Below are 72089 nucleotides of genomic sequence, written 5' to 3'. Positions count from 1 at the left end.
TATAAAAAAAATAATTTAATTTGTCAACTATAATGGCTCTGTGGCTAAAGAAACGTTATGTCATCTTAAAGCATTTTAAATGTAAAGATATATGTAAATGAACATGAGAAATTGTTCAGCTTTTGTATTGTCTTTCTTCAAATTATGGTATTCTGACTTGTAATACCATAGATTATTTTTCTTCTTTTTGACTTTTGTATAAATAGAACCATGCATTAGTCATCTTTTATGTTTGTCTACTTTTGTGCAACATTTCTTCATATGTGAGATTCATTCTTACTGATACAGCAGTGGCTCATTTATAACTTTCTCCATTCGGTTGATGATGTACATTTTGATTTCAATTTGGAACTGTAACAAATAAGGACACATGAAAAGTGTGTATATGTCCCTTCGTGTACATATGTACAGATTTCTGTTTGGTTCATACCTAGAAGTGAAATCCTGGTTCATGGGGCAACTACACTTTAACATTTAGTAAATACTGCAAAATAGTTTTCCAAGGTAGTTGCAACAGTTTATACCACCTTAAGGCAGTTAAGAAAATTCTAGTATTTCATACCCTCACTACAACTTGGAATTGTTTAGTCTTCAGAATTTTATCCTCTTTGATGGATATAAAGTCATATTGTATGGGGTACTATTTTACACGGTTCTTATACTAATGAGTGTGATTTCACATGTTTATTGGTCATTGTACATCTTCAGTTTTGAAGTTACTGCTTAAATATTTTGCTCATTTAAAAAAATTTCTTTTCCTTGATACTTTTATATAATTTACTGAGAAATGTGCGTACAAATCTTCCATTATCATAGTGTTTCACTATTATATTCATTTTTCTTTTATTTTGTCACTTTTGTTCTTTACATATTTTGGGCTATTAGGAGCTTAGAAATTAAAGACTGCTGTATCTTCCTGCTGGCACTCCCATTATATCATCAGGACATGCCCCTCCTTTCTACAGTATCCCATTTTTAATCTTAAATCTACCTTATCTGTTACCAATATATTGCATCATCTTTCTGTTTGTTAGTGTTTTGTAGTATAAGTTTTTTCATCCCTTTATGTCTGTTTTTTGTTGTTGTTTTGTTTTGTTCTTTGTTTTGTTTTTAACTCAGTCTGTTAGTCCTTGACTTAGATGTAGTTCATCACTTTTTTGAAATTAAGATAGCTTATATTGTTTTTATTGATAGCTTTATCAAATGTGTTAATAAGCATAATTATCATTGATCATCATTAAAATATAGTTTGAAAACATTGTAATGTGATATATTTCCTTTAATATTCTATATTTTATTTTATGTTTTTAAAAACATTGTTGTCAGAAGTCCAACATTTCATGACTGCTTCAAAAAAAAAAAAAAGTCCTCCAAACAGCCCCAAATGATCAGCTAATCTCACTGAATTTCCTTCCCCTGAATGTAGGTCCATGATTATACATTACGTTGTTAGTACTCTGCTGCCTTCAGTCATATACCTCCTCCCACGGCCCCCAAGCCTTAATGGTTATTCTTGGTGGAGGGATAGATCTGTCTTATTTTGCCCAATATTACCAGGTGTAAACTATTCCATTTTATTTTCGTATTTGTCACCGATCATACATGGGCAAGTCATTGATTTTTTTTTTGAAACTCACCAATCTTCCTGAATTCTCTTATTATTTTCAAAAATTTTCAATTGATTCTTTTGGCCTTTCCAGGGACAAGATTACATAATATCTAAACAATAATATTTCCTTACATTCCTATATTTCATACTTTTTCATATATGTAATTGTTTTGCCTAGTATTTTTTGAATAACACTTAAAACACTGGTGAAAATGCTGATCAGTGTATTGTTCCAGACAATAAAATAAATGTTTCTTAGATCATCAATTACTAGGATTATGACTTTCGTTTTTAACATTAACAAAATATCAATCTACTCTTATTTCTTTTCTTTTCTCTCTCTCTCTCTCTCTTTCTCTTTTTTTTTTTTTTTTTTTTTGAGAACGAGCGAGAGAGAGCTGGTGGCAGGGTGGAAAGGGAGAGAGAGAGAGAGAATACCAAGCAGGCTCCATACCCAACACAGAGCCTGAGGGGGAGCTCAATGTCTTGAGCCTGAGATCATGACCTGAGCTGAAATCAAAAGTCAGATGCTTAACTGACTGAGCCACCCTATTTCATTACATATAATCAGAAGTGGATACTAAAATGTATCATGAATTTTTAACATCTCTGAAGATAACTTTTTATTCACTTATTCATTTGGTTAGTATATAACTAGTTTACCTAATATTTCACTACCTTTGCATCACTTCATTGAACCATTTTGGTCATGTTTTATCATTCTTGGAATATGGTGATGAATTCTTTGTTGTATATTTTTCATTTTTCTGTATTTACTTATAAGTGAGGTCATTTGGTAGACTTTTTCTGGTTTTTATCTTAGTTTGATAATAATCTAAATGGTTATATTTTAATAAATGAAATCATAAAACATATTTGTAATCCTTCATGCTTTCTTGTTGTTTCCATTTTTTTAATGTTTCAAGTTTTTATTTAAATTCTGATTAGTTAACATATAGTGTGATATGAGTTTCAGGAGTAGTAGAATCTAGTGGTTCATCACTTACATACAACACCCAGTGCTCATCACAACAAGTGCCCTCCTTAATCCCCATAACCCATTTAGTCCATCCCCCATTTACCTCCCTCCATCCACCCTCAGTTTGTTCTCTATAGTTAATAGTCTCTTATGGTTTACTTCCCTCTCTCTCTTTTTGTTCCCCTTCCGCTATGTTCATTGGTTTTATTTCTTAAATTCCACATATGAGTGAAATCATATGGTATTTGTCTTTCTCTATTTTGCTTAGCATAGTATACTCTAGCTCCATCCATGTCATTGCAAATGTCAAGATTTCATTCTTTTTGATGGCTGACTAATATTGTGTTGTGTATATATACCACCTCTTTTCATCCATTTATTAGTCAGTAGACATTTGGGCTCTTTCCATAATTTGGCGATTGTTGATAATGCTGCTATAAACATTCGGGTGCATGTGCCCCTTTGAATCAGTATTTTTATATCCTTTGGGTAAAACCTAGTAGTGCAATTGCTACATTATAGGGTAGTTCTATTATTAAATTTTTGAGGAACCTCCATACTGTTTTCCAGAGTGACTGCACCAGTTTGCATTCCCACCAACAGAGTAAGAAGTTTCCCCATTCTCCGCATTCTTGCCAACATCTGTTGTTTCCTGTGTTGTTAATTTTAGCCATTCCAACAATGAGGTAATATCTCATTGTAGTTTTGGTTTGTATCTCCCTGATGATGAATGATGTTGAGCATGTTTTCATGTGTCTGTCAGCCAGTTAGCCATCTCTATGTTTTCTTTGGAAAAGTGTCTATTCATTTCTTCTGTCCATATTTCAATGGATTATTTGTTTTTTGGGGAGTTGAGTTTGACAATTCTTAATAGATTTTGGATACTAAACCTTTATCAGGTATGTCATTTACAAATATCTTCTCCCATTCCGAAGGTTGCCTTTAGTTTGTTGATTGTCTCCTTCACTGTACAGAAGCTTTTTTATTTTGATGAAGTCCCAATAGTTCATTTTGCTTTTGTTTCCCTTGCCTTGGGAGACCTGTCTACTAAGAAGTTGCTATGGCTGATGTCAAAGAGGTTGCTGCCTGTGTTCTCCTCTAGGCTTTGGATGGTTTCCTGTCTCACACTTAGGTCTTTCATCCATTTTGAATTTATTTTTTTGTGTAAGGTGTAAGAAAATGGTCCAGTTTCATTCTTCTGCCTAATGCTGTCCAGTTTCCCCAACACCATTTTTTGAAGAGACTGCTTTTTTTTTTCTTTGAATATTCTTTCCTTCTTTGTCAAAGATTAGTTGACCATATAGTTGTGGGTCCATTTCTGGGTTTTCTATTCTGTTCCGTTGATCTATGTGTCTGTTTTTGTGCCAGTACCATAGTGTCTTAATGACTAGAGTTTATAATATAGCTTGGAGTCCAGAATTGTGATGCCTCCAGCTTTGTTTTTCTTTTTCAGGATTGCTTTGGCTATTCAGGGTCTTTTGTGGTTTCATACAATTTTAGGATTGTTTTTTCTAGCTCTGTGAAAAATGCTGGTGGTATTTTGATAGGGATTGCCGTAAATGTGTAGATTGGTTTGAGTAGTTAGACATTTGAACAGTATTTGTTCTTCCAATCAATGAGCATGGGATGTTTTTCCATTTCTTTGTGTCATCTTCAATTTCTTTCATAAGTGTTTTATGGTTTTCAAAGTATAGATTTTAGCCACTTTGATTAGGTTTACTCCTAGGTATCTTATGTTTTTTGGTGCAACTGTAAATGGGATCGATTTCTTGATTTCTCTTTCTGCAGTTTCATTATTGGTGTATAGAAATGCAACAGATTTCTGTACATTGATTTTGTGTCCTGCAACTTTACTGAATTCGTGACTCAGTTCTAGCAATTTTTTGGTGGACTATTCTGGGTTTTCTACATAGATTATCATATCATCTGTGAATGGTGAAAGTTTGACTTCTTCCTTGCCCATTTGGATGACTTTTATTTCTTTTTGTTGTCTGATTACTTTCTGTATTTTGTTGAGTAAAAATGGTGAGAGTGGACATCCCTGTCTTGTTCCTGACCATAGAGGGAAAGCTCTCAGTTTTCTCCATTGAGGATTATATTAGCTTTGGATCTTTCGTATTTGGCCTTTATCATGTTGAGCTATCTTCTCTCTAAACCTACTTTGTTGAGGGTGTTTATCAAGAATGGAGGCTATGCTTTGTCAAAGGCTTTTTCTGCATCTATTGAGTGTATCACATGGTTCTTACTCTGTCTTTTATTAATGTGGTTTATCACATTGATTGATTTGCGAATATTGAATCATTCTTACAGACCAGGAATAAATGCCACTTGATTATTGTGAATGATTTTTAATGTACTGTTGGATTCGATTTGCTAGTATTTTATTGAGAATTTTTCACCCATGTTCATCAGGGTTATTGGCCTGTAATTCTCCTTTTCAGTGGGATCTTTGGTTTTCAAATCAAGGTAATGCTGGCCTCATAGAATGAGTTTGGAAGTTTTCCTTCCATTTCTATTTTTTGGAACAGTTTGAGAAAAATAGGTACCAACTCTTCTTTAAATGTTTGGTAGAATTCCCCCTGGGAAGCCATCTGGCCCTGGACTCTTGTTTTTGGGGAGGGTTTTGATTACTGATTCAATTTCTTTGCTGTTTATTCGTCCGTTTAATTTTTTATATTTCTTCCTGTTTCAGTTTTGGTAGTTTACATGTTCCTAGGAATTTTATCCATTTCTCCAGATTGCCCAGTTTCTTGGCATATAACTTTTCATAATATTCTCTTATAATTGTTAGTATTTCTTTGGTGTTGCTTGTGGTCTCTCCTCTCTCATTGGTGGTTTTATTTATTTGTGTCCTTTCTCTCTTCTTTTTGAAAAGACTGGCTGGAGTTTTAGCAATTTAATTAATTCTTTCAGAGAACCAGCCCCTAGTTCATTGATCTGTTGTATATTTTATTTGTTTCCATATCATTTATTTTTGCTCTAACTTTATTATTTCCCTTCTGCTGGATTTAGACTTCATTTGCTATTCTTTTTCTAGCTCCTTTAGGTATAAGGTTAAGTTGTGTATGTGGGGTTTTTCTTGATTCTTGAGGTGGGTCTGTATAGCTATATATTTCCCCCTATGTCCACTTTTGCTGCATCCAAAGTTTTGGACCATTGTATTTTCATTTTCATTTGTTTCCATGTATTTTTGTTTGTTTGTTTCTTCTTTTATTTTCTGGTTAACCCATTCATTCTTCAGTAGGATGTTCTTTAACCTCTATGTATTTGTGGTCTTTCCAATTTTTTTTCTTGTGGTCGACTTCAAGTTTCATAGCATTGTGGTCAGAAAATATGCATGGTATGATCTCAATCTTTTTTATTTGTTGAGGCCTGATTTGTGACCCAAGATGTGACCTGTTCTGGAGAATATCCCATGTGCACTCAAAAAGAATGTGTTTTCTGTTGCTTTAAGATGAAATGTTCTGAATATATCTGTTAAGTCCATCTGGTACAGTGTGTCATTCAAAGACATTGTTTCTTTGTTGATTTTTCTGCATTGATGATGTATCCATTGATGTAAGTCGGGGGTTAAAATCCCCTACTGTCATTATATTACCATCAATGAGTTTATTCATGTTTGTTATTAATTATTATATATATTTAGGTTTTCCCAAGTTGGGTGCATAAATACTTACAACTGTTAGTTCTTTTTGTTGGACAGACGCCTTTATTATGATATAGTGCCCTTCATCATCTCTTGTTACAGTCTTTGGTTTAAAATCTAGTGTGTCTGATACAAGTATGGTTACTTTGGCTTTCTTTGACATCCATTAGCATGATAAATGCCTCTCTATCCCCTCACTTTCAATCTGCTGGTGTCTGTAGGTCTAAAATGAGTCTTTTGTAGGCAGCATATTGATGGGTCATGTTTTTTTTTTTTTTTTTTTTTTTATCCATTCTGATACCCTATGTCTTTGGGGCATTTAGTCCATTTACATTCAGAGTGATTATTGATAGATATAAATTTAGTGCCATTGTATTACTTGTAAAGCTGTTTCTGGAGATTTTCTCTGTTCGTTTTTAGTCCTTGCTGTTTTTGGTCTTTCTTTCTCACTCAAAGAGTCCCCTATAATGTTTCTTGCATGTTTGGTTTAGTGGTCACAAACTCCTTTAGTTTTTCTTTGTCCAGGAACTCTTTATCTCTCCTTCTATTTGAATGACAGCTTCGTTGGATAAAGTATTATTGGCTGAATATCTTTCCCATTTAGTATATTGAATATATCATGCTATTCTCTTCTGGCCTGCCAAGTTTCTGGGGATAGGTCTGTTGCTAACCTTATTTGTCTTCCCTTGTAAATTAAGGATATCTTTTCCCTTGCTGCTTTTAGTGTTTTTTTCCTTATCTCTGTATTTTGCAATTTTGACTACAATATGTTGGTGTTCATTTTGATGGGAGTTCTCTGTGCCTTCTGGATTTGGATGTCTGTTTCCTTCCCCAACTTAGGGAAGTTTTCAGCTATAATTTGTTCAAATGAACTTTCTGCCCCTTTTTCCCTCTCTTCTTCTAGTAGGATTCCTATGACACCATTGTTATTATGCTTTGTGGAGTTGCTGAGTTCCCTGAGTCAGCATTCATGACCCAGCATTTTCCTTTCCCTCTTCTTTTCAGCTTCATTATTTTCCATAGGTTTATCTTCTATATGATTATTCATTCCTCTGCTTCTTTCATCTTTGTTGTCATTACATCCAGTTGGTTTTGCATCTCAGTTATAGCACCTTTTATTTTGGCTGTTTTTAGGTCTTTTATCTGTACTATAAGGGACTCCCTGGTGTCTTCTATGCTTTTTTCAAGCCCAGCTAGTATCCTTATGATTGTTGTTGTAAATTCTGGACCAGGCATATTACTTATATCTTTTTTGATTAGATCCCTGTCTGTGACTTTTTCTTATTCTTTCTTTTGGAATGAATTTCTCTGTCTTGGCATTTTGTCTAGGTCTCTCTTTTCTTCTCTGTGTTATGAAAGCCTGTTATGTTTTCTGTTCCTGAGAGAAATGGCTTTATGAAGAAGTCATATGCTGTCCAGGGTTTGGCACTTCAGGAAGTGTGTCTGGTGTATGCTGTGTGTATTCTGTTGCGTTTTGGCTGCTCTTTCCCTGAGGTCAGTCCTCTGAAGATTTCTCCTTGCCTGCAGTGGGGTATTTGGACCTTTTCCAGTGTGTGTGGCAAGTTTTAAGTAGTTGTGCTCTGATCTGCTTCTTAAAAGAGGCCTGATCCTATTCACTAGAGCTGAAACTTTGCAGCTTTATGGTCAGTAGACTTGGTGCATGCAGGGGGTTGGTGCTTGTCTTTTGGGGGATGGGCCTGCTACTCTGGTTCTCAGGCACATTTGCCCTAGTAAAGAAGCATCTGCAGAGTGCAGGGCTTCAGGGCTTGGTGTAAGCAGCTTAGGTCTCCACTGTGGGCATTGTGCTACTCACTGAAATCAGTCCATGCTGATGAGTGGGGGAGAAAAATGAAGAGGGGAGTTCACACCCTCTGTTGTCTGGAAAACCCTCACAGAAGAGTAAATAATCTCCCTTCATGTGTCCCAGGCATCCCTCATATCCCTGCCTTCACCCTATTGGTGTCCAGGCCATTTGCCTGCCCAGTAGCTCAGTGCACCTGTGTTTTATCCCAGGCAGGCTAGCTGAGTTTCAAAACTCCAAACTTTAGGGACCCAGCATGGCATGGATGCACATTGGTCCACTGGAGGAGGGTCTCACTGTGCTGGGCCTAGTGTTGGTTTGTCCCAGAAGGGCAGTTGCACAAATGCACAGAACTTGGGAGTTCAAAGTGAAGTGCAGCAAAAAACCTGCATCCAGGTTAACTGCCTTCAGCAGGTGTCTCTATCCCTATGCTAAGAAACAGGACAGTGTGGTTGTGCCAGTCAACTCTTCTGTCCCCTGAGAGGCAGCCACCTGTATCACATGCATTCCCAAAAAGGGGAAATGGTCCTCCCAGTGAGTCCCTGGGGGATCCTCTGATAGTGCTGTCCACTCCTGGATCCTTGCCTTCCTTCTCTACAGGAGCATCACTGCACCTGCCAGGCTCCACACTGGCCATGGTGCAGACGTTTAAAACTTCAGTCTTTGAACTCCTTTGGTTGTAAAAACTCAGGATACCAACCCCTTTGATTTTCCCAGTCAATAGTTTTGGAGAAGGGGTTTTCTTGTGTAATCCCTTCTGTGCTGCCCTCTCTTGCACTTTCTCCCTCTCTCCTCTCTCCATGATCAGAGCTCCCTCCCCTCCACTGCACCAGTGATTCTTTTCTCCCCCAAATCACGTCTCCACACCTCCTACCTTCCACGATGCGAACTCTTCTCTCCCTCTAGTTATGCAGTTTGTTCTCTCAATCCTCAGATCGATTTCTTGGGTGTTCAGAATGATTTGATATTTATTTAGCTGTTTTAGAGGGATAAGGCAAACACAGGGACCTCCTACTATCCACCATCATAACACTTCCCTTTCATACTCTTTAATGTAGAAGGTATTATTCAAATATTTGCTTAAATAACAATAAATTCGCCCTGAAAGAGAAAATATTAAAAATAAATATTATATTTTCAGAATACTTCTACATAAATAAACTAAAATAAATCAAAATTGTAAACAATATCAGACTACTGAAATTTAGATATTAATCCTCTAGTTGTGAGATCACCTATGCAAATGAACTAAAGATTGAGATATTTTACTTTTATGTATTTGTATCCATAAAAGGGTTATAAATACGTTCAGAGAAAATAATAATGAAATAGTATTTTTAAACCAGAGGATAACAGAATCCAGGCATCATCATATATATATGTATAAGGTTTTTATTGTTTTCTTTTAAATTTTCTTCTACTTGTTGGGGTGGAATTATATTGACCCATAATGTGGTTTAAGTGAACTATACACTATGATTAGGAATACTAAACATGAATTTTAGGATTGTAAATTATCTGCAAACAACTTAGCAATCAACACATTAAGTAGAATACAAAGTTTTCTCAAAAGTATTTCTTAATTTTCTTTATTAATTCAATATTTTCCATAGTTTCACAGCCTTTCTTTTATGAAAAAGAGGCATTTTAGATTTTATCTCTTAAGTCCACCATTAGCCTAGGTTAGAAAAGCAAAATAAGAATACTTAGAAAAAAAAAAACAAAAAGAACAGAACAATTTAAGATAAAATCTACTACATGTAAACCGAAGTTCCATTATGTGCTTAAATAATCTTAAAAAAAAGAAAAAAGAACTAGAGATAAAGCTATCTAATTCTCCTTTTATTGACTCTTCCCTCGTACATTTGGCTACATAGTTCCTGTTTTAACCTATCACCATAGAGTCCTCACTTAATAGTCTGGTTTTCTGTAAGTGTGCCTAATGGCCTGATTGGGCCATATTTAAAATTCCAATTTTCTATTTTATAAAACAATGAATATTTTCAGTTATCTTAAATTATTTTGCTTATCTAACTTGGTTAACTCTTACACATTTTTTCATGTCAATGTATTTCAGTGTGTTTCCTTGCCACTGTCTTCTCTAAGTTTTATAGAGTGTACCTAGAATTGCCACCACCCTCAATATTTAACAGGGAATTTCATTACATGTGCTATTTAGCCACTCAAAATTGTCACAATTAAGCTTAATTAGCTGATATTTTCAGTTTTAAATTCTTGCTCTGGGTAAAATTTTACCTTTGGTGTTTAGACTAATTCTTCTACAGTTTCTCTGAGAAAATACATAATCCCATGCATGCTAGTAAGTATAATTTATGTTGGTAACAAATATATGTCATTAAATTTCCCTGTTTATTTCATCATGTTTTTCAGTTGAAGAATAGATCACAAATTAACACAGTCAAGGCAAGCATAGTTAACATAGCACAGTTCAAATTGAAAAAAAAATTTTTTCATCACAATACAGTAGCATGTTTTGTATTTACTGAAAATAAATTCAACTTACATTCTTTTTTGTTTGTTTGTTTGTTTCAAGAGTGTTATAGTTTTTTGGTTTCTTTTGGGGCACTTTTTTTTTGTTTTATTATGTTATGTTAATCACCATACATTACATCATTAGTTTTTGATGTAGTGTTCCATGATTCATTGTTTGCGTATAACACCCAGTGCTCCATGCAGAACGTGCGTTCTTTAATAGCCATCACCAGGCTAACCCATCCCCCTACCCCCTCCCCTTCTAGAACCCTCAGTTTGTTTCTCAGAGTCCATAGTCTCTCATGGTTCGTCTTCCCCTTCAATTTCCTCCCTTCATTTTACTCTTCTTACTATCTTCTTTTTTTAACATATAATGTATTATTTGTTTCAGAGGTACAGGTCTTTGATTCAACAGTCTTACACAATTCAACTTACATTCTAAGTTTATCTATTCATTATTTAAATTTCTTACCAGTCCTAAGAAATAATAACAACAACATGATTGAATAGAGGTTAGTGACAAAAATCGGACTGTGTGATATTATCTTCTCAAAATATTTACTAAATTATTATATATTAAAGGATAACATATATTATGTAGCTCTTAGTTAAATGTCATACATAGCTCAACAATTACTATTTTAATAAATGAATGATTGGGCCGCCTGGGTGGCTCAGTCATTAAGCATCTGCTTTCGGCTGGAGTCTTGATCCCAGAGTCCTGGGATCAAGCCCCGCATTGGCTCCTTGCTCCACAGGAAGCCTGCTTCTCCCTCTCCCACTCCCTCCTCTCTGTGTTCCCTCTCTTGCTGTGTCTCTCTGTCAAATAAATAAATAAAATCTTTAAAAAATAAATGAATTATTAAGTAAATATACGAAGATGAAAATATAGTTTGCTTTATCATTCAAACTTTCTGTTATTTATCTTAGTATAGTCTCATGAGCTCTGACAATCTTTAAATCTGCTATAGAAACAATAGGAAAAATGGATCCCAAACTATATTCATAACCACCAGATCTCATAATATATCACATTTAAGACATTAATCTGTTTATGTGACTTAATTTTTGTATAAATACCTATTTATTACCAAAATAACAGAGTAAAACCCCTCCAATAAAATGCAATATTCTCTATAAGTTGGTCCAGCAAGTTATGTCATTCTTTGCTTCTACTTTTCTTTACTTTGCCACCCATAAATACAAAGTACAAAACACATACACACTTCTTTTTCTAAAATCCAGGTACTTATTTCCTGAGTGTGCTCTCTAGATTTTGATGCTATTGCATTTGATCATACTATTCCCTGATATATGTCTCCTTTCCTTCTATTTATCTTAGAGAAAAATTCCATCAGCTCTTATAAAAACAATCTCAAATAAAAGTATCTTCAAATACTTAATCACAATTGATTTTGTTATTTTCTGTGTTTCTATAAATTCAAGTAGATTTAAGATGTCACTTGTATTTAATAGCATTTTTTTGTTTTCAGCCTTGATTTACAAACCCATGCACACACACATGTACAGGCATGTGCACACACACAATCTCTCAAAATAGATTAGTGAAGGACTGTAGTTCTCATATATATTAGAATCACCTTGGAAGCGTTTAAAGAACACTAATGCTGATGTCTAAATCCCAGAGAGTCTTATTTAATTTCAAAGGTGGGATCAAGATACAATTAGCTTTAAAAACCAATCTGGGCATTTCCAATGTTCAGCCAGGGTATGATCCACTGAAATAGACATGTTTTTGTAAGAATTAAAGAACTGGAATGACTAGGAAAAGACTTGCATAGGGCATGTACTCTATTGAGGTGTGTATTAATGCAAGTGTTAGAGATATCTAAAAATGAGTGCTTGAAGAAGCTGTGGACACTTCTTTGTTTCCTCTGACTGTCAAAGATTCCAGCTCAACACAGCAACTACACCAACACTTGTTTCAGGTAACAGAAATAGACAAGAAATTAAAAAAAGAAAGAAAAAAGAAAGAAAGAAAGAAAGAAAGAAAGAAGAAGAAGAAGAAGAAGAAGAAGAAGAAGAAGAAGAAGAAGAAGAAGAAGAAGAAGAAAGAAGAAAGAAAGAAAGAGGAAGAGGAAGAAAGAAAGAAAAAAGAAAGAAAAAAAGAAAAGAAAGAAAAAAAGAAAGAAAAAGAAAGAAAGAAAGAAAGAAAGAAAGAGAAAGAAGAAAGAAAGAAAGAAAGAAAGAAAGAAAGAAAGAAAGAAAGAAAGAAAGAAAGAAAGAAAGAAAGAAAGAAAGAAAGAAAGAAAGAAAGAAAGAAAGAAAAAGAAAGAAGAAAAAGAAACAACCACAACCATGGAGACTTCAGCATCTAGCCAAGATGTAATAACAAAATTTTATTCTTTTCCCTAAAACAAAATATGGGAGCTAGCAATTGCCAGAACATTTTGCCTGGAGAAATTTCCATGCTTACAGACACAGGAGAGGAAATAAGTTAGGGTCCAGAAGTCTCTCTGACTTGAGAAGATGCAGCTTGTAGTCCACAAAGTGTTAAGTGGTATAGTCCACAGAACAGAGCACCTAGAGAAGAAAGAGCTACACAGAGAAAGAGCACTGGGCATTTGCCAAGAGTCCTCAAGTCTCTAGTTGAGAGCTAATCACTGCATGCATATTAGGAAAGTATCTGAATCTAGGGGAAAAAAATCACCCAGAAGAATAAAAGAGAACAATCACAGAAGTTCACATGTAGCCAAGAATAGTTTCTCTTCCCATCAGCCAGAGTAGAAAAACTCTTAGAGAAATCTAAGTAGAGTGGGAATCAAGTAGAGTGTTCAGAAGGATTTTCCCTCAGTAGTGGTGCAAAACTAACCCTAGACTAAATGTTTTCCCCATGCCTTAACATAGCTTAAAATAAGACCCAACTCTCAAGCACTAAAGGTAGAAATGTAAAATGGCATAGCAAGTTTGGAGAAAAAAGGTTGTCAGTTTCTTAAAAAATGAACCAATCATTCTACATCTTGGTTTTTACCCAAGAGAAATTAAATTTTACAACCATACAAAGTCTTAAACAAGAATATTCATAACAGTTTTATCTCTATTAGCTAAAAATTGTAGACAACCCAATGTCTATCAGAAGGTTAATGAATATACAAATTATGGCATATCAATTTAGTAAAACACTACTCATCAGTAAAATGGAATGAAATATCGATACACATGAAACAATATGAAAGAATCTTAAAACAATTATGCTGCACGAAGGAACCAGAAAAAATGATTATACAGTTTATGATTCTATTTACATAAAATTCTAGAAAATTACACTAATCTACAATAGCATAAAGCAGATTATTAGTATTGTCTGTACTTGGGGAAGGAGGACAGGGAGGATGAGAGAGAAGAGTTACAAACTGGCACAAGGAAACTTTTGTGAATGAAAACCCCCAGAAGAAATCAAAATCATCCTATAAACGTCTTATGTAGAAAAAAAAGGCTTTTCTGGATTAAAATGTGGTCTGCTGCTTCAATGAAAATTAGTCTTGTGCACCTTTAGAATAACCTTTCACAAGTCATGTTGAAATCATACTGATTTGAGTTCTAAACTAGAAATCTGTGTCACATATTAAGAAAAGTGTTTCATTTTTGTTTTTATTTTTTTCTAAAGCACTTCTAAACAATCTATCTTAGTTGTTACTCTTTGTTCTCTCTTCCAACAGGGTAAAATAAGAATGCTTCTTAGGAAAAGCCATTGTTCTGGAAAAATTCAATGGCAATCTTTTAAATCCCTAGATTTCTCTTTTGCACCATTGTTTCTTCCTTTATGTGAAACTAGTTTTTATTTTTTTATCATTACTAGATCAAGTTATCTTCAATACCCAGTAGAGCAATTTTTATTCCATACAAAATCTTACCTTCTAATGATTTGCCATTGGTTTTATTACCTAAAATTGCTGCTACCTCTCAAAATAAAACTAAGATGTTTAATAAATCTCTAATGACTGTATAAAATACAATCAGACTGCATATAATTTTTCTCTGACCCTCTGTTGAATCCTTTCACTTGAGGATTAATTTGTATTTATATTATATTGACATTTATATTTATTTGAGATGGAAATTTCTCCAAGAAAAAAAAATCAGTAGAAAAATAAACATCTTCTCAGTCAGTACTCATACCAACTCTCTTATTTGTGAAGTGAAATAACAGAAGATATGCTGATTTCCAATTATGAGAGATCATTTTGAAAGTAAAAACAAAACAAACATAACTTATAATTAAGAAAAAGTAAATACTATGAAATGTAAGAAGAGACTCAACTGAGAGTTTCTGTAATTCCTTATATTTCAAAGCATGATTTCTAATATAATACAAAATAAAGAAACTTTTTAACTTAAATGATTTTAAAGAACTTATATGTAATTAAAAATCAAAAGGCCAAAGACATTCTGGGCCATCAGATATAGATGGAGCATGACAATAATTTGGAATATGCTGGGAGAAATGCAAACTGAAATTAATGAGCTTAAAGCCAGAAACCTGGCTCTAGGAAAGAACATGCAGGTCTCTACCAATTTAGGTGTTCTTTTACCCGGTCACATATTTTTATTTCTAGCAATAAAATAAAATAAATTATATAGTTAATAATTATATAATACTTCCCAGATGATCACTGTTTTGTCTAGATGTTATACTTTTAAAAAAAAAATGCAGTACCTGGTTATTATCATTCCCTTGCTGCTAATGAAAGGAAGTTGAGAAACATGAAATAAAAAGCCCAACACCAGAAAACTGCTAAGATTAACATCAGATTCAAGTCTAGGCCTTCTACCTCCAAACCAAAGAGGCATGGGCAGGGAAGGCTTGGGTCATTGTGGAGTATAGGAGGAAAGCAGAATGTTATTCCCTGATATATTAGGCACAGTATTGGCACACTGATTTTCATTAGTGTTAATCTAAACTTAAATACATTCCATCCAGTACTTGTCAAGGGATTCATTTAATAATTAAAGGAGAGGGAGGGAGGAGGGCAGGGAGGTAAAGAAAGGAGGGGAGTGGGGAAGAAGAGAGGGAAGAAGGGAGAGAGAGAATCTCTAACTCTGAACATTCCCTGACATGTTCTGCCAACAGCCACATATTCTTAGATGTTAGGTAAGTATCATAAGTGAAAAAAAATCAGAAGAACATGATTTTTAGAGAGAAGTAATACTTATTGAAATATACTCTTGTACATATTTAGAAGTATTGAAGTGTTTCTTTGTATTTGCCTTACCACAGTTGGGAGGCAGATAATCACTTTTATAATCGTATGGTTTTTACTTAGATAGAAAGCCACAATGTACATGTAAAGTTACTTAAAAAATTACATTTACAGTATCACTTTTTCTCTTTTGTTTCCTAATGATATTATGGAACCAAAGATGTAATTATTATTTCTTACATGGCTTTCCAAATCCAGTTTGTTAAGCCCAATATGACATAGGTCACAAGGCTAGAATGGATTTTTGACATATATTGCCTTTGTATTATGAAAAGACACAGAAGCTATTTGAAGACAAATTAATAGGAACTTTTAATACAATGTGAACTGGGTAGAGCAACCAACAAGGGATTTTGAGGCACATAAGCTCTACCAATTGCGTAAAATCATCATTACCCCTGTAGCCCTGAAGGAACAGAGGAAAGTGGGGGGGGGAGTGGGGTGGTCACTAGAGTCCAGTGAGAGCGGGCATATGGTAAGGACAACTACTTAATGGAAGAAATAGCTGAAAAGCATCTTGGACCTTATAAAACCCAGACTAAAAATAAGCAAGAAAATAAACAACCTGGCTCTATTTTTCCTCCTCTCCTCTAAGCTCTTGCCATTTCTTCTCTTTGGTCAAATCCATCTCAAAGCCAAAAGGCAGGGGCACCCAATTAAGTCAGTCTCCCAAGACACAGAGGAGGGCAGGAAGTTTAACTAGACATTTTCCAGTCTACTCCCATTATGTAGTGTGATGTAAAATCATCCAGATAAGGCCAATAGGGAAAAGAAATGAGTTGTCTAGTATTGATGTGCTTGTAGATTCTCATTAAGTCATTTATTTTTAGATTTCATAAAAGAGAAGAAATTATGTGAGGAAACAAATGATAAGAAACAGTTCTTACTCTTTCAAAAACATTTTTGAAGGAAGGTTTTAGAAGAGTGAATGTGTTTCCCGTGTTAATGTGTTAACCTGCAACCATGGTTCATCAAATGCTGGAATTGTTCTTTTTCCTGACTGCTGAGGGGGAACAAAATCCAGTGCTTTAGAGTAGCCTGCTGTTCAGTTGTATTTTAAGCCTTCAAGCATTTTCTGAATTATTGTTCCTGTAAGCTATTGATGGCTGTGTTTGGAAGACAGCTTTAGCTCTTCCCATCAACCCAATAATTTACTATTTGCTGCCCATTCATTGTTATGAGATTATTGGGTAACCACTTATTTCTTCCCTGCAGAAGCACCCTGCATTGTCCCTATTTACTCCTTCTAGATTTATTATAAAACAATAAATTATTTCTACTATTACTCAGAATTAAAAAGTAATTACTACATTAGATATGAGCTTATTACTTAAATATAAATTATTTTATTTTATTTCATCTCATCTTATTGCCTGGTTGGTTGATTGGATTGTTGAGCTTTATAGCTCGCTCTACAAGTCTTCCAGAATTTAAGAAAAGTGCAGTTAGCCATGATAGATTTGCATTTACCCAGAATATAACATGTTAAGCAAGAAATATTTGCCATGCATTCTGCAGCTTCAGTCTTTCCAATTAAAGAATTGTTCCCAAATCCTTTCTTTCTTCCTTACTACCAAGGTACCCTCCTCTTAGTTTCCTTCTCTTCAAAAATTCCTCCCATTTAACTTTCCTATGTTTCCCTATTGTTTTTTTAAAGATTTATTTATTTATTTATTTATTTATTTATTTATTTATTTGAGAGAGAGAGAAAGTGCATGCCTGAGTGGGGGGAAGGGCAGAGGGAGATAATTTGCAGCAGACTCCCCACTGAGCACGGAACCTGACCATGGAGCCTGATGCAAGGCTGATCTCAGGACCCGTGAGATCATGACTTGAGCTGAAATCAAGAATTAGAGGTTTAACGGATGAAGCCACCCATGTACCCCCATGTCTCTCTATTCTTATTTGTTTCCTTTTTGCATAATCCTTTCACTCCTTCCTCCCTTCCTTCTTTTTCTTTTTGTACCTTCCTTTTTTCTTTCCTGTCATCTTAGGATCCTGTTTTCTTTCTTTTTCTTGTTTTTCTCTTTATTTCTCCAGATTTACAAAACAATATTTTATGTAATATTCAAAAATAACAATATGAAAAGGCACATCAAATAAATGAAAGCATAAAGAAAATAAGAGAAAGGGCATTATGAAGTCCAAAATACATTCAACTGGTGCTCTATACTTGCCGGATATGTAACAAATATTTGATTTTGAGCTTCCTAATAATCAAAGAGGAAAAAAGTTATTTATATGACACATAGTGTCTATGATGTGAAATAAAAAGCCAGCTGAGATTCCAAAGGGTGACCCATTGACACATTCTTTCTACATTGTATACTGAGCACTCGTATGTGCCAGGAATTGGTCTGAGTTCCGGGATGAACAATTGAACATAGTAAGCAAAATCCATGCCTTCATGAAGGTTACATTTTAAAAGGGTAGAAAAACAATAAATGCAATAAATATAAATAAAGTATGCTGGGTTGTGATAAGAGATATAGGAAAATATAAAATGGGAAAACAATCATTTGTCTTTTTTTATTTGTCTTAGTTAAGAATAAATGTGGTTTCTCCAAGGAATTTGTGGACAGCATGTCCTTTAAGCATTTTTACAAAATGTTATTTTTCAAACAGTTTATTGATAAGAATTTAACATCAGCCCCTCAAATGCCAATATTATTTTTTGCTAATTAAGAACAGTTAAAAAAAAAAAAAAAAAGAACAGTTTGTCCAAACAGAAAATCTGGAGTTCTGGGGTTTGGTTTTTGTTAGGGAAAACTAAGAAATTTAAATAAAATCCAGGCCTGTAAGAAAGGCTACCCAGGTTTTTTAAGAAGGTAGTTGTCTTTATGTTCTGGAAATCTGATTCCTATCCACTACAAAAATTAATAGATTTAATAACTGTTAATTCTTTTCCTAGCAAATTTTTAATGTTCCTTATTTACATGTACCATTTTCAAAAGATGAAAAAGCAATAACATCAACAAATACACTTAAAGTGTAATGTGTTGAAATTCCTTCCAATCATTCAATGAAACATAAATTTTTTCATAGGTTTCAAGTAGAGTGATTTTTTTCACACAGTGAATCTAATACTTATTTCAATTTTCTATTCTAAAATACACATTGATCCATATTATTAAAAGCCCTGGTATATGAAAAAATACTTTTTAAGAGGATGCCATTTCTGGCTTTTAAAAGATATAGAACAAATGTACATGAGACTCTGTACCAGTCTCTTCTGACTGCTGAAAAGGAAACCAGAACCAGGAAATATACATCCTTTTGTCTTACACTTTTTAATTTCTGCAGTAAGAGTGGGTATATTTTTCTTTATTCTTCAGTTTGGAGTTAGGCTTTAGGAGTATGTTATGACTTTATCAAACTTTTAAAACTAGATACATAATTATGAATAATGCATTGTATATTAGTATAATTCAACAAAGAATACAAGTAAGCTCATCTGACAAGGGGTAAAAACCTCTCTGACTTCTCCCCTGGCTCTCTTTCAGTTTAAAGCCTGTATACAACCCTATTAAGCTATCACTTCCACCAACACACCTTCATGGTTCCAGGGAACGTCCATCAAAAATACAGGCATTAATGTACATAAAAGTTACATAGTATTCCCATTAGTATCATTATTTTTTAAAGTACCTAATTTCATATATGGAATGATGTAGACACATTGCCTCTGTTGGAAATCATCAGTAAAAGAAGTCACTTGACACAGAGTTTGAGGAGAAAGGCAACAGAAATTACAGGATGTGAGACAAAGGCGGAGCAGAGCTTTAGCCATTTCCTTGTTCTAATGGTGGAAATTATCCACCCTGGGCACTGAGTTTAATTGCTACAAACAGCTCCAGAAGGCTGCACTTTCATCCCCATTGTAGGTCAATGAGCATATTTGCATGGTAGAAATTATTAGCAACTAGGCCTGTCCCCAGGAGAGTATCCATGATACTATTCACAGACCATTAACAACAGAGTTCACCCATGACCAACAGAGGCTGTGAAGAAATGCTCTTTCCTTGGGAACAACCATTAGTGGACAGATGCCATTCTCTTCAGACATATTTATTATTTACTTGTGCAACTCATACAGATTTTTGTGAAAGTTGTATTGAACCTAAAACATGCACGAGCAGGCATCTTGCTGGAGTATATCCTAGTGTTCATTTGTTCATTTGTTTGTTGGTTTGTTTTTTAATAAAGCTGTTTTATAATCTTTATGATATAGAAATGTGTTTGGATCTCTGTAGTTCATTCTTTTTTGCTTAAACTTTTTTTTAAGTGAAATTACTGGGTGGAAACATTTAAAGAGTTTGAATAAACCTAGTGATGGTTTGTTCTTTAATAAGGAAATTTCTCCTAAAAATGTAAACCTGAAATCAACAGTATGACTCCTTACATAGATTGAAGAATAAGCAAATTTAGTCTCCTGAGAAAAAATATTGATCAATACATATTATCCAGAATGTATCATACTGGCTTATGAAATATATTTCTCAAATTTATTCTTTACAAAGGAATCTGATGCCTCTTGCAACCCAGATATTAAATATCTATGCAGAGAACATAATCTGTGTTCTACAATATCACATTAATATTTGGGATGGAAATTTCCTGAGAAGGAATATTGCCACTTTATTTTTTATTTTATTTTTTATGCACATAATTTTATTCATTTATGGACATGGACATGCTAATGGCTCTTCATGGATTCCAAAATTCTCTGATAAAGAGGTTAGAATAAAATATTTCAACTTCATTTGACTGATGCTTAGCTAAAAGAAATCATTATTTTCATAAAACAATCATGACATTGAGAAGGATATAGAGTTATTATTTGGTCCCAAGCTCTAAGAAAAGATTAAAATCTTCACCCTGTTTATGTTATAATACAAATTTTTTTAATTTAAATTCAATTAGCCAACATATAGTACATTATTAGTTTTGATGTAGTGCAGAGAACACCCAGTGCTCATCACATCATGTGCCCTTCTTAATGCACATACCCAGTTACCCCATCCCCCAACCCTTTCAACAACCCTCAGTTTATTTCCTGGAGTCAAGAATCTCTCATGGTTTGTCTCCCTCTCTGATTTCTTCCCATTCAGTTTTCCCTCCCTTGCCCTATGGTCCTCTGTGCTATTCTTTATATTCCACATATAAGTGAAACCATATGATAGTTGTCTTTCTCTGATTGACTTATTTCACTTAGCATAATACCCTCCAGTTCCATCCTTGTCGATGTAAATGGTAGGTGTTCATCCTTTCTTTTCGTCCTTTCTGATGGCTGAGTAATATTCCATTGTATATATGAACCACATCTTCTTTATCCATTCATCAGTTGAAGGACATCTCGGCTCCTTCCACAGTTTGGCTATTGTGGACATTGCTGCTATGAACATAGGGGTGCAGGGGCCCCTTCTTTCACTACATCTGTATCTTTTTTTTAAAAGATTTTATTTATTTATTTGACAGAGAGAAAGACAGGGAGAGAGGGAACACAAGCAAAGGGCGTGGGAGAGGGGGGGAAAGCAGGCTTCCCTCCGATCAGGGTGCCCGATGCGGGGCTTGATCTCAGGACCCTGGGACCATGACCTGAGCCAAAGGCAGACACTTAATGATTGAGCCACCCAGGTGCCCCAACATCTGTATCTTTGGGGTAAATACCTACTACTGCAATTGCTGGGTTATAGAGTAGTTATATTTTTAACGTCTTAAGGAACCTCCATACTATTTTCCAGGGTGGCTGTACCAGCTTGCATTCCCACCAACAGTGTAAGAGTGTTCCCCTTTTCTCCACATCCTTGCCAACATTTGTTTTTCCCTGTCTTGTTAATTTTAGCCATTCTAACTGGTATAAGGGGGTATCTCATTGTGATTTTGATTTTTATTCCCCTGATGGCAAGTGATGTGGAGCATTTTTTCATGTGTCTGTGGGCCATTTGTATGTCTTCTGTTGGAGAAGTGTCTGTTCATGTCTTCTGCCCATTTCTTGACTGGATTATTTACTTGAGTTTGATAAGTTCTTTATAGATCTTGGATACCAGTCCTTTATCTGTTATGTCATTTGCAAATATCTTCTCCCATGCTGTAAGTTGCCTTTTAGGTTTGTTGACTGTTTCTTCTGCCGTGCAGAACCTTTTAATCTTGATGAAGTCCCAGTAGTTATTTTTGCTTTTATTTCCTTTGTCTTTAGAGACATGTCTAGCAAGAAGTTGCTGTGGCCGAGTTTGAAGAGGTTACTGCCTATGTTTTCCTCTAGGATTTTGATGAATTCCTGTCCACATTTAGGTCTTTCATCCATTTTATCTTTGTGTATGGTGTAAGATAATCATCCAGTTTCATTCCTCTGCATGTGGCTGTCCAATTTTCCCAGCACCATTTATTGAAGAGACTGTCTTTTTCCATTGCATATTCTTTCCAGCTTTGTCAAAGATTAGTTGACCATAAAGCTGAGGGTCCATTTCTGGGTTCTGTATTCTGTTCCACTGATCTATGTGTCTGTTTTTGTGCCAGTACCATACTGTCTTGATGATCACAGCTTTGTAATATAGCTTGGAGTCAGGCATTGTGATGCCCCCAGCTTTGGTTTTCTTTTTCAACATTCTCCGGGCTATTCAGGGTCTTTTCTGCTTCCATACAAATTTTAGGATTGTTTGTTCCAGCCCTGTGAAAAATGTTGATGGTATTTTGATAAGGATTGGATTGAATGTGTAGATTGCTCTGGGTAGCATAGACATTGTAACAATGTTTATTCTTCCAATCCATGAGCATGGAATATTTTTCCATCTCTTTGTGTCTTCCTCAATTTCTTTCATAAGTGTTCTGTAGTTTTTAGGGTACAGATCCTTTACCTCTTTGGTTAGGTTTATTCCTAGGTATCTTATGGCTTTTGGTGCAATTGTAAATGGATCGATTCCTTAATTTCTCTTTCTTCTGTCTCATTTTTGGTGTATCGAAATGCAACTGATTTCTGTGCATTGATTTTGTATCCTGCTGAATTCTTGTATGAGTTCTAGCAATTTTGGTATGGAATCTTTTGGGTTTTCCACATAAAGTATAATGTCATCTGCAAAGAGAGAGAGTATGACTTCTTCTTTGCCAATTTGAATGCCTTTTATTATTTTTGTTGTCTGATTGCTGAGGCTAAGACTTCTAGTACTATGTTGAAAAATAGTGGTGAGTGGGCAGACCTGTCATGTTCCTGACCTTAAGGGAACAATTCTCAGTTTTTCCCCATTGAGAATGATATTTGCTGTGGATTTGTCATAGATGGCTTTTATGATATTGAGGTATGTTCTCTCCATCCCTATACTTTGAAGAATCTTAATCAGGAAAGGATGCTGTACTTTGTCAAATGCTTTTCCTGCATCAAATGAGAGGATCAGGTTGTTATTGTCCTTTCTTTTATTAATGTGGTGTATCGTGTTGATTGATTTGAGGACGTTGAATCATCCTTGCAACCCAGGAATAAATCCCACCTGGTCATGGCAAATAATCCTTTTAATGTACTGTTGGATCCTATTGGCTAGTATCTTGGTGAGTGTTTTGGCATCCAAGCTCATCAGAGATATTGGCCTGTAATTCTTTTTGATGGGGTCTTTGTTTTGGGGAATCAAGGTAATGCTGGCCTCACAGAGCAAGTTTGGAAGTTTTCCTTCCATTTCTATTTTTTGAAAGAGCTTAAGTAGAATAGGTATTATTTCTTCTTTAAATGTTTTGTAGAATTCCCCTGGGAAGCCATCTGGCCCTGGACTCTTTTGGGGGAGGTTTTTGATTACTGCTTCAATTTCCTTGCTGATTATTGGTCTGTTCAAGATTTTCTACCTCTTCCTGTTTTAGTCTTGTAGTTTTTATGTTTCCAAGAATGCATCCATTTCTTCCAGACTGCCTAGTTTGTTGGCATATAGTTACTCAAAATACGTTCTTTAAATTGTTTGTATTTCCTTGGTGTTGGTCATGATCTCTCCCCTTTCATTCATGTTTTATTAATTTGGGTCTTTTCTCTTTTCTTTTGGATAAGTCTGGCCAGAGGTTTATCGATCTTATTAATTCTTTTAAAGAACCAGTTTCTAGTTTCATTGATCTGTTCTACTGTTCTGGTTTCTATTTCATTGATTTCTTCTCTCACCTTTATTATTTCTCTTCTGCTTGGTTTAGGCTTTATTTGTTGTTCTTTCTCTAGGTCCTTTAGGTGGAAGTTTGGCTTGTGTATTTGGGATTTTTCTAATTTTTTGAGAGAGACTTGTCTTGCTGTACTTCCCTCTAAGGACCACCTTTGCTGTATCCCAGAGGTTTTGATCTGATGTGTTTTCATCCTTATTAGTTTCCATGATTTTTTTTTTTTTAAGTTCTTCTTTGATTTCCTGGTTGATCCATTCATTCTTTAGCAGGATGCTCTTTAACCTCCAATTGTTTGAGTTCTTTTCAAATTTCCTCTTGTGATTGAGTTCCAGTTTCAAAGCACTGTGGTCTGAAAATATACAGGGAATAATCTCAATCTTTTGATATCAGTTGATTTGTGACCCAGTATGTGATCTATTCTAAAGAAATTTCCATGCACACTCAAGAAGAATGAGTATTCTGTTGTTTTAAGATGGAATGTTCTGACTATCTGTGAAGTACATCTGGTCCAGTGTGCCATTCAAAGCTCTTGTTTCTTTGTTGATTTTCTGCTTAGATGATCTGTTCATTGCTGTGAGTGGGGTGTTGAAGTCCCCTACTACTAATGTATTATTATCAATGTGTTTCTTTACTTTGGTTATTAATTGGTTTATGTAATTGGCTGCTCCCATACTGGGGGCATAAATATTTACATTTGTTAGATCTTCTTGTTGAATAGACCCATTAAGTATGATATAGTGTCCCTCTACATCTCTTACTACAGTCTTTGTTTTAAAATCTAATTTGTCTGATATGAGTATTGCTACCCCCAGCTTTCTTTTGAAGTCCATTAGCATGGTAAATGATTCTCCATCCTGTCACTTTCAGTCTAGAGGTGTCTTTATGCCTAAAATACGTTTTTTGTAGACAGTATATGAATGGTTCTTGCTTTTTTATACAATCTGATACCCTTTGTTTTTTGGTTGGATCATTTAGCCCATTTACATTCAAAGTAACTATGGAAAGATAAGAATTTAGTGCCATTGTATTGACTGTAAAGTCCCTGTCTTGTAGATTGTCTCTGTTTCATTCTGGTCTATTTTACTCTTGGGGGGTCTCTCTTCACTTAATATTTCTTGCAGGGCTGGCTTGGTGGTCACATATTCTTTCAGTTTCTGTCTGTCCTGGAAGCTCCTTATCTCTCCTTCCATTCTGAATAACAGCCTTTCCGGATAAAGTATTCTTGGCTGCACGTTCTTCTCACTTAGTACCCTGATATATCTTGCCAGCCCTTTCTGACCTTCCAGGCTTCTGTGGATAGGTCTGATGTTATTTTAATGTTCCCCCCTCCATAAGTAAGGAACCTCCTCTCCCTAGCTGATCTCAGGATAGCTTCTTTTTCTCTAAGATTTGCAAGCTTCACTATTATATGTTGAGGTGTTGATCTATTTTTATTGATTTTGGGAGGGGTCTTCTCTGCCTCTTAGACATGAATGCTTGTTTCTTTCCCCAGATTAGGGAAGTTCTCAGCTACGATTTGCTCAAATATACCTTCTGATCCCCTCTCTCTCCCCACCCCCTTGGGCACCCCAATAATTTTGACATTGGTTTGTTTCAGGGCATCATAAATTTCTTGAAGTCTTTCTTCATGGGCTATTAGTTGTCTTTCTCTCTTTTACTCAACTTCCTTCCTTTCCATCAGCCTATCCTCTAGATCCTCTCGATTTCTTCAGCCTCCTTTACCCTAGCTGTTAGAGCATTCAATTTCGATTACATCTCATTCATAGCATTTTTAAGTTCAGCCTGATTAGATCTCATTTCTGCCCTTAGACATTCTGTACTGTCATCTATTCTTTTTTCAAACCTAGCTATTAATTTTATAATTGCTACCTGAATTCCATCTCTGACATCATACTTATACCTGTATCGATTAGCTCTGTGGCAGAGAATTTTGCTTCTGGTTCTTTCTTTCGTTGTGAATTCCTCCTTCTAGTCATTTTGCCCAGAGAAGGATGGGTGAGCAAATGAGCAGAGTCCAAAATAACCATGACCCAAACAAAATACAGAGCCTCCTTGGTAGTTAAGAAAAGCTTTCCTAGATAATACCATAGCTGCATTATTTTTCCCATTCACTCACTGGCATGAGAATTATGAAATCATAGGGTGAATGGAACTAAACATCCCACAGAATAGTTTTTGTGGAAGATGTATAGCACCAAAGTTTCTTAAAACATCTAATTAACAGACTCAAGAATCATGAGATTGTGAAATGTATCCTCATATATAATAATAATAAATTAAATTAGAATTCTAAAACTTAAAAAGAAGAGTCGAAGGAAGGGCAGCAAAAACTAAAATGATTAATGTTCATTACACCAGATTTTATCTTTAATATGTAACTGAAAATCAACAGTAGGGCTTAGATACATACATTCTAATATGCTTTTGGTCTATTCTAATTCAAGCTAATTTTTCTCTTATATATCAACTTTTTTTTAAAGATTTTATTTATTTATTTGACAGAGAGAGACACAGCAAGAGAGGGAACAAAAGCAGGGGGAGTGGGAAAGGGAGAAGAAGGCTTCCTGCAGAGCAGGAAACCCAATGCGGGGCTCGATCTCAGGAACCTGGGATCAAGACCTGAGCTAAAGGCAGACACTTAATGACTGAGCCATGCAAAGGTCCCTTATTTATCAACTTTTTAAAATAAAAATCTTAACCTCATTCTTATGGTAGAGCAATCATTCACCTGGCCCCAGAATAAGAATAGATGGTTTTCTTCATCTGAAGTTGAAAGATTAAACTCTTAGATGTGGTACATTCTTGTATTTGAAATTTAAAGCACATGCAAAAAAAGAAAAATTTTATACATAGTAAGATGAACAGAGAAGACAACTAAAATACAATGTGACTATGGCAACCAAAGAATTCTATCTAAATAGCACCAAACAAGACTGCTTTGCTTAATTATATCTTCTTAATATTTCAATACCTTAGTCATCATGTACAGGAAGAGTTGATATCATAAGTACATTGAATATTATCTGTAAATTTTTTATACACAATACACACATACATATATTTAAATATGTTTTAAATGTATACATGCATATATACACACCACACACATATATACATATTGTTTCATATTAAAAAATAACTATAACCATGTTGGGGAGTTGTTGTTCACAGTAGCTGCAGATTTGTGTGTATAGTGCTTGGTAGATGAGGAAATTTATAACAATAAAAGAAAATAAGAAAAGTAGCCAATAAGAAGATAAAGGGACAGGGGACAAAATTTCTTTCATGTGAAAGTACAGGTATGTTTCTACAATGGGAGGAATTTAAAATTGTTAAATTTTAAGAAATTAAAATTGTTTTATGTCCTGTAATTATACTCTGCCATCCGGAAACATTCAATATGTTTCATATATACAAGAACACTATGGAGGGATGAAGAAAAGAGATATACCCTGAACATGAAGAAGGAAATAAGAGAAAATGACAGTCACTAGAGATGAATTATTGAAACAATATTGCCAATGATCATTGGCATCAGAAGAGCAGGTGGCTGAATGGATCAATCAGGAAAAATTTTAGTCCTTCATCCTTATTTTCTCATCCCCAAAACTCTTAGAAATATGGAGATGATATGTGCAATTGTTCAGATTGTATAGAATAAAAGTTTGATATTCTACTTAAAATCTGAAGGAAAATGTGTCCCTAAAACTGGATGTTTAGTGACATATGTATGTCTGTTTACACACATGAGTGCATGGGCATATGTGTGTTTATGTTGATATTTGTTGCAATTAAACACATCACTTTATGACTGGCTTAACTAATTACCTAACACTCTTATTTGTGTTCACACATACTATTTTAAATTTAAAAGATTCTATGGGAATTTGTGAAGGAGAAGGAGATAATAAACAACTATTAAAAGATTATTAAGTGGGGAGGAGGAGCAAGATGGTGGAGGAGGAGGAGACCTAAATTTGTCTGGTCCCAAGAATTCAGCTAGATAGGTAACAAACCATTCTGAACACCTACAAACTCAACAGGCAATCGAAGAAAAGAATAGCAGCAACTCTCTAAACAGAAAAGCATCCACTTTCTGGAAGGTAAGATGTGTGGAGAAGTGAATCTGAGGCGATATTTCGGAAGATAGATGGCGGGGGAGGGGGCCTCCATCAGCCGCTACCGGCAAATAATAGAGCAGTGGAGCACAAAATCGTAAATTTTAGAAGTCTGCTCCGCTGAGAGACATTGCTCCAGTGGCTAAGCAAGGGGTGGAACTCTCGCTGGGACAGTGTGGTCTCAGGACCCTCAGAAAGACCAGGGGTGCCTGAGTGCAGCAGAGCTCCCAGGTAACGGAGCAGGGAAGTCAGCTGCAAATGTGTGGGAAACAGAATGCCACAACGACCACTGGTGCATGTTTGCTCAGACTCTGAGATCTCTGAGAAAACTCAAGATTGCAGGGTTAAAAATAACCCAAAAGGATCAGAGTGAAATGCCCTTGGAACGTGTGTGGTTAGTTCTAAAGTACGCAGCAGATGTTTAGTAGATAGGAAGCCAGCTGTAAACAGCACACTGGGCACTCCCCTCTCTGTTCCCTTGTCCTGTAAACAGCACACTGGGCACTCCCCTCTGTTCCTTTATTCTGTTTTAAAGATTCTTACGTGCTTGACTAATCCTGTATACATGGAGGAATGTGCCTTACTATGCCCCTGCTGTAAATCATTATAGATCTATATCGCTGTAGAAGGTATATAAGAGTATGGAAAATAAACCTTGGTGCCTTGGGCTGTTAGCTCGGGGTCCCCTGTGCCTCGCTATACTGTCGTCTCTTTTTCTCAGTTCCGTTGCCACTCCAGGTCCCCGACTCTCAGAGGTCGACACAAATGCAGCCAAAGAGTGGGCTCTCAGCTTGGGGTTGCCATAAACCGTGATCCGCGGCACAGTCGGGCCACTGCTCTTTGAGCAGGGACCCAACAAGCAGCAGATCCAGTAAGAACCCTCTTCCTCCCCTGGGAAGAGGGGTGTGAGAGTGCACCACAGGAATCTGCTGGGTTTGGAGACTCCAAAAGGGGTGTGTGCCAGAGATAGAAACTCTCGGTCACAGGCTGGGTGAACACAGAGTGTGGTTGGAGATGGGGGGGAAGACAGGAGTGATTGACTGCTTTTCTCTGGGGGCTCAATGAGGAGTGGGGCCCCGAGTTCTCAGCTCCTCCAGGACCAGAGATCAGGAGGCTGCCATTTTCTTTCCTGTCCTCCAAAAGCTGTACGGAAAGCTTGCAGGGAACAAAAGCTACGAGAGTAAGCCCAAACAGATTACTTAGCCCGGCCCCTGAAAAGGGCAGGGCAATTCCACCTCAGGCAAAGACATTTAAGAATCACTGTGACAGGTCTCTCCCCCAGAAGATCAGCAAGAACAGCCAGCCAAGACCAAGTTTACCGATCAATGAGAACGGCAGAACACCAGCACTATGGGAATACAGCACATAGAATTCATGGTTTTTTCCCATGATCTTTAGTCTTTCAAAGTTAATTTTTTTTTATTTTCTTTTTTCCTTTTTCTATATTTTTTTTGAATTTTTCTTTTTCCTTTTTTCAACCATCATCTTATCAATCCCTTTTTTAAAAATCTTTTTTTATTTTTCATTTTTAGAGTCATATTCTATCCCTTCATAGTAGTTAACCTTATTTTTGGTATATATATAAGTTGTTCTCTCTTTAAAATTTTGGGATACAGTTTCTTCCAACAGACCAAAATATACTCTAAATCTCTAGTGTATGGCTTTGTTCTAGGTTCCTGCCTGATCACATTCTCTCCCTTTTTTTTTTTTTTAATTTCTCTTCATTCTTTTTTCAACCAACGTCTTATCTTAATTCCTCTTATAACATCTTTTAGTTTTCATCTTTACAGTCATATACCATCCCTTCATCATATTTACCCTTATTTTTGTACATATATAAGTTTTTCTTTCTTTAAAATTTTGGGAGGCACTTTCTTCTAACAGACCAAAATATGCCCAAAATCTAGTGTGTGGCACTGATCTATTCACCAGCCTGATCATATTTGATCATATTCTTTTTCTTTTAATCTTTTTCTTTTTCTTTTTTCTTTCTTTCTTTTTCTTTTCCATTGGTTTCAGGTCTCTTCTGATTTGTTTAGTGCATATTTTTCTGGGGTCATTGTTACCCTGTTAGCATTTTGTTCTCTCATTCATTTATTCTCCTCCAGACAAAATGACAAGACAGAAAAACCACCTCAAAAAAAAGAACAAGAGGCAGTACCAACTGCCGGGGACCTAATCAACACAGACATTAGTAAGATGTCGGAACTAGAGTTCAGAATGATGATTATAAAGTTACTAGCTGGGCTTGAAAAAAGAATGGAAGATATTAGAGAAACACTTTCTGGAGAAATAAAAGAACTAAAATCTAACCAAGTCAAAATCAAAAGGGCTATTAATGAGGTACAATCAGAAATGGAGGCTCTAACTGCTAAGATAAATAAGGCAGAAGAGAGAATTAGTTATATAAAAGACCAAATGATGGAAAATAAAGAAGCTGAGAAAAAGAGAGATAAACAATTACTGGAACACGAGGGCAGAATTCGAGAGATAAGTGATAACATAAGATGAAACAATATTAGAATAATTGGGATCCCAGAGGAAGAAGAAAGAAAGGGACATAAGGTATGTTGGAGCAAATTATAGCAGAGAACTTCCTTAATTTGGGGAAGGAAACAGGCATCAAAATCCAGGAGGCACAGAGAACCCCTCTCAAAATCAATAAAAATAGGTCAACAACCTGACATCTAATAGTAAAACTTACAAGTCTCAGAGACAAAAAGAAAATCCTGCCAGCACCTCGGGACAAGAGTTCTGTAACCTACAATTGTAGAAAGATTAGATTGGCAACAGTCCTATCCACAGAGACCTGGCAGGCCAGAAAGGACTGGCATGATATATTCAGAGCACTAAATGAAAAAAATATGCAGCTAAGAATACTATATCCAGCTAGGCTGTCACTGAAAATAGAAAGAGAGATAAAAAGCTTCCAGGACAAACAAAAACTAAAGGAATTTGCAAACACAAAACCAGCCCAGAAATATTGAAAGGGATCCTCTAAGCAAAGAGAGAGGCTACAAGTAACATAGACCAGAAAGAAACAGAGACAATATACAGTAACAGTCACCTTACAGGCAATATAATGGCACTAAATTCATATCTTTCAAAAGTTACCCTGAATGTGAATACACTAAATGCCCCAATCAAAAGACAGAAGGTATCAGATTGGATAAAAAAACAAGACCCAGGATGAAATAGAAAACCTGTACAGACCTATAACCACTAAGGAAATTGAAGCAGTCATCAAAAATCTCCCAACAATCAAGAGCCCAGGGCCAGATGGCTTCCCAGGGGAACACTACCAAACATTTAAAGAATTAATACCTAGAGTGTATTATGCTAAGCCAAATAAGTCAGTCAGAGAAAGACAAATACCATTTGATTTCACTCATATGTGGAATTTAAGAAACAAAACAGATGAACACAGGGGAAGAAAAAAAAGGAGGTAAGGCATAAAAGACTCTTAAATATAGAGAACAAACTGAGAGTTGCTGGAGGGGAGGTAGGCAGGGGAGGGGCTAAGTGGGTGATGGGTATTAAGGAGGCACTTGTGATGAGTACTGGGTGTTATACGTAAGTGATGAATCACTAAATTCTACTCCCAAAATCAATATTACACTATATGTTAACTAACTAGAATTTAAATAAAAACTTTAAAAAAGTAACTTCAGTTCAAAATAATCATTATGCTATTGTCACATATTTTGGGGTAACCTGCCCTGGGCTTCCATAGCATCTTAAAAAATATTCTTTTAGGTAGACATTGCCTTATTAATGATAAGGAAAATCTGTGTCATAAGATGGCTGACTGAGCCAGCGAGAGAGTCCTAGTCCTTGCCCAGGGGGTCTTCCTCAATTTTCCTCCCCGCTCTGCTTCCTGCACGCCAATCCAGGTCCTTCTCCCTGCCCCACTTCACACATGTGCCAAAAATGTCAAGTATGCAGAAGTAGAAGTGTATAAATTGCACCCCTCATTTGTGCTCAGGGCTCAGACCTTTGGGGACCACTCTCCTCTGAGCCCGCCATCATTAAATAAACCTCCTGTCCTCCAAGATCTCCAGGTGCCACTTGGTTCTTCCATTGGGCGATCCAGTCCAGGTTCCATAACATTTGGTTCCCTGACCGGGAAACCCAACTGCCCTGGCCCATTGTTGTCACTGGTCTGGGGGCAACAGCGGGGCAGTGACAGAACAAGGGATCATAATGGAGAAGGCGTGCCCTGCCTAATTTTTGGCAGTCTCCCACCCTGTCACCTCGGGCTGGCCCCTCTCTGCTGTTTCCGCCAGACTCAAGGGGACTTGGCAGGTGATGGCCTGGTCCCAACATTGGATTCCAGTAAGGCCTGGGGCCCCAGGACCCAGACAGGCCCACCCCCATTGTGGCGGAATGGGAGCCTGGTCACTTCCCAGAGACCTCTTAGAGGTCTCACAGGTAGGGATTCCCAGGGGGGGAATGTAATAACTTCTGGAGTGTGAATGCGTGAGTGAATGTGCAGTCCGACCTGGCTTGCTCAAGTGGACTGATTCTGTGACTCCACGGGCGGGCAACCTTAAGGTCCCCAGAAGCCTACAGAATCTGAGTGGGCCTGTTTGCGATTCTGTGGTGAATGGTATACAGTCTATGGAGGCATCAGTATAGTTTCCGATCGTAAGTCACAACGCTGAGACCACTATGGCTAAGCCTCACCTAAGCTCCTTTGGGACACGGCCAGACGGGCATCTGATTGGTCTCCTCATCTCAGGAGGAATACCCCCCCCTTGTCTGTCTCTGCACCACCACACATGGGGACATCACTATGGGGTCAGGGCAGAGTAAAACTATGTTTCTAGAGACCATGATCAAAAATTTCAAGAAGGGGTTTTCAGGAGACTATGGAGTCATGGTAGACCTTATAGAATCCCTCTTCCAGACTCATTGGCGAACTTGGGAAGACTGCCAACAGTTACTCCGCACCCTGTTTAACACAGAGGAAGGGAGGAGAATAAGGAAAGGTACACGGCAGTACCTGGAAGAGCACACACCAGCAGGAGTCATCGATCCTGCTGCCTGGGCTAATATAGCCACACCCGAAGTATGCCCAGCATGAGACCTTACCACAACCGAGGGACAGGCCCACATCCACCAATAGCAGTAGGGCTTCCTCCAGGGAATCCAGGCAGGAACTAAGAAACCCATGAACATGACTAAGGTGTCCTTGGTCACTCAACAACCAGGGGAGTCCCCCAGGGACTACTAAGAAGAGAATATGTGAAGCCTACAGGATATACACTCCTTTGACCCTGAGGCACAGGAAAGCCAACAGATGGTAAACACCTCCTTCGTGCCTCGGTGAAGGCAAACAAGTCAACATCTATACGGACTCTCAGTATGCCTTTGCTACTGTACATATACATGGAGCCATCTACAAGGAAAAGCACTTCCTAATTGCAGCAGGAAAAGCTATCAAGAACAAAGAGGAGATACTGAGACTCCTCGAAGCCATCTGTCTTCCAAAGGAAGTAGCAATTCTGCACTGTAAGGGACACCAGAAAGGAGACGACCCCATAGCTTGGGGAAATCGTCTGGCAGATGAGGCAGCCAAGGCCTCAGCCAATGAGGACATGGTCAGAGCCCTTTCCCTCACCGTGACCCTAACACCCCCAGAAGAAGTCTCTCCACCCAGTTACACTAAAAGGAAAAAGGAATGGGCCGTGGCCCATCCCATAAGGTGGAGACACCCTAACTGAAAAGGGATGGTGAATGATGCCAGACAGGCACATTTTTGTTCCAACAGCAACTGGAGGGCATCTAGTCAAAGAACAGCACCAACTCACTCATCTGGGAAAAACTATGTTAGAGGCCCTTCTCAAGAAGCACTACTACATCAGTCAGCTGCCAGCACTATGCCGAGCAACGAGTGAACAATGCATAACATGTGCTCAATATAATGCTCGGTTTGCATCATGGCCCCCACCAGGTGTCCAGAGGATGGGAGCAACCCCCTTCAAAGATCTAGAGGTGGACTTCACAGATGTGCAGGTGATCAGGGGGTTCAGATATCTCCTAGTAATAGTATACACATACTCTGGGTGGGTCAAAACCTTCCCGACTAGGACAGAGCAAAGCTGGGAAGTAGCTAAAGTCCTCTTGCAGGAGATCATGCCCTGGTTTGGCCTGTCATTAACAATCCATAGTGACAATGGACTTGCATTTGTGGCAGACATTGTACAGGTCTTGACCAAATCTCTCAACATCACCCAGAGACTCCACACCACTTACTGGTCCCAAAGTTCAGGGAAAGTAGAGTGAATGAATCGCACCCTCAAGGGAACGTTAGGGTTTTGTCAGGAGACTAACCTCCCATGGCCAGATCTGCTTACCCTTAGCTCTCCTGCATGCTTGCTGCATGCCCGGGACATCAGGTTTTTCCCCATTCGAATTAATATATGGACGGCCTCCCCAGTGCTTGGGAAGCCTTCTGGGAAACTTGCATCAGATTGGAGATAAAGGGATAAAGGAGCAGCTTCAGGCCCTGGGGGCCACCCTAAATAAATTACAAAAGTACACCATTGAGAGAGCCCCAGTCTCCTTAGGGTCTCAGGTACACTCTTTCCAGACAGGAGACTCAGTTTGGGTTAAGGATTGAAAGAAAGACCCCTCAAACTGCAGTGGAAGGGCCCCACACTCTTGTTCCAACTGCCCCTACTGCCTTCAAGGTCTCAGGTGTCACCCCGTGGGTCCACCACTCCAGAGTGAAGAAAGCTCATCATTCAGATGAGGAGCCCCACCAGTGGAGAGTCCAGCCAGACTTCACGAACCCACTTGGCTTCACCTTCCACAAGACCCCACCGACTGATGGACACCTGCTCACCGTGGTCCCTGGCTCTCATCGGCATGATTTCCCTCATCTTGGGAGTCAGACTCTACACTGTTGCCCCTCTTGATTGGAATTTCTCCCAGAGGCTTACTATTGTCATTGCTTATTAAGTGTCCCTAGGGTGTATTATTGCACTTACTTGTCCATGGGTTTCATCTGCTGATGGGTTAGCCATGATGGCTCCCTTTACCTAAGGTCATAGATCCCACCTTTACTGGCCCTCTGCTGTCTACTCTTGAGCACATTTCACCATGGTTTTCCTGGCCCCAGTCAGTCCCGGTTTTCTGCTACCTGGTGTGTTATTCCTCTTATTCCTCCTCACTGCCTCTAGCTTGCCTGGCCAGGCAAGGGGGGCAAACTCTCCTATCACCATTACTGCCAAATGGACTTTCCAGCTTATCCCCCTCAATCCTGCCTCAGTGCCCCCACCGACTTCTTCCACCTGGGATGGGCACACACCAAAGGTTAACCTCCATTTTGATGGATGCCAGCTTCTTGATACCTCCTGGGAAACCCATAGATGGTTTTCCTACCATGGCCCTCACTCAGGTTACCGGCTGGTAGATACCTACATCTGTAGGGGCCCTATGCCTCAACAGCCAAACACCTGCATTCAGTTCTGCTTGCAAGCCTGGGGATATGAGTCATGGGTGGCCACTTGGCTGGTAATGGAATGATGGTCCACCAGGTGGTGGCACCTCAAACAGCTCAGTGACATCCGGATTTCCTTGTCATGCAATGACACCCCATCCTCTTGCTCTAACAATCACTGTATACCACTTACCATCTCACTCTTAGAACCCAATGCCACCTCATGGGCTACAGGAATCATTCTCCTGTTGGGCCAATATCACCCTATGGGAACTGACCCCATGGCCAAATCTATGTTTAAGTCCACATTCACTCCAAGCCTTACAGTCAACCTCCAGGGTAAGACAGAAAGATGGGTCACGAAGGGACACTGATGATGAGCTGATGGGTCCATCTGATGATAATGATGGGCCACTGATGATAATTCAAGCCAGTAAACACACCACAGAGACTTTGATGCACCAATCTCTTACTTTTTCAAAAGTAGTATACTTTTCTATTCTTAATAAAAAAAAATATTATTTATTATAAAAAACTTTCATTATATTTATTATGAAATCTTCCAGTGTCTATACTCATCTTTATTTTAAATTCTGTTCCTAGTTCCTTTCTCTTTATTCACTTTCTCTGCCATTCTACCCCTGCCCTTATCTTCATTTGTTATTGTAGCTATTCATTTGTTTTTCTGTCCTTCTTTCTTCACAGTATTTATTTAGCACATGCTGGGGTTTATTTAATATGTTAGTCAATTGTGTCATTGTATTTTATATAATACATAAATATATATCATACATAACAAATATGTTTCCAATTCTTCACTGCTATTCATTATTCAAACTACTTAATATTGATCAATTATGTACATTTATTAATGCTCTATTTTTAGTTACTATATAAATTTTTAATATACATGAATATACACATATCCATTATACATTTTTTATTTATTCACCCACATATATTTATATATACATAGGTATGCACACACACACACATAAACTTGGAATTTATTATCTAGTTAGGGTTTGGCAAACTATGACCCATGGGGTCAAAGCCGGGCCACTGCCTGTTTCTATAAATAAAGATTTATCAGACCATAGCCACATCCATTCTGTAATATATTGTCTATGGCTGCTTTGGTGTTATAATGATAGAGCTGAGTGGCTGTGACAAAGACTTTATGGTCCTCTAAACTCCAAATATTTACTGTTTTTCTCTTTTTCCATAAAAAGTTTGCCTATCCCTGCTCTAGTTATTTTTTTGAAAAACAGTATTTTCATATACAATATTTTTCATGTATTCATTAATTGAATACAAAATATTAAGGCTAAAATAGATTCCACTGGACATTAAAAAGTCAAATTGACAATACCACTTGCCTTCACACGTAAATCTTAGCCAATTACAGAGGAGCTAGATACAGGTGAAAACAGAACACAGGATATCTTCTAAGGTTCCCCCTGAGTTGGATCAGTTGTACCCAAACATTTTACTTTAATGTTAATGATAATATGTGGATTTCTATCATAAATAATATACATTATATGGTATATATTCAATATGTGTTATATATTATGTGTATATATTATACATTTTTATATAATAAATACATATTATGATATATAAGTATTATAATATATAATATACATTACATGTATTCCATTTCTTCAAAAGCAATTTAAGCAAATTGTGTTTTTATTTCCATGTGGGCAACTTTGTCAGCCATGTCCACTAGGGTTTTTGAAATCTACCTAGCCACTTAGAAAGATATTACTTTAAGACTCAAAAAGTCTTAGGAAAGGAAATTCAGAACTTCCTTCAGTCTATTTTCTTTACAAATGCAAAATAATTATTTTCTTCCTTGATACCACTCAAAAGTAAAATGTACTCTAAAATTTCACTGGAGTCTTCAGAGTATAAGGTATAGATTTTAATGCAATGAACTAAGGTATTGGAATGAAATTCCTTTAATTTAGAACAAAAATCTCTGGCAATTGCTTTTTATCAGAAAGTTTGTCTTCCAACTTTCACCAGTATTCGGGCAGAAATAATCTCAGTAATTTAGGCTTTCCCTAAAGCTTGATCCTTGGGTTTTCACACACAGAAATAGTTGTAGGGGAAATCTTATGACTTTACCAGGACTCTCTACTTGTCTCCCTCAAAGAGGAAGCAGAGGTAAGAAGGCAGTGTCTTGGTCAATATCCTTGGTTATTGCCAAAAAATTTTCCTTAAACATTAAAGATAAAAGAATATAAGGTATATTAAGCTACATATGCTAATGAGATAAAATTAAAACTCTAGCTAGACTTCTTTACTGTAATCATATATTTTTCAAACATAAAACATACTTGATATAACCACTTTAACCATTTCTAGGGTTCTCTTTTGAGTTTTAAAAATGTGCCCATGTACTGAAGTTCACAGTGCTCCACATGGTTTGAGAAATTTATACTAAAAGCATATAAATTAGCATATATTTTATTAGAGCTTCACTAATTTCACTCTCTTCTGAATTCTCTATGAGCTTCTCACTAGCTTCTTTTTCCCCTGAAATAATTAAAGTTTAGATACCTCAATTTCTAGGAGTTCTATTACTTCCATTTATGAAAGATGGCTTATCAATAGACACAGAATGAATCTTCTAATTACTATACCTCAAAACATCCTCAATGTAGTCTTTTATCATTAAAAAAAGGTGACACTACTGACAGTGATTACACATCTCCATTCTATCTCAAACTACTACATTGTAGACATCTTTGAAAGAATACATAGTACAACAATATTTGCACTTTCCTCAATCATCAGGCATTAGCAAATACTTTATACCTCATCAAATATTACATTGAGTAATGTGTATCTTTGAAATTGGACATCAGCCACCCAATTACACTAAAATTATGAAATATATAGAGAAGTAATGGGCTGCCAGTTGCTGGTCATGCACAGAAATGGGGATCTGAGAAATCATATATTGCCTCTGATCAACAAAAAAATATGCTAATCAACATTTTGTGTTTGACGTTAGACATAAAATAAATCTATTGAGGAAACTGGACATGTCTATGCAAATGTCTAGAAATGTCTATATCTGTGCAAATAGTATATTAAAGGAATAGCTTCAGACCGGGATACCGGTTCAAAATTATCCAAGGCAATACAAAAGAAAATCTGTCTAAAGGCAATTAAACATTATTGTTCTATTTGAATGACACAAAAACATTACTGATAACTAACACTATTATCAGTGAAAAGATTTTTTTGAAGAGATTTTTATAAATGCTACATAATCTTTGTGATTATATGCAAAGTCAAAGACAATAATGCAATTTGCATTCAAGGTAGTATAAATTCCTTCAAAAATTCAGTAGGTATTTTCAATCAGTTATGTATATTAAGATAATTTGAATAAACTTTAAAAATGAGAAATCCTATTATAAACATACCTGAACACTTACCTATATGTAGAAGATAGTTTCCATCTAAGAAATAATGAAGATAAAATTTTACATTTTGGAAAGTTACAGATCTTTCAGAGGACACTGATCCAACTATTTCCAAATTGATATAAGCAAATATAATAGGCTTTCTTATTCAGTCTTCAATACCTGAGGCTCATCTCTTCCATATGTGGGATATATAACATGGGGCATATTGTTAACCTGTCTAAGCTTGAGCACTCGCCTGAAAAATATGGGTAGTAACAATCTTCACATACTGGTAGATGTGAATATTATAGAATACATATAAAAAGCATTTACAGAGAGCTAAGCTACTATACATATCTGTGCTAATTATTTTTTTTTTCAGTTTCCTCTGGAGTTAACTTTTAAGCATGCTGAGATTGAAAACTTCTTTTTCTGTTGTTATAGATGATAATTTTGCTTTGCTTTGTTTTTGTGAGGATGGACAATTTATATATTCCTATGTTAAACTTATATTGATTTTGTTTAAATATTTGCTATCACTGAAAGTAAATATCTAATTGTTTTGAGAGAAAGGGAAAATAGTACTCAAAAGTGTTACAAATAACAATTAGTTGATGATTATGAATTATATTTTGGGGGTAAAATTGTCTCTGTCATACAGTAGTGTTTTCTCTCATTTCCTTCAGTTCATTCTACATTCAGAGCTATTGTTATGTGGAAATGTTCTGAAAATATTAGCTCTAAACTGGAAAATAATTTTCCTATCAAGCAATCTATTCTATGGTATACAGATAGTATATGAATGAAAAATTTTACTATAAAAACACCTATGATCAAATATAAATACATAAAATATAGTTGCTTTCATAAGTATTTCAAAACATAAATATAATGCATGCATCTGTATTTAATTTTACAGAATATAAATATTCAGACTTTTTTTTCAAATAAGACATACAAATAATCAACAGGTACATAAAAAGATGCTCAGTATCATTAATCATCAGGAAAATGCAAATCAAAAGCACAATGATATACACACCTGTTAGAATGGCTATTGTCAAAAAGACAAGAGACTACAAGTGTTGGTAAGGATGTGAAGAAAAAGGAACCTTAGGACTCTTGGTAGGAATGTAAATTGGTGCAGCCAGTATGAAAAACAGTATGGAGGTTCTTCAAAATCTAAAAATAGAATTACCACATAATACAGCAATCCTACTTCCAGGTGTATATCCAAAGAAGATGAAATACTATCTCCCAAGTTCAATGCAGCATTACTCATAATAATCAAGACATGGAAAAAATGTGTCTATAAACAGATGAGTGGATAAGGAAAATGTAATATATACATATACTGGAATTTTATCCAGCTGTAAAAAAAGAGGGAAGTCCTGCATTTGCGACAACATGCATGGAACTTGAGGGCATTATGCTAAGCCAAATAAGCTAGACAGAGGCAAACAGTCACTTATTTGTGGACTCTAATAAACCAAACTCATAGAAACAGAGAGTAGAGTGGTGGTTGTCAGGGGCTGGGGGCGGGAGAAATGGGGAGATCTTGGTCAAAAGGTAAAAACTTCCAGTTATAAGATGAATCAGTTCTGAAAATCTATGTACAGCATGGTGACTATAATTAACAATACAGTATCATACATTTTGAAGGTGCTAAGTAGCTAGATCTTAAATGTTCTCACCACACACACACATACAAGTAGTGATTATGTGAAGTGATAGAAGTGTTAACTAATGGTATGGCAATCATTTAGCAACATATAAGTATACCAAATCAACACATTGTATACCTTAAATTTATATAATGGTGCATGTAAATTATATCTCAGTGAAGCTGAAAAAAAATTTAAATATTAAAAAAATATTAAGGTAACTGGTAACCTTAATGAAATGTCTTTGTAATAGTACCGAAAGAGAAGGTTTTTATTTAAAATAATATTCTATTAATATTTTTCATGTGTTGTGTAAATATAACATTGATGGGCCCAAAGAAGAGAATAATTTAACAAAATTTAACCCTTTCTATATCTCCTTTGGCTTCTGAAATAATTCCAACTGATAAAAAACTAGTGTCTTTTCTGGGTATCAATTTGCACAGGGTTGCATCAGGTTGAATATTTTGGAAACTGTCAAAACAATTCAGGTTCCCTGTTCTTAGGTTTTTAAATTTTAATTATGGGGGACTGATTATTTACACATCACAAGTTAAATAATGGTGAAAGTGGAAAATAAAATATACTTATTGTATTATCAAATAACTACAACCTTTCAGATGTCTGCATGACAAGAGGTTAGGCTATGTAAAAAGGATGATTTCAAAACATTAAGAAGGGAGAGCAAGAATGAGTAAAGCACATGGGTGAATATACTTACTGAATCTTCAAGAGGCAATGCGTAGATAATATTGGGAGGAGTGAAATAGAGTTAATGTAGGAAATAATGCATATCTATTGTTTGGTGGTCAGCATCCTTACCTGATAAAAGTAACTTTAATTTTCTTTGGGAAAACTGCTCAGTCATGAAATTTACATAGAATTCATTCCATTCATGGTTAAGGTACTCAGTCATAATTGGATTAAGTCATTAAGATAGTGTGTGTTCGGCCATGGTGGTGATTAATTTGTGAGTATATGACATAAATTGATTTGATAAGGTGAATGGGAGTTTTTTTTTCTGGTACTGCTTGGACATGATTCTGTTTTTCCCTGAAAAATACCAATGACAATGTAGGTAATGCTCATAACTGCCAATAATAATTTTGTTGTTGGTATAGCCATTTTTTTAAGCAAAAAATTAATCAGCTAGAAGATAATGTTAACCCAGCAGGAATGGCACAAGAGATAAGTTTGGGTGGTAATGATTGAGTACTACATCAAACTATAACTGAACTAGCTATTTCTCTATAATTTACAGTTATATGTGCCAATAAACTTCCCTTTCCAATTTAAGCTACTTAGAGCTGAATCACTTTCACCAAATATTAACTTAATATTTAAGACTAGAATTATTTTTCACAAAATAGGTTTGAAGCCAGACTCTTCTAAAATTGGAATGTCTGGATGCCTGGAAAAGTTATTCTAAAACAAATAATTTAAAAAAAAATTGAAGAATTATGAACAAGTGCTTATAAAGCTACAGTGGTATGTCATTATTCCTCTAATAGCATTTTGCCAATGAATTAAAAAGGAAACAGACTAGGGGTGCTGGGTGGCTCAGTCATTAAGCGTCTGCCTTCGGCTCGGGTCATGGTCCTAGGATCCTGGGTTCGAGCCCCACAAACTGGGCTCCCTGCTCAGTGGGAAGCCTGCTTCTCCCTCTCCCACTTCCCCTGCTTGTGTTCCCTCTCTTGCTGTCTCTCTCTCTGTCAAATAAATAAATAAAATCTTAAAAAAAAAAAGGAAACAGACTAGGGACAAAAAGAAAATTACCCAGGTATAAAAATTATGAGAGACTGAGATAAATGATGTTTGGAAAGGAAGAAATTAATATAAGATGTATAGTGAGGCTATATAAAAGATACTATAAATTAAATTAAAATATTTGGATTGTTAGATTATTAGGATGTTGTTTGTCCTGAGGGACTTGGCAGTCACAATCACATTCTTATGTTTACAGGGGGCTGGAGGGGCAGAGGAGGATTGTGAATTTGAGAATCACACTCAAGTGACCAGCTGCAGGGAGGTTTCCCCCTCCAGCTCCTCCCCAGACTGCCCTGGTGGAGACCAAGCAGGGCCACCCACTGTCCTGTCTCAGTCTGCCCGTGGCTGTGGATAGTGTCTGGTGCTAACAGAATACAGTCCTACTTTGGGCATTTCCTGTCCTCTTCCCAGGGCCACAGAGAGCCTGAGTAGCATCTCTAAAGCTCTGGTCAGACCCGGCCTCATCTCAGACCTCTGCTCAGGACTGGGGACATGGCCAGCATACTCCTTCCCTCAACTCATAGTACATTTTCTTGAAAAATTGGTACCTTGTTCCTTTAAAAATGTCCTATATTCTTTGATTTTTAGCCAATTTAGACATTTATCATGCTTATCTTTTTTTTTTAAAGGTTTTATTTGTTTATTTGACACAGAAAGAGAGAGAGAGAGCACAAGCAGGGGGAGCACCAGGCAGAGGGAGAAGCAAGCTTCTCGCTGAGCAGGGAGCCTGACGTGAGGCTCCATCCGAGGACCCTGGGATCATGACCCGAGCTGATGGCAGCTGCTTTACTAACTGAGCCACCCAGGCGCCCCCATGCTTATCTTTTAATCACATTCTTTCCAGGTTTATTAAGATATAATTGACATATAACATTGTGTGAGTTTGGGGTGCCTGGGTGGCTCAGTCGGTTAAGCGTCTGCCTTCATCTCAGGTCATGGTCCCGGGGTCCTGGGATCGAGTCCCCCATCAGGCTTCCTGCTCCTTGGGAGCCTGCTTCTCCCTCTGCCTCTCTCTCTCTCTCTGTGTGTGTGTCTCTCATGAATAAATAAATAAAAAATCTTAAAAAAAAACATTGTGTAAGTTTAAAGTAAGCAATATTGATTTGATACATATATATTGCAAAATAATTACCACACCAGTATTAGTTAACATCTGTATCCCCTCACATAACTATCATTTCTTTATTGTGGTGAGAATACTTAAGATCTACTCAGTTAGCAGCTTTCAAGTATATAATATAGTATTATTAGCTATAATCACCATGCTATGTATTAGATCCTTAGAACTATTTATCTTGTAACTGGTAGTTTGTACTCTTTGACCAATGTCTCCCCATTTCCCCCATCCCTTGGTTTCTGGTAATCCTCTCTCTATTCTCTGTTTCTATGGGTTTGGTTCTTCAGATTCTGCATATTAATGATATCACACAGTATTTGTCTTTCTCTGTCTGACTTTTTTCACTTAGTATAATGCCTTCAAGTTTTATCCAAGTTATAGCAAATGGTAGGATTTCCTTCTTTACTGTGGTTGAATAATATTCCATTGTGTAATCCCAAAACCATGTATAACACATGCCCTTGCCAGACAGTCTATCAATTACATGAATTTGCTCTTTCAATATTTGCTAATGCTGAAGAGTGTCATTATTGCATTTTTAATAATTAATCTTTATTTTTCTAGCTAGGTATGTTACTGGAAATTATACAGAGAAGAAAATAGGCATTACCAAAGGCCTGTCTGATACCTTCTCAAATATGCATATATTTGCATAAGCTTCATGACAAAAGATGGGAAGTTAAGAGCAAACACAGATATTGCGTTGCAATGAGTAGGTAATTTTGAAAAACCTTCATAATGACAGAATTCAAGGGCTTCTTTATACCACATAACATCAAAATAAGCTTCATTTACCTTTTTTCCTTCCCTTCTTTTGTTTTTGCTTTTGGTTGTTTTTGGTGGTTATGGTTTTTGCCTTTCCATTTCCATTAGATAATGAAAAGACAAAGGGCAACCCTCTAGCAGTGTCGTGTTTGACGACATCAGAAATGAAGTTAGAAGGGAAAAAATTTAAAAAACAGAGATGAGACAAGAAGAGTATACAAAAATGCCTAGGAACAGGGAAAACTAATACTTTCTTTACACTATGAAGTTAAAATGAAAAATTGAAGTCACAAATAATTGGAATAGTATGGTTGCAAAAGTTTATGAAATATATTTCATTACATTAATGTGTATCATATAACACACAATTATAATGTGTGTTTACAATGAGGTAGATCTTCTCTAAGGAAAGAAAGGTAAAAGTGAGGTTAGGCATATATAATTTTTAGTATGTCTCCCTTTAAGGGATAAAATAATCTCTAAATAATAATACATTATTAAATGTTTATATATTATTAATAAAATAATATATTTACTGTTATTGATATTTATAAATAAATTTAAAATGATTAATGCTAAATAAAAATGACAGCACTATAAAATGACTCAACCTTATATGAAACCAATTATCAAAAAGATCTGCACACGAGACACTGGGTGACTCAGTCGGTTAAGCATCTGCCTTCGGTTCAGGTCATGATTCCAGGGTCCTGGGATCAAGTCCCGCATTGGGCTCCTTGCTCAGCAGGGAGCCTGCTTATCCTTCTGCTGCTGCTGCCCCTGCTTGTGTTCTCTCTTCTCTGACAAATAAATAAAATTTTTAAAAAAATAAAAGATCTGCACATGAACATATATAATGGATAATAAGAAAACAGAGTAGTGATGAAAGCTGAGAAACAGTTAAGGTACTTGATCAAAGGAATTAAGTAATAAAAAAAGAATTAAGTAATATTGTGGATTTAAATGCCACAGCCCTATGTGGCAGAAGGCCCTGGTTTGAGTGTTTGGAGGCTTAGACCCTTGGACTTCTGCCACTTACTGGCATAGGACTCTGGAAGAATAACATAAGACTAGATAACAGTTTTCTCATCTCCAATATGAAGGGATTAAATGATATGACTATTTGGATCAATTTAACAGTGATGATCTATCTATCATCTATCATCTCTCTATCTATCTATTATCTATCTATCTATCTATCTATCTATCTATCATCTATCTATCTATCAATCTATCTATCTATATCTATCTATCATCTATTATCTATCTATCCATTCATCCACCTACCTACATATTTATCTAAATATTCATACACCTGTAATTCTTTCTCAAACATGCCTGTATACCCAGAGTCTGAGTGTCAAAAGTTGGCTTCTCCAGAAAGCCAAGGCTGACATTCATTTTAGTGTTCATAAGATCAATATTCATGGGAAGAAGGGACTATGCCAAGACTGAGCAAAGAGTAAGACTTGTGGTACAGGTGCAAGCCCTCCGTGAACCCTACAGGGAATGCCAAAACTGAGGTGGCTCTTCAAAGTGTTCCTGACTTGGAGTGAGGGACCTGAGACTGCATACCCTGTGTTTAGAAGTCAATGAAAACAGACTGCCTAGCAAAAGACATGTCTGTAGGAAAAATAATCTCCAGTTTTGGCAATTCCTAGGAGGACTGATAGCTAATGATTACCAGACAAGAATCTTCTCAAAAGTTTGGATAAGTTCTTCAGTCCTGAAGAAGGTATATGCATGGTGCAGCCAAGTGTCATGATATAGATAATGTTGAGAGATGTGTCAGCTTTTCAAAGAGATCCACCCGTCTCCTTGAATATGCAGGGTGTGAGCAGCAATAATCAGAGTGTCCAAAGTCCTTTTAACAAAATAACCAACTTTATCAGTGGAATATGATGTGACAAGTTAATTTCCTTGTTAAATGTTGTTATGGTATAAATTCCTCAGAATTTATAGGGTTTATGATTCAGAAATCTCCAGTATCCTTCCAGAGAGATTCCTCTATTCCTTTGAAGAAGTAGTTTTCACAGACCCAATATATCTTTTTATTGAAAAAAATAATTTTAATGCCTTCTTTATTAGTCTGAAATGAAATTTATAGATCATATAACCTATCTGTAAATATAATTTCAAAAGATCAATGCAATACTATAACTATAATATAAAAGAGAAATAAGAGGAAAACCATTTATAATAAAATAACATGCATTTCAATATGTAAATATTCAGGAATGACAAAATTAGAAGACATGGTAAAATAGTCAGATACATGCACTATAAATTGCTACAAATATCCTTTATTAGAAAATCAAATACCACCAGAGGACTTGCTATCCATGGTCTAGTACTCAAAATTGAGACTAACTAAATTCTCAAACAAAACAAATTAAATCTTCTTTCCACTCTACTAGCATTTGCATTTCCTGGAAATTTATTGTATCTTACAACTGTGAAGAAATTGTATTCATATGTAAAGAAAGTTAAATTCCAGGTGAAGTTCATTATAAATATGCTGTTTATCTTTGTGACTGACTGGTAGGACATTAAAAGCACATATGAAACAAGAAGTAATTATCCTTATGTGAGAACAGTTGCAAGCTGCATTCCTTGACAACTCATTAAATACCAGTATCCCTCAATCATTGAGATAATCAAAAACGCTCCCTACACTTGCTTAATGCCTCCAAGGACAAATACTTTTTAGTCAAGCATTACACCAAAGTGCATTACACCAAAGTGTCTGTTCAGCCATATAGAGCATGGAGGAATTGCTAAGCGCTAATTATGTTTCTGGTGTTCATATATGAAATTTCAGCCAAGTCTCTGTATCATATCTTTCAAAGAGCTGGGTACAATAATTAAGAACTACTTTATTTGTTGAGGAGTTTACAAGGCATCCCCTTTTTCTTTTTTTTAAAAAGATTTTATTTATTTATTCGAGAGAGAGAGTGAGAGAGAGAGCACAAGATGGGGGAGGGTCAGAGAGAGAAGCAGACTCCCCACCTGAGCAGGGAGTCCGATGTGGGACTCAATCCTGGATCATGACCTGAGCCTAAGGCAGTCACCCAACTGACTGAGCCACCCAGGTGCCCAAAGCATCCCCTTTTTCTATTTTTTTTTTCTCATTAGACACAAAGAAAAGGCAAATTGCTTGAGACTCTTGTGAGGACATGGGTGCTATTCAAACAGACTGGGGACCTACTTTTCTGCTTAGGATATTTACAGTCATTAAAGATTAAACCATTCTGAGTGCCATTGTCAATCATTTAATTAAAAATACCACCAAAATCCATGGTCCTACAAAAATTCAAGGAAATAATCTGTGGAAAATCCAGCAATTAGTTTAGTTTATGAGAAGCATATAGTTACTGATACTGGAATATTAAGCTACAAGATAAAGGAAATAACAAATGATAAATATAGATAGAGAAGTACTTAAATAGAGATATTAGATATACATATAAATAATCTCTGTATTGGCAAAATCCACTGATAGATGGGAAAATGTGGAGGGAGGGAGAAAGAGTATTGGATTCTAATATTGCTGTGTGACAATATCTAATTGTCCAACATCCTGACTCTGGCGAAGCACTGGGATATCTCCCCATAGGTGAGGAGACCATACAATTTATCATCTAACATACGATATTTTGGAAAGATGCTATTAGTAATTATACTAGAAAAACAGACGTAACCCAAGAGGGGACCATGTAAATTAGGACCAATGGACACCTTAATCAAAAGTGCTATCATCCAGTTCCATTGGTGAACATTGTTAAAACAATGTTGACATATTTGACTTTCTTCTGTTGTTTTCTTTTTAGCTATTTAATTCATAATTTATTTCCCTTATATTTGCTTCTTTTAGTTTGTTTTTATTAATGTCATTCCTATATTTCTGTCATATTCTTTGATCAAAAATTTGGTAACGAAAAATTAGAATCCTTAGTGTTTTCCTGGTACTAAATGTAGACATATTTAATTGTTCACCCTTCTATACACAATATATAAGCCATTACCTTCAATTTTTTTCAGGAATTATATTTAATTTTTTTAGATTCAACCATTAGATAAAATTTTATTTCAGTTTGTCCATTGCTTTTCAAATAACACACTGTTAATAATAGAGCTGTCTTTATAAAGAGTAAAATCATAAATTACATAATTAATTACATAATTAAAACACTATAAGTTTGGAATCAATACTGACTTAAGTTAATATTGCAGCCCCTCTGCTTTATTGCTAGCTGCACAACTTCAGTCAAATTGTTTATTCTCGGGTGCCTGGGTGGCTCAGTTGGTTAAGCGACTGCCTTCGGCTCAGGTCATGATCCTGGAGTCCTGGGATCGAGTCCCACATCGGGCTCCCTGCTTAGCAGGGAGTCTGCTTCTCCCTCTGACCCTCTTCCCTCTCGTGCTCTCTATCTCCCATTCTCTCTCTCTCAAATAAATAAATAAATAAATAAATCTTTAAAAAGTTGTTTATTCTCAACTAATTTGATTTCCTTTATCTGGAAAATGGAAATCATAACATCTACCTTGTAAGGCTGTTTGATAGGGTATTAAGATATTTGTATACATACTATTCCTTTAAACATGCAATACCTTCATTTTTTATATTTTAAACAACTAAAGTAAAGGATATTTGTAAAATAATCATCTTATCCTTTTTTTAATCTCATAGGACTTAAATTTTTATTCTTATCTTTTTTTTACCTCCTGTGTGAATATCTTTTTTAAAAAAAATTCCAGTTAGTTAACATACAGTGTAATATTAGTTTCAAGTGTACAATATAGTGACTTAACACTTCCATACAAAGGAGTGCACTGCTTGTCTTACAGTTTTGATGAACATGTTTCACAATATACATACATGGTGAAACATTATATCTTCTTCCATGAATTCAACTACCATTTCTATGCCAATACCTCCAAAATGTTTATCTTCAGCAAGTAATAGTTTCCTACGACTGATTCTAGGGCCCTATATACAAATCCATACTGAGTAGTTCTTCTGGAAATTGTACAGCCATCTCAAATTCAACATGTCCAAGGCTTAACTCATTATCACCCTCTCAACGCTACATTTAGCCTGCATTCTAAATCTCAGTAAATGGCAACATTTCTTCTATTTTTTTACCAAAATAAGAAACCTAGAAGAAATTCTTCATTTTCCTCTCACTTTTATTATTCTACAATAACGTTTGTAATTGAAGTGAGCTAGTTGATATTTATATAATAAATAAATACTCCCTTCTTTCTATCCCCCTTAAAACACCTTGCATCATTTTTGCACATGATGATTTTTTTCCCCTATGTTTCAGGCTCATATGTGACCACACTGTTTTCAATCATACTCTCTTAATTCTTTTGTCTTCAATGTAGTTACAATGATCTTCCAAATACTAGTATATTTATCCCCTGATTTCTTAACTCCATACCTTCAGCAAAATATTCAGACATTTTTCCAGGGCATACAGAGCCTTTATTTCATTTGGTCTCCACCATTATCATTTTCTACTCCCCACCCCTACATTTTGCTGTCTACTCAGAGTAAGTTCTATTGTGGAATTTCTGTGTTTTACTTCCATTAGGAAATGTTTAGTCTCCTAATTCTTCGGATCCACATCTCTCTCTTTCTTTTTTAAAGATTTTATTTATTTATTTGAGAGAGAGAGAGAGAAGTGAGAAAGACAGTATGATGGGGGGAGGGGGGAGGAGCAGAAGGAGTGGGAGAAACAGACTCCCTGGTCAGCAGGGGCTCAATCCCAGTATCTGAGATCATGACCTGAGCCAAGCCAAAGGCAGCTGTTTAACCAACTGAGCCACCCAAGTCTCCCACATCTCCTTTATTTCATTTCCTCCAAACTCAACTGCTGACTCACCTCCTCAGTAGGTTGTCAGAAAAAATACAGGATGCCTAGTAAAATTTGTATAATATTTTCAGATAAACAAGAAGTAATATTTTAGTACAAGTATGTCCCATATACTATTTGTGACATGCTTATACTAAAATGTTATTCATTCTGTATTTTTATTTGTTAAATCTGGCAAGCCTTCTCCAAAAGGAAGTCTTTCCCAAGAGCTCCTCTAGATTAGTTTCCATGCTTATGCAATTAAAGTATATCTATCAACAAATGGTGTTGGGAAAACTGGGCAGTTACATGCAAAAGAATGAAAATGGACCACTTTCTTTCACCATACACAAAAATAAACTCAAACTGGATTAAAGACCTATATGTGAGTTCTTTAAAAATCCTTGAAGGGAGGACAGGCAGTAATTTCTCTCATATTGGCCAGAACAGTGTTTTCCTAGATCTGTTTCCTGAGACAAAGGGAACAAAACAAAAATAAAATGTTGGGACTACATCAAAATAAATAGTTTCTACACAGTGAAGGAAACAATCAACAAACTAAAAGACAACCTACTAAAGAGGAGAAGATATCTGCAAATGACATCCAGTAAAGGATTAGTATCCAAAATACCTAAAGAACTGGTACAACTCAATACCCAGAAAACAAATAATCCAATTAAAAATGGGCAGAAGACATGAACAGGTATTTCTCCAAAGAAGACATAGAGATGGCCAACAAACACATGAAAAGATGTTCAACATCACTCATCATCAGGGAAATGCAAGTCAAAACTACAATGTGTTATCACCTCATACCTGTCAGAATGGCTAAAATCAAACTCAAGAAATAACAAGTGTTGGTGAGAATGTGGAGAAAAAGGAACCCTCATGCACTGCTGGTAGGAAAGCAAACTGGTGTAGCCATTGTAGAAAACAGTATGGAGGATTCTCAAAAAGTTAAAAATGAAACTACCCTATGGTCTAGTAATTGCACTAATGGGTATTCATCCCCCAAATGCAACAACACTAATTCAAAGGGACACAGGCATCCCTATGTTTATTGCAGCATTATTGGCAATAGCTGAACTATGGAAGCAACCCAAGTGTCCATCAATAGAAGAATGGATGAATAAATAAATAAATATACACACACACACACACACACACACACACACACACACATACAATGCAATATTATTCAGTCATAAAAAAGAATGAAAGCTTGCCATTTGCAACAACATGGATGGAGCCAAAGTATATAATGCTAAGTGAATTAAGTCAGTGAGAGAAATACAAATACCATATGATTTCACTCATGTGGAATTTAAGAAACAAAACAAATGAACAAAGAAAAAGAGAGAGAGAGAGAGAGAGAGAAACCAAGAAACAGACTCCTAACAACAGAGAACAAACAGAGGGTTACCAGAGGGGAAATGGGTAAGGGGATGTGTGGGAAAAAACAAACAAATGAACAAATACATCTAATCCTGAAACTAATGTGACATTCTGTGTCAACTATATTCAAATAAAAAAAAGTAAAATAAAAAAAACACAAAAAAGCTTATGTATCCCATCACATATCTGATTGTATTGAATGTATTTAAAAGCATCTACTTGGCAATAAACTACTTAGAGGAAGCACCTTAAATTGTGAAGTTCTTGTGGGCCTGTTTTGAAATTTCCTAAATGAAGAAGAAAGTTTTATCTGGCAAAGTTAGATTGAGTTATAAATACAACTTTACTGTTCTACATGGACAATTATTTTCTTATGATTAATATTTTTATCTATTTAATTGTATGGTCTTTATTATTTTCCTTATAAGTACACTAAAACTATATAACTTAAGTATTGAGAATAATTTCTTTTTTAGAAGTTTCTTCAAGGTTGGGGCTCCTGGGTAGTGCAGTTGGTTGGGCATAGGATCTTGGTTTCAGCTTGGGTTGTGATCTCAGGGTCATGAGATCAAGCCCTATGGCAGGTTCTGTGCTCAGCACAGAGTCTGCTTTAGATTCTCTTTCCATCTTCCTCTCCATCTCCTGCTCATTCTCTTTCCCTCTCTCTTTCTAAAATAAATAAGTACATCTTAAAAAAAAAAGAAGTTTCTAAAAGGTTTGTAAAGAGGGGTGCCTGGGTGGCTCAGTTGTTAAGTGTCTGCCTTTGGCTCAAGTCATGATCCCAGGGTCCTGCGACTGAGCCCCGCATCAGGCTCCCTGCTCAGTGGGAAGCCTGCTTCTCCCTCTCCCCCTCCCCCTGCTTGTGTTCCTGCTTTTGCTGTCTCTCTCTGTCAGATAAATAAAATCTTTAAAAAAAAAAAAAAGGTTTGTAAAGAGATTATATTTTTTCTAGAGCTTATTTTAATGTCTCTGGGACACAAATAGAAATATCAAAAATATAATCAATTTAAGAGCAAATGGGTATTCTTTAATGCTACCAATAATACTTTGTTGGTATGAATAAAATATTATGGATAAATATGGTTAAACAAAGGAGGTGATTTTATGAATACATGTAGACATCATAAAATGTGGTTTCCGAAAATACTGGTGGCAGCTCTAAGTTAGCACGGTTGGTTATTTTGCTACTAAATATTGTTTGCCTTGGTTGACTGGGGATGGTGGTAGCCTTAGAGTAATTACTTAAGTTCATAGTATAAAACTACCGAAAACTGACAGCATTGGATCCTAGTATAAAGTCTTATACCAGTCGAAGACTGGTGTGCTCAGACCTTTGTGATAGTATATCACTGATGAATGTGCATGCAGTTTTCTTCTGTTTTTCCTTTTTAACAAGTTAAGATTTATCAAAACTCGTATTTTTATACCGCAAATACAATATATATGACACTGTGTGTTATGTATATGTATTTCTAGAAAGCACATTAAAGTTAATGATTTTTTTTAATTTATTTATTTATTTTAGAGAGAGAGATTGAGAATGGGCAGGAAGGGCAGAGGGAGAGGGGGAGAAAAACTCAAGCAAATTCCAAGCTGAGCCCAGAGCCCACTGTGGGGCTCCATGACCTCGAGACCATGACCTGAACCAAAACCAAGAGTTGGATGCCCAACTGACTGTGCCACCCAGGTACCCCAAAGCTAATGATTTTAAATAAACTTTTATTTATGATTCTTAGCATATTTTTTACCAGCTGAGAAATAAATACAGATATCTCTAGTTAACTAACTTTCTGTACAATAAATTAGTTTTATATACTTAAAAAGGGTAATTCAATAAGAATTAACGCTAAAATATTTTGATGGTATTTTATGTTCTTCTCGAATTAGGAGTTTCATTGAATTCTGTAACACTTGAATATATTTCCCCAGCTTTCTCCAGGATTTTCTTAGCAAAACATTTCAAACTTGGTATAGTGGAATTTTAGCTAAAATAAAAAGGTCAACTATGTTTTTAAGTGTACTGCCTGACAACTTCATGATGTTGCACATTTCCATCAGCCCCCAAATTTTCCTCATATCCCTTGCCAATTAATTTCTGCTTCTTGACAACAACTGTTATCCTGATTTCTCTAACTATACTTTAGCTCTGCTTGTTCTAAAACTATAAATGACTGGAATACTACAATATTTACAATTTTGAATCTGCGTTTTGCTCATAGTAGTGCTGTATCAATTCCTTCTTGTTGTTTTATATGTTAGTAATTTGTTCATTTTATTGATGTACATATTCTATTGAATGAATATTCTACAATGTGTTTATCCATTCTCCTGATAATGGGAATTTGGTGCTATATGGATACAGCTGCTATGAACATTTGTGCAGACTTACTTTTTGTGGACATATGTTTTCATTTCTATTGGATGAATACCTAGGAATTGTGTCATAGAGAAGATGCTATGTTACAGTTTTCCAATGTTATTTAACCATCAATTATTCCTAATAGCAACATATAAGAGTTTTGCATTGTCAGCCTTTTTAAGCACTTGGCATTGTAAAGAGTATACATAATTGCATCTCCTGTGCCTTTAAATTTCATAGCTCTAATGAATATAATGTTGAAAAAAATCCATGTGCTTATTTGCCTTTCCTTTGTAAAGTGTATATTCAAATAATTTATATATATTTTTTATTTTTAATATTTTGTTATTGAGCCTTAGGATTTCTTTATATATTCTGTATAAGAAGATTCATTTGTCAGGACTTATGTGTTTCCTTAGAATAGCTTTTCCAAGTGTGGTTTCATTAATCATTTTTTAACAGTGTTTCTTTTTTAAATTTTTTTATTAATATATAATGTATTATTTATTGCAGGGGTACAGGTCTGTGATTCATCAGTCTTTCAGAATTCACAGCACTCACCATAGCACATACCCTCCCCAATGTCTATCACCCAGCCACCCCATCCCTCCCATCCCCCTCCACTCCAGCAACCCTCAGTTTGTTTCCTGAGACTAAGAGTTTTTTATGGTTTGTCTCCCTCTCTGGTTTCATCTTGTTTCATTTTTCCTTCACTTCCCCTATGATTCTCTGTCTTGTTTCTCAAATTCCTCATATCAGTGAGATCATATGATATTGTATTTCTCTGATGGACTTATTTCACTTAGTATAATACCCTCTAGTTCCATCCATGTCATTGCAAATAGCAAGATTTCATTTTTTTGATGGCTGCATAATATTCCTGTGTCTCTGTGTGTGTGTGTCTGTGTGTGTGTGTGTCCGTGTGTGTGTATCACATCTTCTTTATCCATTCATCTGTTGATTGACATCTAGGCTTTTTCCATAGTTTGGTTATTGTGGACATTGCTGCTATAAACATTGGGGTGCATGTGCCCCTTCAGATCACTACATTTGTATCTTTGGGGTATATAAATTGCTGGGTCATAGGGTAGCTCTATTTTCAACTTTTTGAGGAACTTCCATACTCTTTTCCAGAGTGGCTGCACCAGCTTGCATTCCCACCAACAGTGTAAGAAGGTTCCCCTTTCTCCACATCCTTGCCAACATCTGTCGTTTCCTGACTTGTTAATTTTAGCCATTCTGACTGGTGTGAGGTAGTATCTCAGTGAAGTTTTGATTTGGATTTCCCTGATGCTGAATGATGTTGAGCACTTTTTCATGTGTCTGTTGGTCATTTGGATGTCTTCTTTGTAGAAATGTCTATTCATACTTTCTGCACATTTCTTGATTGGATTATTTGTTCTTTGGTGTTGATTTTGATAAGTTCTTTATAGATTTTGGATGCTAGCCCTTTATCTGATATGTCTTTTGCAAATATTCTCTCCCATTCTGTCGGTTGTCTCTTGGTTTTGTTGACTGTTTCCTTTACTGTGCAAAAGCTTTTTATCTTGATGAAGTCTCAATAGTTCATTTTTGCTGTTGCTTCCCTTGCCTTTGGCGATGTTCCTCAGAAGAAGTTGCTGTGGCTGAGGTTGAAGAGGTTGCTGCCTGTGTTCTCCTCTAGGATTTTGATGGACTCCTGTCTCCCATTTAGGCTTTTCATCCATTTTGAGTCTATTTTTGTCTGTGGTGTAAGAAAATGGTCCAGTTTCATTCTTCTGCATGTGGCTGTCCAATTTTCCCAACGCCATTTGTTGAAGAGACTGTCCTTTTTCCATTAGATATTCTTTCCTGCTTTGTCAAAGATTAGTTGACCATAGAGTTGAAGGTCCATTTCTGGGCTCTCTATTCTGTTCCATTGATCTGTGTGTCTGTTTATGTGCCAGTACCATACTGTCTTGATGATGACAGCTTTGTAGTAGAGCTTGAAGTCCAGAATTGAGATGACACCAGCTCTGCTTTTCTTTTTCAGCATTCCTTTGGATATTTGGGGTCTTTTCTAGTTCCATACAAATTTTAGGATTGTTTGTTCCATTTCTTTGAAAAATGTTGACGGTATTTTGATAGGGATTGCATTAAATGTGTAGATTGCTCAGGTAGCATAGACATTTTCACAGTATTTGTTCTTCCAATCCATGATCATGGAACGTTTTCCCATTTCATTGTGTCTTCCTCAATTTCTTTCATGAGTATCTATAGTTTTCTGAGTACAGATTCATTGCCACTTTGCTTAGATTTATTCCTAGGTAACTTATGGTTTTGGGTGCAATTGTAAATGGGATTGACTCTTTAATTTCTCTTTCTTCTGTCTTGTTGGTGTATAGGATTGCCACTGATTTCTGTGCATTGATTTTATATCCTGCCACTTTACTGAATTCCTGTATGAGTTCTAGCAGTTTTGTGGTGGAGTCTTTTGGGTTTTCCACAGAAAGTATCCTACCATCTGCAAAGAGTGAAAGTTTGACTCCTTTGCCAATTCAGATGCCTTTTATTTCTTTTTGTTGTCTGATTGCTGAAGCTAGGACTTCTAGTACTATGTTGAACAACAGTGGTGATAGTGGACATCCCTGCTGTGTTCCTGACCTTAGGGGAAAAACTCTCACTTTTTCCCCATTGAGAATCATATTTGCTGTGGGTTTTTCATGGATGACTTTTATGATATTGAGGTATATACCTTCTATCCCTACACTGTGAAGAGTTTTAATCAAGAACAGTTGCTGTATTTTGTCAAATGCTTTTTCTGCATCTATTGAGAGGATCATATGGTTCTTGTTCTTTCTTTTATTAATGTATTGTATCACATTGATTTGCGGATGTTGAACCAAACTTGCAGCCAAGGAATAAATCCAACTTCTTTGTGGTGAATAATTCTTTTAATGTACTGTTGGATCGTATTGGCTAGTATTTTGGTGAGAATTTTTACATTCATGTTCATCAGACCATCTTATTGGTCTGTAATTCTCCTTTTTGATGGGGTCTTTGTCTGATTTTGGAATCAAGTTAATGCTGGCCTCATAGAATAAGTTTGGAAGTTTTCCTTCCATTTCTATTTTTTGGAACAGTTTCAGAAGAATAGGTATTAATTCTTCTTTAAATGTTTGGTAGAATTCCCCTGCGAAGCCATCCAGCCCTGGGCTCTTGTTTGTTGGGAGATTTTTGATTACTGCTTCAATTTCCTTACTGGTTATGGGTCTCTTCAGGTTTTCTATTTCTTCCTGGTTCAGTTTTGGTAGGTCATACATCTCTAGGAATGCATCCATTTCTTCCAGATTATCTAATTTACTGGTATATAGTTGCTCATAATATGTTCTTACAATTGTTTGTATTTCTTTGGTGTTGGTTGTGATCTGACCTCTTTCATTCATGATTTTTTTTTTTTTAATTGGGTCCTTTCACTTTTTTTTTTGATGAGTCTGGCCAGGGGTTTGTCAGTATTATTAATTCTTTCAACGAACCAGCTCCTAGTTTCGTTCATCTGTTCTACTGTGCTTTTGGTTTGTATTTCATTGATTTCTGCTCTGATCTTTATTATTCCTCTTCTCCTGCTGGGTTTAGGCTTTATTTGCTGTTTTTTCTCTAGCTTCTTTAGGTGTAGGGGTTAGGTTGTGTATTTGAGACCTTTCTTGTTTCTTGAGGAAAGCTTGTATTGCTATATACTTTCTTCTTAGGACTGCCTTTGCCGCATCCCAAAGACTTTGAAACAGTTGTGTTTTCATTTTCATTTGTTTCCATGATTTTTTAAAATTCTTCTTTAATATCCTGGTTGACCCATTCATTCTTTAGTAGGATGCTCTTTAGCCTCCATGTATTTGAATTCTTTCCAATTTTCCTTTTGTGATCGAGTTCTAGTTTCAAAGCATTGTTGTCCAAAAATATGCAGGGAATAATCCCAATCTTTTGGTACCAGTTGAGACCTGATCTGTGACCCGGGCATTGTTATTTAAAGGACAGATATTTACTCTTTTATGAAATTCACTCTAAACTCTTTTCTGTCTAAGGAAGGTCCTTTCTGTTTTAGTCCAGAAATCTTTGACACCCAAACAAAAGTCAAGATACTTTCATAAGCTTTCTCCTGGGAGTTCTAGAGTTTAATTTTTATGTTTATGGTTATGGTATCTCCAGTTAATTTTTATATTTGAGATGAGATAGTGGTTGAGATATATATTTTTTACATTTGTTTAGCCAGTAATTTCAGCACCATTTGCTGAAAATATTTTCCTTTTGCCCATTGGATTACTTTGGACCTTTACTGAAAATTAATTATATGTTTAGCTCTAAACTCTATATTATGTTTCATCATACTTTTCTCTTCTCATGTCAAGATTACTGTAGTTTTATAGTAACTCTTAAAATCAGGTATTGTAAGTCCTAAAATTCTTTCTTTTTTGAAATAGTTTGATTATACTAGATCCTTTGTATTTACAAATAAATTATAGAATATGTTTATCATTGCATACAAAATGCCTGTTGGGAATTTTATTAGAATTGATTAAATCTAAAGATCAATAAGGGGAGAATTATCCTTTTAGTACATTTTCTCTTCCAAACAATTATCCTATTATATATTTTGACTTATTTAGGTTATTCCTATATTTTTTCAAAGCACTGTTGTGTTTTTGTCTTCATTATAGAAATCTTGTGCATCTTTTTTTGTATTTGTCTTTATTTTAAAAGTACTTTTGATGCTAGTATAATTAGTTTAAAAAAGTTTTCAAATTTTAAAATTGCTAATGTATAAAAACACAATTTGCTTTTACATATTTATGTCATATATTCTGACAATGCTAAATTTAGTTACTAAAATATTTTATTCATGTTTTATAGATTCCTTTAAAATTATACATACACACAAAAATTTATTAAAGGTCTGAAAAGATTTTTACATCTACCTTTCCACTGTTTATGTCTTTTATTTTTTATTACATTTGTTAGGAACCTAGATCTATTGCATAAAAGTGGTCAAAGTGTATATCTTCTTTCCAAACTTATGGGAAATTGTTCATTCTTACATTTTCATATGTGATACTATCAATTAATGTCAAACTTTGCTCAATACTTTTGTATCTATTGTGATGATCATATGATAATTATCCTATATTTAACTAATTGATTTTTAAAAAATATTTAACGAAAATTCCATTTTGGAATAAGCTCATTTTTCATGACATAGTGTCTTTTTTATCACATTACACTTGATTTCTATTTCATTGGTGACTTTTAAATCTTATGATGATGGAAAATATGAACATATGAATATAAATGCATAATTCTCCTTTCTTTGAATGTATTTATCTGATTCTGGTGCTATGTGTATGATGGTCTCATAAAACAAGTAGGGAGTTTTTTTATTCCTATCAATGTTGGGAAAAAAAACTTAGTAATGGGGCGCCTGGGTGGCTCAGTCGTTAAGCATCTGCCTTTGGCTCAGGTCATGATCGCAGGGTCCTGGGATTGAGCCTCACATGGAGCCATGCATTGAGCCCTGAATCAGGCTTCCTGCTCAGCGGGAAGCCTGCTTCTCCCTCTCCTACTCCCCCTGCGTGTGTTCCCTCTCTCACTGTCTCTCTCTCTATCAGGTACATAAATAAAATCTTTAAAAAATTTTGGTAATAATAGTATTTCTTCTTTAAATATGTGTAGAAAACACTGGTAAGACTTAGTGAACCTGGAGTTTAAATATTTTTAATTAAGTTCATTTTTAAAATACATATAGAAGGCTATTCATATTTTTCATTCTTTTGTCAGTTTCTGTGAATTGTTTCTTAAAGGAATTTGGCAAATTCATGTCAATTTCCATATTAATTGACATAATGTTATTCATAATAATTTCTTATTTTTTTAATGTTTGTAAAATCTGTAGTATTTTCCTTTTATTTTATTGCTGATGGTGAATTGTGTTTTCTTTCTTTTTTTTAAATCAGAATTAGGTTTTTAAAAATAAATATTCGATGAGTCATGCTTCATTTCATTGGTTTCCCTGTGCTTTTTTTTTCTGTTTTCTGTTATTTTTTATATCTGTAGTATATCCATTCCTTCTACTTAGATTTTAAATCCTCCCCTTTTCTTTAGCTTCATAAGATGGATGCTTAATTCTCTTAAAAACTTTTGTTTTTCATGTGCAGTTAAAAGCACAAATTCTTTTCTGAGCTGTGTTTGAGTTGTATGTCACAAAGTTTAATATGTTGTATTTTCATTTCCATTCATGAAACCCTTTAGTAATGCCCACGAAGATTTCCTCCTGATTACACAAGATCATATTGTCATTTTCCAATAATTTGGGAATTTTCTTGATATCTATTATTTATTATTGATAGTTATTACAGATTTCTAACTTAATTCTGTTGGTCAGATGATGTGACTTTAGGCTTTTGAGATCTAGTGGGGCAAATTTCATGTCAAAGCATATGTTCTGTCTTGATGAATGTTTAATAAGCCCCTGAAAAGTATATGAATTCTGCAGGTCTGTGTTGTAAGGATCTATAAATGTCAAGGTCAAGTTTTTCAATAATGTTTCTCAAATCTTTATGTTTATGATATTTTATTCTACTTGTTCTATCAATTACTGAAAATGGAGTTTTTTTTTTTTTTAATTTTTTATTGTTATGTTAATCACCATATATTACATCATTAGTTTTTGGTGCAGTGTTCCATGATTCATTGTTTGTTCATAACACCCAGTGCTCCACGCAGAACGTGCCCTCAATACCCATCACCAGGCTAACCCATCCCCCTACCCCCCTCCCCTCTAAAACCCTCAGTTTGTTTTTCAGAGTCCATCATCTCTCATGGTTCGTCTCCCCCTCTGACATACTCCCCTTTTCTTCCTCTCCTGTTATCTTCTTCTTTTTCTTTTTGACGTGGATGGAACTGGAGGGTGTTATGCTGAAAATGGAGTTTTAAAACTTTCAAAATGATTTAAATCTATTCTTCCTTTCTTTTGTAAATGTTTGTTTCATGAATGTTGAAACACTATTATTAAGTAAATTCATCCTCAGAACTTTTATATCTTCTTGACAAATTAATAAGAAATTTCCTTCTTCGTCTCTTGTAATATTGCTTATATTGAAGGCTATTTTTTTTCCAATATTTATATAGCCATCCCATATTTTTGTTATAATTTACACTGGCTTGACATATCATCTTTACCAACTTACTTTTCAGTCCTTTACCTTTACATATTTAAAATGTGTCCCTTATAAATAACATATAGTTGGATCTTGCTTTTTTATATATATACCATTTGAAGTATATGCTTTTTCATTTGTTTTTACATAATTTGCATTTAATATAGTTAATGATTTTGTTAGGTCATTAAAACCTGATCTTTAGTATTCATTTTCAAAGTTGCCATCCTTTTTCATTTTTCTTCTTTTCCTGTTTTTGTTTTTTCTCAAAGACCAAGTAACTATATTTTAACATTTTATTTCTTCATATCTATTGGCTTCTTAACTCTATACCTCCTGGTTTATATTTTAACTGGATACGCTACAGATTAAAGTAAACTTTTTTCTTAACTCATTGATACATACCATGAATTAATGTTATACCATTTCAATATATATTAGAGACCTTTAAAAATATACATACATGAAGTATATAATAACAAATTTTCTCTCTTTTGTTTTTATGCTATTATGTTTTATATGTGTACAAAATTATAAATCTTAAAATGCAGTGTTACTATTTTGGCTTCATAAAGATATTTTGTAATGTTTCTTATAGTGTTTTTCTTCTGGGCAAATTCTCCCCATTTGTTTAACTGAATATATCTTTATTTTACAATTATTTTTAAAGAATATTTTCATTGAATATAGAAATGTTGGTTGAATTTATTTTTCCTTAAGCATTTTAAAGATTTTTTTATCTTCTTCTGGCCTCTTTGTATCCAATAAGCCAGCTGTCCTTCGTTTTGCTTTCTCCCTTTAAATAATTTGTCCTTTTTTTCCTCAGGCTTCTTATATTTCTTTATCTTTTGTTTCCAGGATTTTAATCCTGTTGTGCTCAAGATAGTTTTCTTTGTCCCACTTGGGTTTATTGATGATCTTAGATTTGTTAGTAGGTATTTTTCTTTAATAGATATAGGCTTATTCAGGTCATCTATTTTTTCTTATGTGAGTTTTAGCATATTGTGTCTTCCAAGGAATTGATCTATTTCATTTAGGTTATCAAATTTGTGGGCATAGAGTTGTTCACAGCATTCTTTTACTATCCTTTTAATGTCTATATTGTCTGTAGTGATGTTTTCTCTTTCATTTCTTATATTAATACTTGTGTCCTTCCCTTTTTTCCTTAGTTAATCTGGCTAGAAACTTACTGATTTTATTGTTCTTTTCAGAGACCTAGATTTTATTCCATTAATATTCTCTATTGATTTCCTGTTTTTAATTTTATTAGCCTCTGTTCTAATTTTTATTATTTCTTTTACTGCTCACATAGGATTTAATTTGCTGTTTTTTTTCTAGTTTTCTAAGGTAGAGTCTTGGATTACTGATTTTAGGTCTTCTTTTCTCATATGCATTCACTACTATAAGTTTCCCTTTGAGCACTATTTTCACTGCATGTGCTAAATTTTGATAACTTCTGTTTTCATTTCATTTAGTTCAAAATAATTTCAAATTTCTTCTGAGATTTCTTCTTTCATATCCTTATTTAAGTCCAGTATATTTTTCTTCTATGGTATCCAGTCTGTTGTTAAACTCATTCATTAAATAAGGCAATTAATGATAGCCCTTACTCTCAGGCAGTGGTTGTCAATCAGAGACAATTTACAGCAAGTAAACATTTCACTATGTCTGCAAACTTTTTTTTTTTATTGTCGTGACTTAGGGAAGAGATATTATTGACATTTAAAATGTAGAAGCCAAAGATACTGCTAAAGAACCTAAAATGCACAGGAAAGTCCACTAAAATAAACATTTACCTGGCCTAAATTGTCAATAATACCGATTGGGACACCATGCTCTAGGGATTTATTTTTTATTATTATTTTTAATCTTCCTAAAATGTGGCCTGAAGTTTCAAATAAATGTCTAGTCTTTTCTGTGGTATCTTTCCGATATGTATGGTCAGAATTCTAACATCATTCACTGTTTTCCCAACTTCAGAATCTCTTTTCAGTTTATAGCACCAAGTAACTATTTTCTGTAAAGCCTGAAAGATCTTTTTGTGTACACTCCTTAACAACAAGAGAAAGAATCAATGAATTCCTATACAGGTTTGGAGGGTTCATTGTGCATAGATATTTCCTATGTGTATTATGTCCCCCAAATCCCAACCTTCCCATGATGATTACTATGATTCTCTATATGATTACTAAATGAAATCTATGCATAGGTTAAAAACACATCTTTCATGGAGCCAACATCATTCCCTGATTATTTGGGGTTCTTCATGTACCAACAAAGAAGGACATCTGTATTGGGAGAATACTTGATCCTGATAAGGAAGATTGGGTTAATGTTATACCACTGGAACAAGGAAGACTACATTTGGAACCTAAAGGATTCATTGGAATGCCTCTTTCTACTTCTGTGCTCAATAATTCAGCTGAATACATTGACCCAACAATAACAAGACAACCAAGAACCCTTATCCTAAAAGAATGTAGATGAGGATCAACCAAATACATGAAGATCCTTATTCACAAACATGCTGGTGGAATGTAACAAAAACAGAATTGAGAATAGAAGAAGGCAGCTATGAATTCATTTTTACTAACTACAAAGTGAGGATTGTAAATACTATATTATTATAATGTATTTTCCCTGTATACACCAATAGAGAAGAACACTGATGGTAGATAATAATTTAGAATTTAAGTGGAAGTGTAACAAAATTATTTGTGTCCCCCCCCCCCCCGTTGGGGGCTTACTCTTTAAATCATACAAAGGATAAGAGTACAAGCTAAAGGCTAAAGGTTGGTAAATTCTACTGAATATTTCCCATGTGCTGTGGGAGGTTGACATATTTAGACTTATAGCAACTGGCTATCTTGCCCTCTGGCTGCTGTTTGGGTTTGGTTTTCTAATATCCTCTTGGTACTACCAAGAGGATATTAGAAAAAGGAGAGGGGGCGCCTGGGTGGCTCAGTCGTTAAGCATCTGCCTTCGGCTCAGGTCGTGATCCCAGGGTCCTGGGATCCAGCCCCACATCGGGCTCCCTGCTCAGCGGGAAGCCTGCTTCTCCCTCTCCCACTCCCCCTGTTTGTGTTCCTGCTCTCACTATCTCTCTCTCTCTGTCAAATAAATAAATAAAATCTTAAAAAAAATAGAAAAAGGAGAGGAATCAGGTCAGTTCTTTACTAAGTCCTCAGCTTGCTTGCCTCTTATTTAGTTTTCCCCAGTTTCTTTGTTTGCCTCTGAGGAGTTTCTCTCACATGTTTGTGTCTCTCAACCAAAGATTTCCTCCTATCAGGTATCCTTTTCCACATAAGATTCTGTGTCTCAAAGTTCTGGAAATGTCCCCTCTATATCCTCTTCATCCCTAACAGTGATAAAGCAGAGCCCCAAATCCTACAATTACTTACTCCTGTACTGTATTATTCTTTTTTGTATCTGTACATTGCATTCCCCATTTAAACACTCTCACTATTAATCTATCTTCAGATTATCCTAATATGAGTGCACCATATATTTCCTGTTGAAGTGAATGATACAATTTCTATCCCCAACAGATTTTCTTTTGTTAAATGGCATCTTGAGTAAATCTGCCAAAATTGGCTTAATCACATAATTAATCATATAAGAGGTATACATTAGAGAGTGAAAGGGAGATAATATTAATGTATTAACAATATTAAAGATGTAGTGCATCATGACAACAGGTGTTATTAGGTACTATTCCAAAGAACCCAAAGTGTATGATCAACCCAGCCAGAAACCTTTGGGTTCACATATACAATGCCATCAAAATTTCAAATGTGTATTATTAAGAAGTAGTACTTATTTGAATATGAATATGTATTATTAAGAAGTAGTACTTATTTGAATATGTCGAAAGGAGCCATTACCAGGTTTGGTTTGATCTGGATCTGAAACACAGAAAATCCAGTTCTTACGAAACAAAGGCCTCTGTTCAATGTGCCATTGTTAATGATTCTAGTGGCCTGGAAGAAATAACAAATATCTAAGGACTTCAGCTATATAAATTTATATCAAAAACATGTCAACAGATGTTATGAAGCAGTACTTCAAATTAGATGGTAAGTATGGGGAAGGACTAGGGTGAAAAGAATGACTAAAATAGAACAATAGGGAGGAAATTAATTTGAAAGTATATTTTTGATACAGTATTCAAGTAATGATATAGATCCATTGAAATCCAGACTTAATTTGTTTTACTTGGAAATTTTCTGATCTGTTAACGAACTTAGTATCCTCCATCAAAACTAGGTATTTTATGTGAAGACAGATCATTTGCAACAGATAACAAATTTTGAACTCATTATAATATCTGAGTGACTAATTTTTCATAGAAGGTGAAAGTCATGACAGACTATAGGGAGAAACGCTGCACTGTTCTGTCCTGGAATTTCTAGTCTAGAGCACAGCAGCAAATTTAAGAAAAAGCAAAAAGAAAACAAAGAAACAACACATGAACAGAAAGTTCTTTTTGCCCCTGATATCTTTGTTGCAATTTCTTAGTTGAGTTTGAAATATTAAGGTGAGGTCCATGAGGAAAGAGTATGATTAAAGCCATTTTTTAACTAAAATATAAACACCTGAAAAACACTATTGTAAGAATCAAACATACAGAGGGATAAGAGGGATAAAATACATCTTTGTTTAAAAAAATGGGTTATTAATCTTTATGAGGTAAATTATCTCTTGAAGGCAGATTATTTGGCAGCACATTTACATAACATCTCTTTATTAAAAAATGTGTTACTGTCTTGTCTTGATCTTTCAGTACTATAGTGATTATAATTTTTATTCCATTGGCCAAAATAAATATTTTTCCATTAACCATAAAAGAAAATATCAGTTTTTAAATTTTATAATTAAAGCTCTCTTCAACTTTAGTTTGGTAAGGCAATTTGAAGCTTTATGAAATAGAAATGTTAGAATTATTTGTATATCACTAGAAAGCTTTGTGTTATCTGATGGAAGTATTTGGTTATATAATTAAATTGAAGTGTGAATATCATTTTAATTGTATTCACTCTTCCCACATGGTGAACTTTAACACTGACTATCTAGCAAGAACCTCCTGAACTGGTTTTATAGCTAGAATCAAATTAACTTTAATTATATTATCAAGGTCTCTTTTAATTTTAATTTCCTTGGTTCATCAGATTTGTAGATAACGATTTAGATGTCACTGAGGGAAAACTGTTCAAAAGGAAAGTTATTATGTATCATATCTTACTTGTAATATTGAATGTTTCTATTCTTATATCACAGTTTTGAAAATGCCATTAGCCCACCCATTTCCCTTTGTTCTATCTCAGAAGTTACTAACAACAGATTGTTCCAATAAAAGGTAACAACTTGCAGTGACTCTCCCTGAAAGTGTACTCATCCTTTAGAGTATGCTCTGCCTGAACTTCAAGTAGTTCATAAATTTCAGGGGATTAATGCACCAGGGATAATCATAAAAAAATGAGTGTTGAGTGTTGGTGGATAAATATCTTAATTACCTCACTAATTCACTATGATTCTGAGATATGTTTCCCACAGACGGTTTCCAGTGGGATTGAACACCAGTTGCCCACACCAACAACTCATTCATACATATCTTTCTTTAGCTTTCCTCCCTTTCTTGTCTCATTTGCTCACTTCTAAAAGTGCATTCTGGCATAGCCTTCCAAATAATCTGCTTGCAACCAATCCTCTTCTCAAAGTCTACATTTGGGGAACCCAAACTGAGACCACTAATCTTAAAATATTTTGTTTGATTTCAGCCATTTAAAAGCAAAATTAAATAGAACCTTATCTAATATGTAACAAATTTATACTAACCACAAAACCACACAATGTGGTACATTCATCATGGTTCTCTAGAGAAAACGACTAAGAGGACACACATAGGAAGAGATTTATCTTAGGGAATTGGCTCACACAATTACAACGGCTTTGAAGTCCCATGATTTGCCATTTGCAAAGATGGAGAACCAAAAAGCTGGTAGTGTAATTCGTTCTGAACTAGAAGGGAGAACGAGGGGTCCAAGTGATATAGATTCTAGAATGGGTCTGACAACCTGAGAACCAGGACCACTGAGTGCAGGAAAAGATTGATGTCCCAGTTCAAGTAATCAGGGAGGAAGAGGCAAATTCTTCCTTCTTCTAACTTTTTGGTTCTGTTCAGGCCCTCAACCGATGGGATGATGCCCATCCACATTGGGAAGGACAAACTGCTTTACAGAGTCAATCAATTCAAATGTTAATTACATCAAGAAACATCCTCACAGTCACACCCAAAAATAACGGTTAGCCAAATATCTTGTCACACCATGATTGGATCAAGTTGAAACATAATATTAACCATCACAAGTAGCTTTCAAACAATCTACAGAGTGGAGCATAAAGCTTCTTAGTTTATATTTAGAAGTTTCACAATGGTAAATCTCTTGAAATAAAATATTCTATATGCAAGAGTTAAGAGTAACTAAACTGAGCATTTTCTAAGTTACTTTTTAACATATATAGTGAAGCATAATGAAATAGAGTAATAAGTGTGCCAGGAATATTTCTTAAGCAATAATCAAATACCAAGCAATATTTATGGAAAATCAAACCTAATATCTTCTCTGTAAACATTCACCACTTTCAAAGATAAAAGAGAGAGGTGTGACATCAGCAAGAATGGTGGAATAAAGAACTCTTAATATATGTCTCTCCATAAAAGTAACAAAAAATGCAAAAACTGTCACAACTATTTCATAACTCTAGATACTAAGCTAAAGCCTGCAACAACCAGGGGAATGCTTAATCAAGAAAAAAAAATCTCTATCTCAGTAAGAATGGTGAGCTTTGTACATTTGTAAGCCACTCTGGTCCATCTCTGACTCTCCAGCTCAGTGGTGACATTGAAAGAAACAGCTAGCCCTTCAAGTATAGGTACCAATACTGCAGAGAGCAGAACAGACCCTATTCGCATACAGAAAAGTGTGGTTGTTTTGGCCTTTCTTTCCATGCAAGAAAGACTCAGGGGCTTGCTTTTATCTCACTTAATTCAAACACTCCAATTTTTGAGATTAATATTTAGGGAGCATTTCAGGAAAACATATATAGACATGTACTTGTTGTTGCTGCCTGGAGCAATGGATAACAACCGGAGCAAGCAACAGACTAATCAAAACCTTGAGACATTCTGGGGAAGAGATGCTTTAGGGAGTTAGGGCTTTGAAAATCTCCAACATATTCTTGGGAATCTAGAAAGTTAGATGTATGCCTAGAGCTGTGTACATGCTTAAGAAAGACATGGGAAGGCCTTAAATGCTCACCTTTGGCTAACATTCAATTACTGTGCAAGCAGGAAATAAAGGGTAAGGTAGAGATTTAAATCACCTTGTTGAATATTAAAGACATGCCCTAACACACACACTTACACAGATTAGCAAAAAAACACTGGGGGGTTTTATTTTGGCTCCAGGTATTTAAGGAAATCTCTGCCCAACCACTAGCTGACCACTACACTAAATGGAACAGAGTTTTCAGAAGTTACATGTGACCAAAAATAGAGACTACAGAATTTGGTCAGGAAAGTCTCTGAATGAACAACATTACAATATGCAGCAACAACAAAACTGGGAAGGAGAAGAATTTTATTTCCAGTTACCACACTATATATACAAAATGTCTAGTTTTCAACACAAATATTATGAGACATATAGAGAAACAAACAAAAAATATGGCTTAAACCCATAAAAAAATCAATTCATAGAAATTTCCCTGAAGAAACCCAAATATTGCACTTACCAAAATCTTCAAAACATCTATTTAAAATTTTTTCAAAGAGGGGTGCCTACTTTTGAGCATCCAACTCGATTTCAGCTCAGGTCATGAACTTGGGGTCCTGGGATCGAGCCCAGTGTTGGGTTCCGCACTGAGTGGGGTGTCTGCTTGAGGATTCTTTCTCTCCCTCTGCTCTTCCCCCCCAGTTTGCACGTTCTCTCTCAAATAAATAAATAAATAAATAAATCTTTAAAATACTTTTTTTCCCCCACAGAGCCAAACAGAATGATATCTCACCAAACAGAGAAATAAGCCAAGAGACAGAAGTAAGAACCAAAATAAAAATTCTGAAGCTGAAAAGTTGACTAGAAGAACTAAATGGCAGATTATAATACCTGGTAGGTCTATATGCAACATAAAGCAGTTTAAAGTGTTGGTTCTGTCATAAGGTTTTACATTAGGGAAGTAGTCAAACAGAACAGAAAAAAAGTACAGTCAGATATATCTGACCCATTTATTTTCTCCTGCTAAATACATTTCACTATATTTAGAAATTACTATTGTTTCAAATGTATGTTTTTCAGATAATTTCAGAAATCACAAAGCAACCATAGTTCCTGTGTGTGACTGAAGGACTTGTAAAATATGAATTGCTAAATAAATGCTTAATAATAACATCCAGAACACTGTTAGATTTTAGGTAGAAGAAACTGATAAGTAGTTATGATAACATCTGCCACCTCTGACACCATAGATACCGATGAGGAGCTATACTAAAAATGAGTAGCTAATGGTAGACCTCTAATACTGTCTACAATATGTAGCATATGCAAACAAGCAAAGGAACTAATTGTTCTAAATCTCCTATCTATCTAAAGAGGGTATAATAAAACATAAGGCCATTTATACATGCCAAATGTTCCAGGGCAATGATAAATGTGAACCAAAACACTACTAAATTTTAAAACAGCATTAGAAAGAATGTCCATTATGCTACATGTTTTATTCCCAAAATTTAAAATTAGATTTAATTTTTATTACAATATAAATATTAAAAATGTGTGACTTTAGCTGCCAAATAAAACATTACTACATAAAATAAAATGCCAAAATATCATAAGCAAAATTCATGGTTGTGTTTAAAATGGTATTCTCCTTTGTGTGCCAATTTTACTCTTTTACAGAAAATTAATTCTTGACCCAATCTAATATTCTGAACTCTTAACTTTTCTAATGAATTTTATATTCCACTGAATTACAAAACTTGAAAGAAAAAATAATAAAATATCAACTTTCTCTTACTGTGTCTTAAAACTATTATTGCAAAGCTGATAAGAAATATATTTCATTTATAATATCTTCCTATTTTAAATGTGAACAAAATTTAAATTTCTCTGATAAAAGTTTTTATTTGAAAGTTGTGAGTGATAATTTTAAGCAAAACAAATAACCATAGAAATAATCCCCCTGGTTTTAATTGACTTTTGCTTTTATTGCAAGTAATTGTGCATAATTGCTGTCTTTCCAAGTTATAATAAACAAAAGGAAAACGTTAAAATAAAGATAATTTTCAAATCAAGAATTATACTTGAGTGATTGTTCCCATAACAATTACTGATTGTGTCTAAATTCATTGTCTTTTCTATGTAAAACAAAGTATGTGTTATTTAGCCAAATTTCATAGAGTTAATTTCTTTCATAATATTCAGTTGCAAATAGTTTGTACAGAATACTAAAGAAATAAGTCATATTAAAAAAAGAAATAAATTATATTTACAGAAGAAATAAAATTCATGTCAAAATATTAAATGATTAAGTATTACAAACAGCATATAAATTAAATTTATAGGATACATTTAAAATGTACATTTGTGTTTTTTTGAGTTATGTATTTTAAAGACTCTTAAAATTATCACGGATTCTTTTAAAATAAAATATGTATAATATGGAAGTGGGATGTGGCATGGATTTTGTAAGAACACAAGCAACAAAAGACTTCATAAAAGACAGCTTAAAGGAAAGGAACCTAAAAAATAAAGTGGTCAACATGAAAGTACATAAGAAAAGGGAACTAAACCATAAAGAACCAATTATGGCATGCAGGAAAAAGATAAAGGTGGTAATAATAGACTATGTTAGCTATTTCAATCAAAAGGGACAAGAACGTTTTTTAACAAATATATCAGAAAAAGAGAAACACCAATGAAAATAATAATATTCAGCAAGAGACATAAATTTAAATCATTTTCAAGTGTTGACTCTTAGACTTTCAGCTCCATATTATTTTAAACTAGGAAGAGAAAACATTTAAAATACTAGAAAAATTATACAAAATGATTCAAAAGAAATCAAATGTGAAATTTTCTAGCTGAAGCTTTCATTTTCTACCCCCATGGACCTATAACAAATTTCTGTTTAGGAAGAGAGGAAATATATATCCATAAAATAATAAGGGTGTAAACACAAATTCATGGTATATTTGCCTTAAAATTAAAGGTCAAATATTATAAATTTATGATAATGCTACATATAATTACTCCATGTCATCCTCTTAAAGGTTAAAATAGCTACAAAAGATTGTCAATTGAAAAATGTTCCAAGATATTGCAAATATTTTGAAGGGCTATAAATGAACCATAAAAATAAATGATATATTTTTTCAGTCGTATCAAGCTTTCTAATGAGTTACCCTGGGAATAAGGTCTAAGCTGAGTGTTCTAACTTCTTCATGAATAAAATAAGAAAAAAAAATAAGACATCATTTTAAATCTTAACTTTTGCTAAATTAGGATCAGTTAAAAATAGTAAAATATTATAATGAGATCTAAACAAGATAAAAATAAATTAAGGTACTAAATGACAAAATGTTAGCAAACTTACTTAATTTCACATAGACTATATATAAAATCACAAATAAAATCCAAACATATTTCATTTCTATTTTTTTTAATAAGTATTGTCTGTGGCTCAATAGAGGTGAGGGATCTATAAGGATTAGAATATAATTTGTGATAAAATTTTTCTTTTGCTTACTTAGACATAGTCTCCTTTAAGAATGTGCAATCAAAACAGTAAGGAGTATTATTAATATTTTTATCATGGTTATTCATATCTAAAATACAAATTTAACAGTAAGATGAGTGATGCTGGTTGGCTAGTTGGAGGAATTACTTAATAGACCTGGAGGCTCTCAGCAGCGCACACAATTTTATTGAAATCTTTCATCATTTCAGGTTGCCAAAACAGTATCACAGGATAATGAGCTGCCAAATTTAGGTTAAGATGTGAAGAAATTCCTTATAAATTTACATTCATACTTTTATTTTACATTGAGGAAATCCTGGCATTCATGAGAGTC

The sequence above is a fragment of the Zalophus californianus genome, chromosome 1 (assembly GCF_009762305.2).
Source record: "Zalophus californianus isolate mZalCal1 chromosome 1, mZalCal1.pri.v2, whole genome shotgun sequence".
Taxonomy (NCBI): Eukaryota; Metazoa; Chordata; class Mammalia; order Carnivora; family Otariidae; genus Zalophus; species Zalophus californianus.
Note: the sequence above shows the minus strand (reverse complement) of the source record.